Here is a 61,614-nt window from a genome sequence, read left to right as displayed (position 1 = left end):
GCTGCCAACAATATCTTTTGTGTGTGATCAATTTATTCAGGCTTGTTCAGAAATATTAAATTTTTTCTAGTGACCATAAGTGGTCGTTTAATACATTGATTAAAAAAATTATGTTGCCTTTAGGATAAATCTAGGTCACCTTCAATGGCTGTGGCCATACGTACAGTTTCATCCAGAGATCACATGACCTTATCATTGGCTGCCTTGTCTAACAGATCTGGATCAGTAGTGTAAATGCTACTATTATGTTATATTATTATTAATGACACTGCTAAGGGAACCTAACTGGTATGTGTGTTCAAGCATGTACATCAAGAAGAGAATTTAGTTGATATTGCTGTAGCACCCAGTCCTTAGTGTACAGTGTGCATATGATTTATGTGTGATGGCTTGCCGCTTGATAAAGTATGTTGTTATGGGTATTTGGACTCTTTTACTGCTTTTACTTGGTCTGACTTGCCCTGCCTATAAAATCACATCACCAACATGTTTCTACATCATATAGTGTTATAGTATATGCACATTCTTCTGATTTTTGGCATCCATTCAATCTGTCACTCAGTTTCTCAGTGTTTTGACTCATCACCTAGAATTGCGTCACATTCTGTCCAGAAAAAGGGAAAAAAAATAACCAACAGTTCAAAGTGCATCATGTGCCTATGTACAACACTGATTCTATCAATGGGAGTAAATGCTGCAGTATTGTGTTGGGAGCCTTGGAGTAGCTGGATAGTGAAGTGTGCATTAGACCAGTATTTACTGGGCAGATTAATAACACAGAACAGGGCGATGACACAAACCCTCTATAGCAGGCTGATATAACCTGACAGGCTTGTATGTGTCAATCAATAGAAACCTCTTAGGGCAGCTCTGCAGTTTATCTGAACTCTGTTTTCTCTAGTGAAACATAAAAGCCAAGTGGGTGGGGGGACGGCTGTGTTTGTGCAGTGGGAGGGATGAACACATTTTATAGACTTTCTAAAATTGTTATTTACAAATTCTGAGCTGAAGATTAAAAGGCAGACTGCAAATCCTATCAGACGGACACACGTGCAGAGGCAGCCATGGGGAAAGCAGAGCACCTCAACCTGTGCCTGGTCCTGTCTGTCTGTGTGGTATTTTGCAGTGCACATGTGGTGGAGTGGACTTACCAAGGTAAGAAAAGAACCAGATCGCTCAGGGATTATGGTCCATTTTATTCCGTTTTATATCAAATAGTTATTTACAGTTTTTAGTCATTTCTGATGAGAAGGTTTTCAAAAAGTTTGATGTAACTACATGGGATCTGTCTTCATGGATATGTGAACTTTTTTTATGCATAAAAGAAAATAAAATCTGACTGTTCACATGACAGTCATTGTCTCTCATTGTAAAAACTGCATAGCTTTTACATTGTTTGAACAGAGACTAAAATATATTATGTTTTATAACCAAATCTAAATTGGCAGAAGTTTTGGTTCACCGATTTTTCTTTTTTTGCTTCGAAATCTCCCATAACACCTGTGGGAAGATACATCATATAAGAGAATCATTTCTAGATCAATACATGGAAATGTTTAACAATTGATATAACACCCAAGCACAATCTAATGGTTGGATCAATTGTCAATTAAATAATAAAAAAAAAAAAACGCAACACTAGAGAAATATAGGAAAATGAGAATGTATTGCTTTTGTATGTTATGTGCTACTGGCACTACATATTGTAGGAAACTATTTTAAGATACATTATTTGCAAGTTGCATAGTATGGTTGGAAAGATATACTCCTAGCCTTGTTGTTTTATTGAAGTTAATAAGTGCCATTGCACGTGACTACCCCCCTTGGGTCAGATGTGGTGAAGAGGCCCAATCTAGGGGAGGGGCACATGTGCCTGGCACCCTGGGAGGTCTCTAATGGGCAGGATGAATGTAGTTCTTTTCGATTCTCAAGTTAATGAAAATGTTCAGAAAAGGGTTGGGCCAACCATGATTTTCTTTTGCACTAGGCACACTAGTATGCTGCAATGGCCCTATGCAGTTTTGAACAATTAACTACATATTCACATGCCATGCAGAGAAGAGAAGTGGTCTCCAGCTCCAGGCGAGTATAATATCTTAAAACTTTATTGATTCACAGTTAAAAACTTTTGCATCATTGCACCATAAAAAATGCAAATGGCACTCCGACGCATTTCACACTACTGGAGTTCTTAGTTATGGCACAACCATAATACATGTTTAGTATGGAGTATGAAATGACTAAGAATGGCAGTAGTTTGAAATGCGTTGTGTTTCATTTGAGCTTTTTATAGTACAATGTTGTACAAGCTTTTAACTATGACTGAATAAAGTTTATAGATTTTATACTTATATTGTACCTGGAGACAGAGACCACTTCTCTTCTCTGCATACATTGGATTTGGCCCAATCGCCTTTAGTCTTTCTTTGAGTTTCCATATGAACAAGCGCTGATTCCTTTTGCATATATAGTCCTATGGTATGTTTTAAAGACATATACTCTAGATTTACCCATTCATGAAATTATAAGACTGAAAAAGCTATTGAGATGGTACACAATTGCATCCAATTTTTTGCATCCATTTTTTCCATAAAACTTATGTTAAATGGATAGGAAAAAGTGTGAACAGAAATGTTTCCATAATAATGATCGCTTAAAGGGTTAAATTCATGTTTTATTCATTGTTTACAGAGGGAGAAGTAGATGAAGCAAACTGGGGTAAGAAATACCCCCTATGTGCATCAACACACCAGTCCCCTATTGATATACAGCGGAAGAAGGTTGTATATAATCCTCAGCTTGTTCCGCTGGACCTAGAGGGCTATGATGGACCATTGCATGGACATTTCCGGATTTCCAATAATGGCCATTCAGGTAATCAGCTTATGTTTGTATTTGCAGCATCATAATAACTTCAACCAGAGGAAAGGCCCAGGTATCACCATGGTGAGATCCAGCAGAAGACCTAAACTTAGGGTCCTATTCCACGGGCCGAGGAGGGCCCGATCAACGATGTAAACGAGCGGCGATCTGCTAGATCGCCGCTCGTTTACTGGGCCTATTCCACGGCCCGATGATCGTTGAGCGAGGGCTGCAGGGACATCGTTACCGATGTCCTTGCAGCCCTTGCAGCAGCAGTAATACATTACCTGTCCAGGCTTCTCCTCCGCGCTGTCTTCATCCCCGGGTCCCGCGCGCTCTATCTTCTGAATGGCCGGTCAGCTGACAGGCCACACTCAGCCAATCACAGGCCGCGGCGGTCAAGGCCTGTGATTGGCTGAGCGCTCAGTCAGCTGACAGGCCATTCAGAAGATAGAGAGCGCGGGACCCAGGGATGAAGACAGCGCGGAGGAGAAGCCTGGACAGGTAATGTATGATGATGCTGCTGCTGTCAAGTCGCCACGCATCACTATTCAACCGTAGCGATGCGCGGTGGGGGAACGATGATTTTAGGTCTGGCCCTAAATGAACGATTAGCCGATGACACGATCATCGGCTGATCGTTCTCTCTATTTCACCGAACGATTATCAATAGACCAACATATAAGTTAATAGACCAACATATAAGAATAATTCATATTATTTCCCAATGAGCATTAGATATCAGCATAACTTTCTTTCTCTGTCTCTTGCATTGTCCCTTTGAACCATATTTAGAAGATACTCAAATTATGTATGCTATATATTTGGTGTACCTTGGCTGGTATATTGTATACAATCCAAGTAAACTTTGACTGTATGTAGTATTCTGAATGAGGGCTGTTCACTGCATATGGGTGATATGGTCCCTAAGTACAGCCATGCCAGGGTACCTACAAGTGTTCTCTGGCCCTACAAGTGGGCCTTTTGATAGATAGCCAGGAGGAACCCTTGATGATCTACATGAGATAGTGGTCCCAGTATTGTCATAGAGGTTTTAAGGGCTTCTAGGGACGAGATCCAGCATGGACCCAGCATTTAGAGGTGATAGCTTTGCCTAGGTATAGGGAAAGGAGTTTGGCGCATCAATAGGGTATTCTATGGTTCCCCATACTTGTTTGCCACACCTGTATACCTGTTTCCCACTCCTACTCTATTACCTGCCAATTCCCTGGCTATACATATATGCAATCTGATATGTGTTATAGGAAATAGTGTTGCATGTTCTTTATCACCAGTGTGATTTTGTAATACCTCTATAATACACCATGTGTTGGTGCTTGCCGATTTATTATAGAGGATTATGAAATCTGGAAAATAGAGGCATGGAAAGATATGGCAGATGCTCACAAATACAGTCATGTTCATGAGGTCTTAAAGGGGTACTCCAAGTTGATTTTTTATATATTTTTGTGCATATCAACTGGTGTAAGAAAGTTAGACAGATTTGTAAATGACTTCTATTTAAAAAACTCAAGCCTTCCAGTACTTATCAGCTGTTGTATGCCCTACAAGTAGTGATGTATTTTTTCCAGTCTGACACAGTGCTCTCTGCTGCCACCTCTGTCTGTGACAGGAACTGTCCAGAGCATAGCAAATCCCCATAGAAAATCTCTCCTGCTCTAGACAGTTCATGACATGGACAGAGATGGCAGCAAAGAGCACTGTGTCAGACTGGTATAAACTGCACCACTTCATGCAGGGCATGTAGCAGCTGATAAGTACTGGAATTTACACATCTGTATAACTTACTGACACCAACTGATTTGAAATTTTTTTTTTTACCACAGTACCTTTAAGGTTATACATAATTTTACAGATCTGACTGTGATTGTGTTGTTTAAGTTGTAATCTTAGCATTGGGGGGAAGGATTGGAAGAAAGCTCTCTTTACTCATGCAGAGAAGTCCATTATCAAATATATATTAGACCATTCATTTGGATGGAAGGATGTCTCTAGGTTTATATTGCATGTCTATGCCTGTCCATGAAAGAGTGTAAAGTCTATGGCCTCTTCACAACCAGATCAATGTTCAGAGTAAAATTTAAAGGGGTACTCCAGCGGGGGGGGGCACTTTTTTGCTGGTATCGGGGAGGAGGTGGCCGAGGGAAAAGACGTCCACTCACCTCACCGCCGCTAGAAACGGGGAGGTGAGTGGACGTCTTTTCCCTCGGCCACCTCCTCCCCCGTCCCAGCAAAAAAGTGCCCCCCCCCCCCCGCGGGAGTACCCCTTTAATAGAGAATATTTTGCCTGTGGTTGTACTTTGTAAGCAAATGTTAGTTCAGGGAAAGGTAAACACTAAACACATCTCCCAGGAGGCGACTATTGGGATATTGAAGTCAGCCGTACCTGGCTACGAGAGCTTTGTGAACAGGAACATGCTGATGCTTTTGCAACACTATTGATTAAATCCATGCCAAGAATGACCTCAATTTACCTTAAAGGGGTTATCTGGGGAGCATCTTTTTTAATTTAATTTAAAATGTTGCTTAGACTAGTGGTAAGGGTTAAATAACCTGCAATAGCTTTCCTTATTCCCCCTCTTTGTCCTTCTCATGGAGCCCCGCTCCTGCTGCGCAGTGCTTTCTGGTTCTGGGTTGGCACATGGATCTGCCCGCTCAGCCAATCAATGCCCTCCTTACATTTTGCGATGCATTGCTTTGTTCTAATCTTGCAGGACTCAATGACCACAGAGTTATAACATGGGGGGGGGGGGGGGGTTACACTTTTAAATGGCTCCCCTTAAAAAAAACTGCAGATGAATGTTATTCAAAAGAACTATTTTACTTTACATTTCTTCACATGCCGCGTCACAACAATCTTGACGGTTACAATTTCTTCACATGCTGTGTCACAACAATCTTGATAGTTACGATTCTCAAATGAGGCAAAAAGCTCAGTGACTACATTCACAATGGGTGTTACTAGTTTAATGTTTCTAGAAATACAAAAATAGGGCAGAGGTATAACAATATTCAGCTGTAGAGAATCTACCAGACCACCAAGACAAAGGGGGACATTTATTAAGACCGGCATACACGTACACCGGTCTTAAATCAAGCCCTGCCCTCATTCACCCCGCCGGATTTACTAAGAGGCGCGCACCTTTGGCGGGACCTAAAGTTTCTGCACTTTGCCAGTATCCCTGAGTGGGCCCTTCAGTGTTCCCAGCATTGCTACCACACCTTTTTATTACATGTTACACCTCATTGTGCAAAAGGAAATCCCTGGTTTAGGAAGGAGTCACTCGTTTTAAAGAATTTGTCCTATAATTATGCACTAATACATATCTGAGCGCTAAACAATACCCTAGTACTGATCCTTGGTAATAGAGCTGAGGTCTGCAAAACATAATTGTTCTCTATATGGAATAGATTATGTGAACGCCTTGTTACGGAAGTAATAGGCGAACTAAGGCGAGGGATGGCACTGAGCAATGTATTGCACTAGGAAACAGAATGAGATTGGTATATCTATGATATAATATATTCAAATACTCATTAATATTAATCTGTTGATAACAGCTGTCATACATGTCATGCATGGCGGATGCACGCTCTGATAGGTGCCGCGTCTGTCAGAACTCTGGCACCCTGCGATGCAATGTAAGGGTGCGTTCACAACTACAGGATCTGCAGCAGATCTGCAGCAGATTTGATGCTATGTTCAGTTATTTAAATGAAATCTGCTGCAGAAAATCAGCTGCAGATCCCGTAGGTGTGAACGCACCATTAAGGTGCGCATCAGTTGCCATGGTTACCAGAGGCCCTTTAAAGGCCTCTGCTCCTGCTATGGTAGATTCTTTGTTCCAGCCTGCCTCAGAGAGGCTAAACTAGTATAGAAGAGATTTATATGATCGGCACCTCGATCCTAACATTAAATGAAAAAAAAGTATTGAGATAACTACATTTGGGTCAAGACACAATAATATGACTATGTTATTCGTAGGCAAGTGAACCCTAAGGAAATTTTCACCTTAAAATGTGCCCCTCAGAATAGGATTTTGCAGAGGTAATGCCTAGGAGTACAACACCTACAGTCACAGTAGTAAGTAACCTCTGCGCAGGCTGCTCTATTCATCAATGGCATCCAGGACAGGAAGCCACACCAGCTCCTGGGCAAGGCATAGAGAGGATAGGCATAATACATGGTAGTTAGCTGTATAGAGGGTAGAGGCTAGGCACATAGAGGAAGAAAATTAGGCTATATAATAATCCAAAAATGTATTGCATCTCAAGGACAACACATTTCAAGGTCACCAAGGACTTTTTTATCAAGTCAGGAGAGATAATTTGTTTAAAAGTTAAAAGTTTGTTTAAATATTTAAAAAGAGGGGTCTTGGAACATAGGAGCCAGGGAAAGTGGGAAAGAGATTTAGGAGGCCAGCCTATCCCGAATTGGGCAATTATATACAAGAATACCAAGCTAGTGTCTTTTGCCACTCACCATCAGATCATTCAATTTAATAGTGTGCATCAAGTTTATTATACACCTGGCTTTTTGTGTAAAATCAAAAAATGGCCACACAACAGTTGCCCCAGATGTGGCTCTGAGGAAACTGGTTACCTACATCTGCTATGGAGTTGTAAAAAAATAGAAGAACTGTGGAATCACGTGTTTGACAAAATAAAAGAGAGGCTTGGGATAGATATACTACAAGTCCCCCAGCTTGCGCTATTGGGCGATACATCTGAATTAAAGCTGCCTAGGGGTAAAGTGAAAACTATATTGAGGATGCTGTTTTACGTTAAACTGGCTCTGGTTAAGAGCTGGATTTCCCCAGTCTCCCCTCCGGTGAGGTTGTGGGAAAGATTTGTGACACTGTATGAGAAGTTTTATTAGACAATGACACATGGATAAGTGGAGGGTTTTCTTTTCTTTCTTTTTTTTCTTTCTTTTCTTCTCTTTTCTTTCTCCTTTTTCTTCTCATTCCTTGTCAGGCGAAGGGGTGGTTGGGGGGGGGGGGGGGGGGGGCAGGTGCTCCTTTTCACAATGTAAAGTATGATGATGTTTGTAATTTTGTCAATATGTTTTTTAAGAGTGTAACCTTTTGTGATATTTTTTTATGGTAATATTGTAACTGGAAAAAACAAAAATGAATAAATAAATAATTAAAAAAAAAATTATTTAAAAAGAAGCAAAATATAAAAAGAACCATATAAATTTTATATCACTGTAATCATACTGACTTAGAATAATATACCAATGGCAGAATTGTGTTGTCCCGCTGCAGCCACTGATTGGTTAAGCGTGATGTTATGGGATGGGAGCCCCAGAAGCAGGCCAGAGGGCGGACCAGTAAAGTATTCACTGGGTTGCAGCAGGTTAAGCGGGATGAAACTTAAGATGCTCGCAGCTAGTATGTAAACCTATTCAAAATTACAGTGTCGGGAATAGCAGCAGATTTTGCTGCAGAAATCGCAGTGTTAAATCTGCTGCGATTTGCTATGTGTGAAGTTGCCCTAAGGGTAAGTTCAGAAATAGTGTATATATACTTTGGAAAACTACGATTGCAAATTTATGTTCAGTTTTTGCTTCAATGCCAGAAGTGGAAGTGCCGTTCTTTGTCGCTTGGCAGGCGCACAAATCTATACTTGCTCCGGAGCAGGTGTAGATTTCTGCCATGATTTACACCATAAATCACGATAAATTAGGTGTGGGGAGAGGTTACGCCTCCTCCCTGCCTTGCTGCGCCCTTATCTGCCCATCAGGAAAGTGGGCAGTACGCCACTTATAAGGCGCAAAAATCTGTGTTTTTTCCATGACATACGCCAGGGGTAAATTTGATAAATATGCCCCACTGAGTGTAAAATCCTTCTAACATTACTTTTCTTTTTTGTGTTTTTGAAATATTTAGTGCAAATAGAACTTCCACCAACATTGAAAATAGCAAAAGGACTTCCGCACGTCTACACTGCAGTACAAATGCATCTGCACTGGGGTGGACTGGATCTGGAAACTAGTGGCTCTGAGCATACTATTGATGGTATGAGATACATGGCAGAGGTGAGTGTTGTGTAGTGCATGCCCTTAAGGAAACTGATAACTTGTTATTGAAACTAATATCTTGCCTTTACAGCTGCATATTGTGCATTATAACTCAGAATTATACGAGAGCTTTGATGTGGCCAAAGACAAGCCAAATGGCCTAGCGGTGCTCGCTTTTCTGTATGTGGTAAGTAATACAATTACATTTATATATTATTATGAAAACTAATAGTTTGTTCTTTTTCTTTATTCATCAATTTCTACCCCTGTGAAAATTATCATTTACTCTGAAAAGTGCTAAATCCTATCCCAAGACATATCAGCTCACTCAAGTATCAGGTTATAGCTGTCCACAGCAGTCCATGAATAGAAAAGGAGGGGAAGAGGGCAAGTAACAGACAGAGAGGCATGGAAGGGGTTGCAGCTTGTTGTTAGTGTTATATCTCACTACAGTGCTAGATTCACAGCTAAAACTGCTCATTACTGCTCTATAATGTTTTCCACACTGCTGCTGCTTCTGAAGGTATACTGCTCTAAAGTGTGCAGTGTATAGGAAACACCCTAGCAGCTTCCACTAGTCAGGGAGAACTGAAAATTAGAGAAGGAGCAGTAATCTGAGGAAAAATGCCATATACAAGTCATATAATAGCCACAAATAATTACGCTTAAAACTCGAATGACAGGTTCCCTTTGTGATAAGTTTAACAGTGATGTAACTTTAAAGGGAGCCTATCAGCAGGTTAGATACTTGTAACCTGCTGATATCCCCTTATAGCGCAGAGGCCGCTGAGATTGAAGGTAAGGTGCACTGGGGGCGGAACTATGCCCAGCTGGCCCTGAGAAACTTACCTTCATTCTCAGCGCCCCATACACTATAGGGAGATATCAGCAGGTTAGATACTTGCAACCTGCTGATAGTTTCGGTTTTCCAGGAACATACATTCATGGACTAGCCTTGAGAATAGGTCAATCAGTGTGATTGGTGGGGACTCCCTGGAATCCCCATCAGTCGGCCTAATAAATGAGCTGATAACTATGACCCCTTCATTGTTCATCCAGCTACAACCCCACATATTTACGTTTGGCTGTGCCTGGCACTGCAGCTCTGCTTGACAGGAGTTGAGTACCACTACAAATGCATCTATGAGTAAATGGCTGTGCCTGGTGCGCCAAAGAGGCCTTTTTATTCTGCTGATTGTTGGGGAACCCCACTTATCAATCATAAAGGTGGGCAGCAATGTAGGAAATCTCCCAGTATAATTTACTATCACATGATATTTTCTCAGTGTTCATTACTCTTTTTTTTTTTCTTTCTTTTTTTCAGGATGGTAATTTTGAAAACACATATTATAGCGAAGTGATTTCCAAGCTAGCCAAGATCCGTTATGCAGGTACTGATAACCGACGTACCGAAACCCTCACACATTATTCATCAGCAAACACATCCATTCCTAAAGTATATAGAAAATACTTGCATCCCCAATTATGTCAATTTTGATGTAGTAGTATACACTAGCAGATATACTGCACAATTGGGTAATCTATTAGGCACTCAGCACTAGTTTTCTTGCAGTAAAACTGGGTTCACACTACGTATATTTGAGGCTGTATATTTGAGGCTGTATAGCAACCAAAACCAGGAGTGGATTGAAAACACAGAAAGGATCTGATCACACAATGTTGTAATTGAGTGGATAGCCGCCATTTAATGGCAAATATTTGCTGTTATTTTAAAACAACGGCTGTTATATTGAAATAATGGCCGTTATTTACTGTTATATGGCGGCCATCCACTCAATTTCAACATTGTGTGGACAGAGCCTTTCTGTGTTTTCAATCTACTCCTGGTTTTGGTTGCTATGAGAACCTGACATGAGGACCAAATACAGCCTCAAATATACATAGTGTGAACCCAGCCAATTTGAAAGGTTGTATAATTTTGGCATGTGCCTCATTTGCATGAACATTTAAAACTTTATCTAAATTGGTCACAGTCTTTACAGTAGGCCGTCTATATGACTGTCATGTGACCGTCTATATGCAGCAGCTGCAACATGAGAACCTATCCCTATGCAAGGGCCATATAAAGACATTTTTTAGACTTCCAAATATTAAATTCAACTCAATATGAGCAGGAGGAGCTGGACAATGAAATCCCTTCTTTTTCTATTTTTAGGAATCCAGTGGATGGTCTCACTCAATAACAATTGCCAGTCACTGAGTAAGACCGCCCACTGGACTCTGAGCTCTGAATTTTAATAAATAAAATGAACGTTATACTGATGTTTTCCGACACAACTATATATCAATCTGCTCAGCTCCATACTGCTCACAGATCACATTGACTGATCACCATGATTAGAAAAACACAGCTGCTTTCTGCCACAACCAGTGCCACTCTTTCCCTCAGTGTGTGTGTTTTAGCACAATTTTATTCTAGTGAGTGGAATCAAGTTGTAATTCCACACGCAACCTGAAGACAGGGTTGGTGCTGTTTTTGGGTGACGGCAGTGATGTTTTGCTAATCCTTGATGACCCCTTTTTACAGCAGATCAGCACAATAACTCAAGAACACTGGTGACTTTTGGGAAGAACAATCACAAGCACCTGTGGTCAGCAGGTGTCTCCTGCAAATAGCTTGACTAATGCTGCGTTTACACGGAGCGATAATTCGCCCGATCGTAACATTAACGATATCGAAAGAACGATGTTTATTTTAGAACGATCAGTATTTAGACGGAACGATATATCGTACGGAAAAATCTTTTTGCGATCGCTTAAGCCTATCTCGCACATAGGTAAAATTGGTGAACGACTGTTTACACGGAAAGATCTGCAATTTTTTTGCGAACGACGATTTAAGAACATGTTGTAACATCAAAATGAACGATTTCTCGCTCGTCGCTTGATCGTTCGCTGCGTTTACAGGTACGATTATCGTTCTAATTCGATCGTTATCTTGCAAATTCGCATGATAATCGTTCTGTGTAAACACAGCATAACTGAGAGAGTATGGGACGCTGGGGCTGACTGTGATTGGCCCATTTATTTAAAGAGATATCCTATCTGTCGAGAATTTACCTGAGCATCACAGCGGGATGCAGCGTTGCTGAGGTGAATCAGCTTAGCATCACTGAGCCTGGCCACCGCTCTGAGAGCTGAGAGTGTTGGTCGGGAATCTAGGCAACTGCTAGCAATACTACTGGGACACCAAGGGACCAAACTTAGAAAACTATTTTTCTAAGGCAAAGCATTTGCAAAATTGCTTTATTTTGCATTCTTTACCACCTAAAAAAAGCTTAGGTGATAGGAATACCCTTTTAATGAAAAATGGAAAGGGAATAAAATTTGATGTAGCCATTTAGTTGAATAGGGAAGTCACCATCAGCACCAAATCCACAGTGTTATTGTAAGAAACTGGGTGTATAGAGACAAATGACTATGCTGAGGTGATCAGTAAAGTCTTTTTCTAACTGCTCGGCTGTTTTCTGCAATGGAAAATCTGCACCAATATAAGCGCCATTTAGTGAAGCTTTTGGGGCGGATTTTTCTTGAAGATTGGGAATTTACCCTTATGGATTTCTATCCACAGCACATTGAACATTGGATGCAATAAGCAGCATTTTATATCATTACATCATTGCCCATATTCTATAACATCAGGATTAATGAAATGTTTTCCTTCCAGAATATCCAATAATTGCAGTCAATGTTTAGGTCCTACCTGGATCTGGTATAGAGCAAAGTGACTGTCAGGAGGATGCACTAAGATGATCTAGCAAATCCTTTTACAGCATATTCCTGTATATGTGCGTGTGTGTGTGTGTGTGTGTGTGTGTGTGTGTGTGTGTGTGTGTGTGTGTGTGTGTATATATATATATATATATATATATATATATATATATATATATATATTTTTTTTTTTTTTTTTTTTGTTTAATTAATTAATTATTTATTTATTTTTTCATTTTAGGCCAAGAAACTGAAATAAGGACAATTGACCCCTTGGCTATGTTGCCTGAAGACCTGGACAAGTATTATCGCTACCAGGGCTCCCTCACCACTCCCCCCTGTACAGAGAACGTGCTGTGGACTGTATATGAGTCTCATATCATCCTGTCTCATAATCAGGTAAATCATCTTATGAGTCCCAGGTATAATCACTATGTAGGTGTCAAATGTAAGAAACAGATCGAAAACTGATAAGGAATCTTTCAACAGGTAGCAGTCCACTAGCAGCTGCACAATATCAATTCTCCTCCTTAAATGAAGAGTTGAGGTGTAGTGTTCATGCCGAGCTCTGGCACCTCGCCACTTCTTCCTTCTCCCTCTTCTGTATAAATATTCTCTGCTGCCCAGCCTCCTGCACAGCCTCCCCATGTTCCTGGTCTGCGCAAGTGCTGCTGATGCCGGCGATGATGGCGAATACAGGAGGCGCACAACTTCTGACATTAGCACCACCTGCGTGGCCCAGGAAGATGGCGCGAGCGTGCAGGAGACTGAGCAGTACAAAATATTCATAGAGAAGAGGGAGGGGGAATAATTGGTGCGGCATGAGCGCTACACCAAGACTCTTCTTTTATTCCTCATTACAGTATAAGAAATGATATTGTGTAGCATTGCCTCTATGGACAAAATAGCCAAAGGTAACATACCATGTATTGGTTTGTCCATATGACATTATTTCTCTATGGTGACATGACAAGTAAACTGTAAAACCCTGAGATCATTTCACTTTCTAAAATATTTAACATTGCTTTATACATCTGTCCAATGTGGTGTCAATTTTGTGTGGTCCCATGACCACATTGTCCAAGGACTTACAGTGTATGGCTATGTTCCCACAGCGTAAGAGACCGGCCGTTGCGTGACCCGGCCGGTCTCTGAAAAGATGATCTTTTCGGCCGCAGAGCTGTCATGCAGGCGCATCCGTTCGCACACGCATCAAAACTCTCCACAGCACACTAAGGAGCTTGGGGCCAGAGCCGCTCGCTCCACAGTGTGCTCTGACATGGTTTTCTGTCATGTCAGTTGTTTGCGGCGCAGCTAGGGATCCCGGCCGGAGCGTATACTACGTGTATACGCTCCGGCCGGGATCCCATAGACGGAGAGGAAACTTATATTTTCGTAATAATCACGGTCGTTGTACAACGGCCGTTATTTTACGAAAATATACGTTGTGTGAACATAGCCTATAATAATAATAATAATAATATTTATTTGTATAGCGCCAACAGATTCTGCAGCACTTAATGAGTATTTTTGTTTGCAAATACATCCCTGCTATGTGATCGTAGGGAAATCACATCATATGGGCAACACGTGACTGACACTACAATATCACATCTGATAGTTATAGAAATGCATTCATGGAGATACTGTATGAGAGAGGTCATTTCTCCTATAAGTGGGTAACCTGTTGCTCCTAGTCTTTATCCTCTCCTGTCTAGACCTGCACTTTCTAATAATAACACATGTATTCGTATTAGAAACCGTTTAATAACCTTTGTTAGATTGAAGATCCCTGTGAAGTCTGGTTGTACTGTATCTTTGGTGCTCGCTATCATCAGCATCCACATATATACAGTATACAGCACTGTTGTTTACCAGCAACAAAGATGTTATTGGCATCATCTGATAATCACTGTGTCGGTGACAGACGGGAGAGAACACGGCATACTCTGCAAACGCCGCACAGGAGTGATTACCCCTCCATGTGTGATAAACATCTGTCTGTTTCCACCCAGTGATGAGTGATGAGAACCTGCCATGACAAGCAGATTTTATATTGTGTGAAAACCCAACTGCTGTGTATGCAAAAGAGTTAAAGAGGATCGGACATGTCTGTCAGGAAATATTTACATTACTCATTAAATGTATGAATACATTGACAGCTGAGTTTTACCGTACCTCTACAATGTTAGTAAATGGCAGTGTCAGTGTCAGGGGCTCACCAGTGGAAATGATACTGGGGGCCCACCAATGAAGAACCAGATGGAAACAACATGTCAGTCAGTGTTTGTGCAGGTTCTAAAGCTGGGGGCCCACCGGAGGATTCTCTGGTCCTCTGGTGGGCCAGTCCGGCACTGGTGAATAGGTAAAAGAAATCCATTGTGATCAGGAGGCATGCTTTCCTTTTTCAAGTACACAGCACGTCTTTCTGTTATAGAAAAGCTGTGAATTTACAAAGTGATCTAATACAGGGAACGTGTCACATTGAAAATGCACAACAATCTACAGGCAGCATGTTATAGAGCCGGAGGATAGGCGTACATTAATATATAGTCTTATAGGAAAGGTCCCAGTACACCTTGTCAATTATTCATGTATAAATTTTGAGCTAAGTCAGGGGGCAGTCCTACTCAGTGATTGAGCTATTTGTGTATAAGTGTGGATATAGAGAGCTGTCAATGACAGAGGAGGACCACCTGCATGACTTCTGAGCCCAAGATAAGCAGAGATTTACACAATCTGCCTGTGGCCTGTAGATTAGGTCTCCTTTAATTTAATCAATCAATAAAAGCCACAGTAATAATTCACACTAAAATAAATTTTTTTTGTGAATTTTGGGACTGTTCTCTTCAATGACAATGCAATCCGTGACATAGTTTACCTTTGTATTTTATTCATTGCATCTCTTATTAGCCTGTATGATAAATGTAGCCCTCCACACTAGGGGTGTATACTGCAAGGAGGATGAGGATCTATCTCAAATTCAGGGACCTATTTGTCTGTATTGTCATAATAAGCAAGCATGCATAGTTAAGAAGGATAGTTTATTCTCTAATATTAGGGGTATGAGTCCACCACTTAAAGCGTATGAATACATTTCAATTGCAACACGTTGATATTCACAGTCTATATGTTACCACTTTCAATCACACATGGAAGAGTTTTTTCAGAAATTTCTGTGATTAAAATTATTATGTACTGTGTTTCTGCAAACCCCATTGAGATGAATGGGATTTGTCTGCAACAAATCTGCCATGTGTCACTTCATCCTTATGGTGACTTGGTGGTGGTAGTTACAGCTTAGGTTTGGCTCAAAGCTGTATGATAGTTGATATCATTACGATTATTTATTGTACTTTAATTGGTCAAGCCAGTCTATTTGTCACATCTGTTCCCATGTGGCCCTTTATAACCTCTGCAGATTAAATTGTTGGAGGGGACATTGCTGGATTGGCACAACCATACTTTGCGTAATGATTACCGCCATGCGCAGCCGCTGAATGATCGTGTGGTGCAGTCTTCTTTCAAAGTAAAATTATCAAAGGGTAAGTGAACTTTGTAGCTTATACACCATATTGTCTTTCTTCTGTTTTCAGGTACATTTGATTGTAGACTGTTCAAATTTTTATAGAATACAGTATGAAAAGATTGATGAAAAGACTAGCAAGAGGGTTGATTTGTAAGAGGAAGTGATTGATCTAGACATGTTATTTTACTGCAAAGGACATTACTGTAGGTAATATAGACAGCCATTATGTGAAAAGATTAAGACTCTTAAAGAATTAAACACCATACTCTATAAGTAAAGTTATCAGCTGCTGTATGGAAGTGGCGTATTCTTTCCAATCTGTCACAGGGCTCTCTGCTGCCACCTGTGTCCATGTCAGGAACTGTCCAAATCAGTAGCAAATCCTCATAGAAAACCTCTCCTGCTCTGGACAGTTTCTGTCATGGTGGCAGCAGAGAGCACTGTGTCAGACCCTTAAGTGTTTTGCTTTCAGCTTTCAGTGAGATCAAGTGGCAGGACTAGAAAAGTACACCCAGCCCCCGCTCTATTCCCTCTGTACCCACAATCTGACCCCCCCAAACCACTTGTACCTTTGGATAGCTGCTTTTAATCCAAGATCTGTCCTGCTGTATTTCGGCAGGTGATGCAGTTGTTGTCGTAAAAACAACCTTTAAACTTACAGCCCTGTGCCAAACGGGAGTATCTGTGCCCTAACTTTGCATCACCCATCCATCCCTCCTCCCCACTCTCCTCATCATTAGGAATGCTCCAGGCAGATTGCCTCCTATTCACCACCTGTGTCAGCCCGGCACATGGGCTGGATCGTTAAGGACCTGTGCAGTGTTCAGCATGGAGAAAATGTTCCAGTGGCATTCCTAATGATGAAGAGGGTGGGGAGGAGGGTTGGAGGGGGTGGTGCAATGTTAGGGCACAGATACTCCCGTTTGGCAGTTGTTTTTTAGGACAATAACTGCATCACCTGCCGAACGGACCCCAGGGCAGATCTTGGATTAAAAGCAGCTATCCGAAGGTACAAGTGGTTTGGGGGGGGGGGGGGGGGCAGATTGTGGGTAGAGAGTCGCTTTAAAGATATCCAGGTTCAGAGCTGATATAGTTTTTCAGGTCACTTTCAGAATAAATGGAGCAGTAGCTGAGCATGCACATTGCTGCTCCATTCACTTGAAAGACAAAAGACACCTGATTTTGTGATTGGTGGGTGGGGTCCCAGTGGTTGGAATCCCACCAATCAACTAGCTATCAACTGTTCTGTAGATGAGAGATTACTTTATGAAAGTAAAATATACCTTTAATAGTACGCCCATCAATTCCTATAAATTCCAGTTGTGATGGTATTGTTATATAATTCTAACTATACCTTGTTATCCGTAATACAAGATAATGTTGGATTGTGTCTCCTCCTAGAAATCTGCCAGCAAGAGATCACCACTAAACTCACCCAAATTGAGAGTGAAATTTTAGATGTGAAAAGAAGGGTTGATCCCCCAAAAGGTCGTTCAGGTGAGTAAAAATCTATTACATTGACTAGAATTGAGAAATTATTGCTTTTTAATATGGAGATTTTGGTTTGGGGAAGATTATCAGGTAGAGCCATAGCTAAGGTGGAAATATTGGAGATGACTCTAAGGGTGTTATTCCAGGGGCTGATGGGGGCTCGATAATAACTGTAAACGAGCGCCGATCTGCTAGTTTACTACGCCTATTACACGGCCCAATTATCTTTTAACAAGGGCTGCATGGACATTGTTACTGATGTTCTTGCAGCCCTTGCTTAAACTTTGTACATTACCTATCCAGGTTGCAGGGCTCCTCTTGCGGTCTTCTTCTCCCTGGGTCCCGCGCGCTCCAGCTTCAGAGCAGCCTGTCTCAGCTGACAAGCCGCTCAGCCAATGACTAGGTGCGGCGGTCCCGGCCTGTGATTGGCTGAGCAGCCTGTCAGCTTAGACAGGCCGCTCTGAAGTTGGAGCGCGTGGGACCCGGGGAAGAAGACCTCAAGAGGAGCCCTGCAGTCTGGATAGGTAATGTAAATTGTCAGTCGCTATTACACGTAGCGATGCGCGGTCGGCGACCAACAATTATAGGTTCAAACCTATATCAACAATCAGCTGATGATCGTTGTCATCGGCTGATCGTTGTATTTATTCCACAGAGCGATTATCAGCCGAATCGGGCCGATATTGGGTAGCAGAGATGATACAGGATGATCTGTGGGTTACAGGATACTGGAGGAAAGATAATTGTAGAGGGAGAAAGATAATACTTGGGAAGAGATAATACTGGGGGCATTAGGGCCCTATTACATGTCCCAACAGGTGGGTTAATGCAATTTCATAGTTCATGCCCGTTTAAAGAGCCTATTACACGACCCAAGGATTGTGTAGGAAGGGCTGCCTAAGAATTACTGGATCCTTTGTGTGGCCCTCTGCTTCCATCATTCATTGGCCACTCATCCCTTATTACACGGTGAGATGTTGTATAGGTTTTAATAATAAATATGCAGGGAAGAGGAAGAGTGGGAGTAGCGGGGGACCAGGGCTAGGTCAAGATAGTTTTTCATCCTACCCCTTCTTCTTATCACTACTTCTATTCCTAAAGACCAACTACATCTCAATGTGTTTTTTCCCACATAGGTGCTTCTGCAGTTCCATCCTATCCATCCTTCTATTTTGCCTACAATCACCCAGCAGCTCATGTGGAAGTTCATCTCCTCAAACCTTTACAGCTGACTGAATTTACCCTGTGTGTGTGGGTGAGAACCCGCCATGAGGGCAATCATAAAGTCTTCTCTTATTCCACCACAAATACTGACAATGAACTTGTCCTAGGCATAGGGTCCGGCATATATTTGTGGGTTGGAGGGGTATCTGTTGACTTCAACATACATCACACGTCAGAGGACTGGGTTCATTACTGTGTACGATGGGAGTCTTCCTCTGGAACCAGTGAGCTCTGGGTGAGCGGGCTTCATGGAAAAGAAAAAATTATCCAGAAAGGATATACCATTAAACCTGGAGGTATAGCTCTTCTTGCTAAAGACCGATATGATCTCTTGGGACTGTTTAATAACAGCTTCTTTGGAAGGTTAAGTCAGCTCCACCTATGGAGTCGCCTGCTAAGTGCACAAGAGATTGCTTCACTGAGTAAATGTCAAGTAACAGGACTGAAGGGAGATGTAATATCATGGGGAGAAACCTCCATGACGGTGTCTGGTGGTGTCATTCTTGAGCCAGATAACAGCTGTTAAATCATTTCAATGCTGAATGATGTTACTTCCTGTCTACAGAGGATTGTTACTTAAAGGGGTGCGCTGGTGAATTTTTTTTTTAAATCAATCGGTGTCAGAAACTTATACAGATTTGTAATTTACTTCTATATAAAAAAAAAACAAACCTAAAATCTCAAAACCTGTATGTCCTGCAGGAAGTGGTGTATTCATTCAGGATGACATAGTGCTCTCTGATGCAGGAATTGTCCAGAGCAAGAGAGGTTTTCTATGTAATCTGCTTCTGCTGTGTACAGTTCCTGACATGAACAGAGGTGGCAGCAGAGAGCACTGTGTCAGACTGGAAAGAGTCCACCATTTCCTGCAAGGCATACAGCAGCTGATAAGTACTGGAAGGCTTGAGATTTTTAAATAGAAGTCATTTACAAATTTGGATAACCAGTTGATTTGAAAACATTTTTTTTTCTCTGGCATACCCCTTTAATTCTACCCTATTAGGGGTATTTATCTTATACATAGTGCCACTTATATATCCACTGTATTAACAACAGGCTGGATCTATTAAAAGACTACATATTTGCTCCTCTTCAAGTTATCATCATTAACTTGGATAATAATTTATAAATCACTCAGGCTAACATTGGGTCACTAATAGAGATAAGCGAACCTGGAGCATGCTCGAATCCATCCAAACCCGAACTTTCAGCATTTGATTAGCGGTGGCTGCCTAAGTTGGATAAAGCCCTAAGGCTATGTGGAAAACATGGATATAGTCATTGGCTGTATCCATGTTTTCCAGACAACCTTAGAGCTTTATCCAAATTCAGCAGCCGCCACTAATCAAATGCCGAACGTTCGGGTTCGGATGGACTCGAGCATGCTCGAGGGTCGCTCATCTCTAATCACTAATCTTATGTTATCTTAATCTTATCAAAAGGCCCCAGTGCAGCATATGTAACTATTCCTCGTAATGGTCCATATACAGGGATCTTTCGGGTTTTCTGGAACTGGGTGTGATTGCAATCTGTGCATTTGTTTAAACTGAATAATTAAAGAATTTATTTTATAAAATTAAGTTGTTCATATTGCTTCCATAGCTGTTTGCTGGTTCACATGGGCCAGCATGTTATTAATGGAAAAAAAGGGAGTAAGATTTCTCTACTGGCTACTTATTTCCATGAAGGATTGGCTGAAATTCAACATGTCCAATCCTTCTTTCTTCCCAACATTTTCTGTCGGGGGAGAGTCAATAGTAAACCGTACACCTAAGAAAGAGGGATGGTCCAACCAAAATCAATGTACTCATTCAGTCATCTTTTCTCTAATGTATACGGGGGCCTTTAGAAACAGATCTATTCTTGGATTTTATGCAGAAATTAGCACAAATTGCTTAACAAAACACAAAAAAACTTTAATTACTATACCAGAAATTAACACAAGGTCGGGAATATGGGGACACTTACTAAATTAACAATGAAATTATTTTTTTACATTAACTTTTACATAAAAAAAAGTCTGGGCAGAACTGGTTACTGGCTACATGTATTAAACAAAGGGGCAAAAAAATAAAATAAAAAACAAAATATGCAGATTAAATTGGTGTCATAATGGCATTATCCAGTTTCTCCGGTATGGTGTCCTTTGTTAATGGGTTAAGATCCTGAAATTCCTTGATGTCTGTAATTTCCTCGAGTCCGTTTTTCTTTGCCATTATTTGGCTGATCTCCAAGAACGTTTTACCTTTAGTTTCAGGAATCACCAAAAATATAAAGACGAAAGCCACAAAACAGACGCCACTAAAAATAATGAAACAGTAGGAGCCAAGTCCTATCTGCAAGGAAAGATAAAGTCAGTCAGGTAGAACTTCCACCAAGGGATCCTATGAATACTTTAAAACAGAATTCTTACCCTCATGTACTCAAAAATGAGTCCAATAATGAAGTTACATAGCCAGTGTGTGCTGCCAGCAACCATGAAGGCGGCAGGACGGGAGGCTTGGCGAAACATCTCAGTGGTGATAACGTAGGGGATAGAACCTTGAGAAAATAGATTTAGAACTATTGTCAATATGTAAAGCTCTTTGAGATGGGCTAAGCAAAAGCCAATAATTAGTACTGATCCCTGTGATCGGCGCTCGTTTACTGATCCTTCAAGTTATCATGCAGCTACATGTGATTGCTAGATTGTTTGTGTGGCCTTTGACGTTTATGCATGTTGGCTGCTCATTCCTCCGATAATTGGCCGCTTTGAAGTGGCCTTGAAGGGAAACTGACAGCATGGATATGCATATATAATTGCTGTCAGTTTCCCATTGCTGATCACACCAGCAGTATATCCCTACATTTACCACTGTTGTGTAATCCGGAGTGTTGCTAAAAATCGCAGGCTATCTGTGACACTGTTAGCTCCCACCCCAGCTGCTGTTGTGTCTTCAGGCCACCTCCAGGATTATTGGTAGCTGGAGGAGGCGAGCACCAGCCGGAGAGCGGAGCTGAAAGTCACATGCCCGTCTCTGTTACACTGTCAACCAGGGATAATGAACGTTTTTTAGCAACATGCCAGATCACACTGCAGCAGTGAACGTATGTTTGCACTGCTGGTGCGATCAGCAACGGGAAATGTCCAGCACAGATATATGCATATTTGTGCTGTCAGTTTCCCTTTAATACAAACTAGTGCAAGGGAAAGATGGAATTGTCCATTGCAACCAGTCAGGTTTCACCACTTGATACCCGGTAAACAGGTGTGGCACCACTTTTGGAAGAAAGCAGCCAAGATTTTCTAATCCTGGTAAAAGCCTCTAAATTCTTAAAACTATATTTATAAATAATATAACATCAAAATTCCATCCACCTACTTGGTCCTATGGCATGGCCTATAACATAGATGATGATACAGGCAATGCTGAGGTAGGGCAGCCAGCTCACCGTAGTCTAAAAACAAAAAATCTGATTAAGGCCAAAAATAAATACAACGATTCTTTGTTATTAAATTGAAGCAGTTGATTCGACATTCATTTCAATTGCAACCCTAAAAATGCAGCATGGAGGACATTATAAAACAGTACTGACCAGTCTAAACTGTAATTCAAACATCTAATACTCACATTAAACTTGTGTACTTTATTTTCAGTCTCTCTTTGCTTCTGGCTCTATCCATTCACTCTATTCTCTGCTTTTCACAGACTTTTATGGGCAGTATGTAACTGATCCTTCAGTAAGCTGCTAGTTTGTTCAGCACCCAAAAGAGATGTTTTTCAAGGTGAATTAAATTTTAAAGGGAGGGGGTGGAGAAATGGAGCCTGATAAGAAGTATTTTTCTCTGGCTTGTATCGTAAGGCTATTAAACAACGGCCATGATTGATAATGAACTTACAGTGTGCTGCCCTCATAGTATAGTATACACTCCGGCCAGGATCCCTAGCGGCGCCGCAAGAAACTGACATGTCAGTATTCAGCGGCCACTGTTCAATAAATAGTGGCTACAGAAAACCTGTCAGTTCACACAATGGAGCGTGCGGCTCCAGCCACACGCTCCATTGTGAGCAGCGGGGAACTCAGCGGCAGTAAAGATCTGCAGTACCGTCCGGGATGATCTTTTCTGACACATGTGTCTGGTGTCTCATGTTGTGTGAACATGGCCATAATCTGCAGGGGAACATGGATTCATGGTTCAGTTATGGATTAGTCCCATTAAATTAACAATGAGGCCAATCCTTGTATGAATCCATGGACACAGCTGAGACAGAAATATGATTGTCAGTCTTGGAAAAATATTGAATTAGTGTGTTGTATGGAAAATCCTGAGCATGTGGGTATAGCCATAGGGTATATGGGTGGTGAATCCTGAATCCTCCAGACTTGGAGAGACATTAGGGAAACTTTACTAAAATGTTCTTATCCTTAGACAATGTTAGAAAAGACAGTCTAATTTTTCTAAACATTTGAGTCCATCTTGCGATACTTACAGGGCCGATTCTGGGGTCTCTGCCGCCTGAGGCAAACCTCAGGCGGCCGCCCCCTGAGTGATGGCCGGCATCGCGCACCCGCCCCCCCAACCCCCAACCAGCCGCTCACCTGTCCCACGCCGCAGCCGGCCCGCGCTCTCCGCTGTCTCCACATCCTGTCAGGTCCCGCGGCGTCACCCTGCAGCTGTCACGGACCTCCAGGCTGTGGTGAGCGAGTGGGGTGATCGGGTCGCGCGGGGCGGCCCCACACGACCCGATCACCCCAGTGCGTCCCCCACTGACCCCGGGCACTCACCACAGCCTGGAGGTCGATGACAGCATCCCTAATGGGATGTGGAGACAGCGGAGAGCGTGGGCGACGGGACGGGTGAGCGGCCGCTGTCATTTTTGTTAAGTGATACTTAACAAAAATGACAGCAGGGGGGACATAATGCCACCCCCTGCCGGACCGCAAAATCTGCCGCCTGAGGCGGAAGGCTCATTCCGCCTCATGGCAGAATCGGGCCTGGATACTTATGCCTGAATTTACACCACTTAAAGGCAACAATCCCTTTACTACAAAGTTGTGCCTATAGTAAATGTGGTGCAAGGCATATTTGACAGAATTCTTCCCTATTTTCCTCAATATTCGTGATGAACCTACATTCTAGTAAATGAGGAGAAAGGATGAACTTAAAGGAGAACTATCAGCAGGTTTGTGCAAATAAACCTGCTGATATCACCCTGCTGCTGCGTATCTGCTGTTTGAAGCGTCAATCTTCTTTTCCTGTAGCTAATGCCGTTTTTGAGCAATTTGATTAAGATCAAATATTCTAATCAGCTCTTTAGGGGCACTGGGGGCATTTCTGAGAGAGCACTCTCCTCTGCCCTCCCACTGCCTCTTTCGGCAACGTCTACTATGCACAGTGGCCGGCACCATGTTTAATCAGCCACCGCTCTTGCATCCCAACCGCAGAGAACCCAGCAGCTGCTGTTCTCTCCCACCCACCCGCCAATCCAGCACACAGCAGGCGGGCCTTCCTCAGGCGTCCCTGATGAATATATATAGTAGGAGGAGGGGTTGCTCTGTGGGGCTGAGGAACGCCCTCAGTCCTGGATCACCGAGCAGCATTGGCCTGCGGGGGGGAGGCAGAGGCCGTGTGGGCATGTCGGAGGAGGTGTCCACAAGCTGGGAGAAAACGGCAACAGTAGGGAGAGAGGCAGGTGCTCTAGCCAGTAGCTACAGTATGCATAGTAGGCGTTGCCGAAAGAGGCGGTGGGCAGGCTGATGGAGGTGCTCTGTGGGGCCAGGAATGCCCCTAGTGCTCCTAATAAACTAATTAGCATATTTGATTCTAATCAAATTGCTCAAAAACGGCGGGACTAATGGCCCTATTCCACAGGTCGTTTAGAGGAGCAATATCGTTCGTATTCGGCCGATATCGGCCGCTACGAACGATATTCGTCCCGTGGAATAGAGTGCAACGATCAGCCGACATCGATCATGTCGGCTGATCGTTGCAGTCGCTTGTTTTTCAACATGTTGAAAAACAAGCGACTGATATAGCAGCGATCTGCTGCCGTCGCTCCGTTGAATAGGAGCATCGGCAGCAGGCGCTGCTGTATCCTATGGGCTGCCCGGACGATCAGCGATCACCCGGGCAGCCCCCCGCCGCCCCTCCCGCACTGACCCGCTCGCTGCCGCCGCGTAGAATAGCGGCGGCAGCGAGCGGGGAAAGAGGAGCAAACGAGCGCTAATAGCGCTCGTTTGCTCCTCCAAACGACTCGTGGAATAGGGCCATAACAGCAAAAGGAAGACTAGTGCTGCAAACATCAGGTACACGGCAGCAGAGGAATATCAGCAGGTTCATTTGCTCAAACCTTCTAATAGTTCCCCTTTAGTTAAATAAATATATATATATATATATATATATATATATATATAAATATATACAAATGAAAAGTTTCTCACCTGGTAAACAAGTGCAATAGTCAGCACAATAGAAGAGATGCAGCAAATCCCAAAACCTAGGAGCAGTAGTAATCTTCTTCCCCAAGAGTCCACAATAAAGGTCTAAAAAAAGGAACATGTACCTAAATATTCATTTCTCCCATAACCATGTTTAGGACTAGCAGTAATAAGCTGTATTTCAACTAAACATTGTACTCACCGCAGCCAAAGTCATCAGAACATTGACAGATCCTGTGCCCACCGTTACGTACTGAACCGTATCTGCAGGAACTCCAGCTTGAGCATATATGGTATCTGCATAGTAATATATCTGTACAAAATGGAAAACAGTATACATTAAAGAGGGGGCTTCAAGAAAGGTAGGAGTATTCATACACAGAGATGGCCCTTGCAGTCCTATGGGGTCTGTGAAGAGGATAATTTTAGGTAGTCTGGTACCCTTAAACTTGTGAGCAACACCAATCATCCTGGCTAGTGGGATCTTATTTTTTTGCAAAGGCTTTTTGACAGGATGTGCCTATGTGTATACCAGGTACATAACCAATGCTAGACAGGTTGACCTGAGAAAACAGCTGCTGTGTTCTTGAGTGGAAGTCTGTGATGTGCATGGAAGTTGCCAAGAGTTGGTTTAAAAAAGTGAGAATGGATAGGAGGAGATTTGAGTTTTGTTTTAAACCGAGACTGAGACTGTGAATGAGACTTTTTGCAGCCATTGAAGTATTGTATCTTGTTGCTGGGATGATTTGCTACTGTCGATTCTCATCTAAATTTCTTGCTAGGTTTAAAAGTAAAACTTTTCTGCACATGACTGTGTATGTGTGTCTCTGTCAGCCGAGCTCATCACCACTCAGTCTGAGATCAGGTCTATTTCTTCCCTCATAAAAGAATCTGCTGGGCTGTCATTCACATCCAGGCTCGGACTTCCATCGGGGAACTAGGGAATCACCTGGCAGGCCCCAGGCTAGAGTGAGCCCCCCACTCCACTGCCATTTGCAGCACTAGACAGCCGAGTGCCTGCAAGGAGCCAGGTACACGTGACCCTTTAACTGGGGGCGCTCCTAATGAGCGGCGCTTTGGTTGACAGAACAAGGAGCCATTGGCTTCCATTGGTAAGCCCCCCCCCAGGATTAGTTCCATTGGTGGGTACCAAATACTCCCATCAGACTCCCAATCTGCACGGGTTCTTACTTTAGTAGGCAAATCTGTGCTGACAGGCTCTACTACCATAGCAGCTCTACTACCATCTACAGTATGTTACTTGAATTTGGCAATGCCTCTTGCTCCCTCCTGTGGCCTGTGCTGTATCCAAGACAGTGAGACTACATGTTTTTGAAGTGATGGCTAATAATAATAATAATAATAATAATAATAATAATAATAATAATAATAATAATAATAATGTATATTGTATAATAAACCCTCTATAGGTTATAGATAGAAGTGAGAGAAAGAACTTGAAAATGATGGCACTTTCAGCGATTAGTTAGGTTTGTAAGAAAGTAGTTCAGAGCGGCGAAGTAATATAATGCCACTGATATAAAAAAATCTAAAAAATAACCATGTAGTACTAATCATGCACAATTATATGAAAGATTAGCTCACCGCATTTATCCCTGACAACTGCTGCCCCATGTTTATGACAATAATAGAGATAAGCTGCCAGCGAAGGGGACGAAAAGTGCACAGGTTCCTGACCGACAGGCGACCCTCTGCTTTCTCGGATTGGTCTTCTTGATAGATTTCCTTTATTTCACTGTCCACATCGTCCCAGCCTCTCAATCGCTGCAGTGCTTGGAGGAAGAACATAAACTCCAGCTAAAAGATCTGTTATATGTGTCTTATCATGTGCCTATATGCATTACATAACACTTACCTTTCTTGGCTTCATCCTCTTTGCCCTTATGCAGCAATGTATATCGTGGGCTTTCAGGGAAGAGGGGCAGAAATATCAGCTCCATCACCGCAGGGATTCCAGTCAGTGCTAATAGTATAGGCCAACCTGCCAAAAAACGGTGTAAGATTAATCCTCCTGTGTATATGGACCCTTGCCCTCCAATAAAAGTTCATAATAGGGCACCCCCTGTATACCATCCTAAGTGTAACAGATAGGACACTACTTCCAAGGTGAGATTGGCAGTCGATTGTAGTGCCTCCACACAGTACAACACAGGGAGATGTGCGCAGGTCCCACTCCTCGGCTGATCGCTCACACTTTTACACAGGCCAATTTCTAGCAACGATAATCTGCCCGGAGCTGCACACGTTCCGTGCGTGGAAGATGTGCTACAGACCAGAATCACGGAACCAAAACAGTTAAAGGCCAGGTTTACACTGTGTAAGACAGCGGTCGTTGTTTGACATGGCCGAGTCACAGAACGGTTGCTGTCAGTGAAGTTCATCCTGCAGTACAGGCCCTATGAACGTCATTTCTTTTCAATTGGAATTGGGTTTCAATTAATTGGGTTTCAATTAACCATTGCAGACAATGCGGCCAGAGATGCTCTTTACATTGTCTGCCCTGTCAATTTTGTGTGGCTGCAGTTCAATGAATAGTGGCCGCACAAAATTATCATGTCAGTTTTTTGTGCAGCCGCATTGGAATCCTGGCCAGAGTCCTTTTACATACATCGATCTTTGGGTGGCTGTGGCCGTAAATGAGCACTGATCAGCAATCATTTGCAGTGCTTTCACATGGCACAACTAATCAAGCGGTCGGGCCACACGAATGATCATTGTATTGTTTTATGCGGCCATTTAAATTCATTGCTATCGGACGCACATCCCTTGTTTACACAGGGAGATATGCGGCCGGAAAACAATGATTTTATTGCCTGTTGTGATCAGGCATGTGATCAGTTAACTTTTCCTGATCCTCGGCTGATCCCTGACACTTTCACTGGAGCCAATTATCGTCCAGAGCACAATAGAATATCTACTACTAAATGGCTTAAAATGTAAAGCACTGAGGAGCCTTATCTTAAAGAAATGAGTGATATTATAATGCATATGGATAATGTGACAATACAGAATGAGCTGGAGAGGTTTCTTAAGGGGTTATAAGCAGGGCCGATTGAAGGGAGGGCACCAGGGGCACGTGCCCCGGGGCCTCTACCACTTAGGAGCCCCCACCAGCTTGAACCCTAGCAGAACGGTGCTGCTTACCCAGGATATCAGGCCATGTAATAGGGCCCTAACACAGTGGGCAACAGCGCACAGAAAGTGCTATGTTCTCACATTGTGTTATTAACACAAACACAATGTAGGAATACATTCTGATACTTAGTCCTAACCCACCCCCCACCCCCCACCCCCCGCTCCTGTCTCTAGGGCCTGGCATCTTCCCCTGTACTTCAGCCTCTAGTGACCACGTGCATAACAGAAGAGGATGCTGATCTATACAGCCAGGAGCGAGGAGGGGTCTGTGCTAAGTCACCTACAATAAGCAGCCATCTGTATAGATCGCGGTATAGTTTATTTTTATTTTTTTTTGGGGGGGGGGATTGTCGCCCGGGGCCTCCACCAACCTTAATCCGGCCCTGGTTATAAGCATCAGAAAAGGCACAGTTACTTTCTTACAAAAACAGCACCATCTCTGTCCTCAGATTGTGTGTGGTATTACAATTTATCTCTATTCACTTCAATAGAACTAAGCTCTAAAACCATATCTAAACTAGTGACAAGAGTGTTGCTGTTTCTGTTTTTTTTTTCTAATCCTGAATAACCCTTTAACTAACATTTCTCACCATGTGCATTTCCAAGGATGAACTGGATTCCAAATATCTGTGCTATGAGGATACCGATAGTGATCAACAGCTGTGGCATCACACCAATACCTCCACGGAGATTCTTAGGGGACATCTCACCGAGGTACATTGGGACAACATTGGAGGACAGACCTGTGGAATAAGAAGTAAGATATGGAAGTAATGTTCATGCAATTTTTTCATATGCCTTATTAAGTGACGGTTCAGGGAAGAAAAAGAGTGCTGCACCTCGCACCTATGGCTGATACTAGTACCTCTCGGCTGCATAAAAAACATCAGAATTCTGTATGTGAATTGATCAAGCCACACTGCCCCATGTACCTCGTGCAGGTATCTGATACACATGGGTCCCTACACTAAGTCCACATTGTGCCGGTCAGCGACCACCACCCCCGCAGGCGTGCACAGTCAGGGAAGGGAGGCCATGGAACGGCCCTGCAACCCCCATGCCACAGGACCAGACCCAAAAATGCCACACCAAAACCCAGCCAGCACCACCGGCGGAGGAAGCTGCCCCCAAACAGCACAAGTCTGGATAAGGTATTGCACTCACCATAGCTATCAAAGATAGAATGGGACAGACAGGAGGGATTAAAACCATGAGCACTCAGGTGTCTCCTGCTAATTGCGGTCATGTGGGTCTCACCAGGAGGAGTGCAAAACACGGAGAAAAGAGAGAAACAAAATACGGTTCAGGGAAGAAAAAGAGTGCTGCACCTCGCACCTATGGCTGATACTAGTACCTCTCGGCTGCATAAAAAACATCAGAATTCTGTATGTGAATTGATCAAGCCACACTGCCCCATGTACCTCGTGTACCTCATACACAAAATTCTGATGTGTTTTTTATTTAGCCAAGCGGCACTAGTATCAGCCATAGGTGTGAGGTGCAGCACTCTGTTTTTTCCCTGAACCGCATTTTGTTTCTCTCTTTTCTCCGTGTATTGCACTCCTCCTGGTGAGACCCACATGACCGCAATTAGCAGGAGACACCTGAGTGCACATGGTTTTAATCCCTCCTGTTTTTTCCCATTCTGTTTGCTGCAGCTATGGTGAGCGCAATACCTTATCCAGACTTGTGCTGCTTGGGGGCGACCTTCTCCGCCGGCGGTGCTGGCCGGGTTCTGGTGTGGTGTTTTTGGGTCTGGTCCTGTGGCATGGGGGTCGCAGGGCCGTCCCATGGCCCCCGTTCCCTGGCTGTGCACGCCTGCGGGGTTGGTGGCCACTGACTGGCACGGTGTGGACTTAGTGTAGGGACCCATGTGTATCAGATACCGGCACGAGGTACATGGGGCAGTATGGCTTGATCAATTCATACACAAAATTCTGATGTGTTTTTTATTTAGCCAAGCGGCACTAGTATCAGCCATAGGTGTGAGGTGCAGCACTCTGTTTCTTCCCTGAACCGCATTTTGTTTCTCTCTTTTCTCCGTGTATTGCACTCCTCCTGGTGAGACCCACATGACCGCAATTAGCAGGAGACACCTGAGTGCACATGGTTTTAATCCCTCCTGTTTTTTCCCATTCTGTTTGCTGCAGCTATGGTGAGCGCAATACCTTATCCAGACTTGTGCTGCTTGGGGGCGACCTTCTCCGCCGGCGGTGCTGGCCGGGTTCTGGTGTGGTGTTTTTGGGTCTGGTCCTGTGGCATGGGGGTCGCAGGGCCGTCCCATGGCCCCCGTTCCCTGGCTGTGCACGCCTGCGGGGTTGGTGGCCACTGACTGGCACGGTGTGGACTTAGTGTAGGGACCCATGTGTATCAGATACCGGCACGAGGTACATGGGGCAGTATGGCTTGATCAATTCATACACAAAATTCTGATGTGTTTTTTATTTAGCCAAGCGGCACTAGTATCAGCCATAGGTGTGAGGTGCAGCACTCTGTTTCTTCCCTGAACCGCATTTTGTTTCTCTCTTTTCTCCGTGTATTGCACTCCTCCTGGTGAGACCCACATGACCGCAATTAGCAGGAGACACCTGAGTGCACATGGTTTTAATCCCTCCTGTTTTTTCCCATTCTGTTTGCTGCAGCTATGGTGAGCGCAATACCTTATCCAGACTTGTGCTGCTTGGGGGCGACCTTCTCCGCCGGCGGTGCTGGCCGGGTTCTGGTGTGGTGTTTTTGGGTCTGGTCCTGTGGCATGGGGGTCGCAGGGCCGTCCCATGGCCCCCGTTCCCTGGCTGTGCACGCCTGCGGGGTTGGTGGCCACTGACTGGCACGGTGTGGACTTAGTGTAGGGACCGATGTGTATCAGATACCGGCACGAGGTACATGGGGCAGTATGGCTTGATCAATTCATACACAAAATTCTGATGTGTTTTTTATTTAGCCAAGCGGCACTAGTATCAGCCATAGGTGTGAGGTGCAGCACTCTGTTTCTTCCCTGAACCGCATTTTGTTTCTCTCTTTTCTCCGTGTATTGCACTCCTCCTGGTGAGACCCACATGACCGCAATTAGCAGGAGACACCTGAGTGCACATGGTTTTAATCCCTCCTGTTTTTTCCCATTCTGTTTGCTGCAGCTATGGTGAGCGCAATACCTTATCCAGACTTGTGCTGCTTGGGGGCGACCTTCTCCGCCGGCGGTGCTGGCCGGGTTCTGGTGTGGTGTTTTTGGGTCTGGTCCTGTGGCATGGGGGTCGCAGGGCCGTCCCATGGCCCCCGTTCCCTGGCTGTGCACGCCTGCGGGGTTGGTGGCCACTGACTGGCACGGTGTGGACTTAGTGTAGGGACCCATGTGTATCAGATACCGAGGTACACGAGGTACATGGGGCAGTATGGCTTGATCAATTCATACACAAAATTCTGATGTGTTTTTTATTTAGCCAAGCGGCACTAGTATCAGCCATAGGTGTGAGGTGCAGCACTCTGTTTCTTCCCTGAACCGCCTTATTAAGTGACTCTGTCACCTCCAATCACCCTCCTCGAAACCCTAAACTAAAGTCATCTATAAGTAGGAGAAAGGATGCTGATTCCAAATCTGTAATTTATATATTTTCACTCCTTTGTATTTCACCATTGTAAGCATATAAACTGGTCATGTTGATGCATAGAGAAGATCAAAAATATAATGGAGAGGACTACCTAGACTCCTTAATTTGTGAGTTTATAGCAAAGGAACGCAAGTACAGTGGTACATTGGTTTAAGAGTAACTTGGTTTTTGCACTTACTATACCAGCGTTTCCCAACTGGAGTGCCGCTGCACACTGGGGTCACACTGGGGTTGGCCCGTCTCCCGTGCTTCAGCCTGGGCCTGGTGGTACAGTCACTTTAAGTTTAGAGGGTGTTTTGGAGGTGACAGAGTCCCTTTAAGGTATATAGACATCTTAGGCAGTGATAACATGCTTAAGAGCCTCCTCTATAAATCAGACCAAATAGTGTGTCTCATACCTGACTTTGGTATTTCCCCTGTCATGTCCTTAGGCTCCTAATAAAAATGGATATTTACTGAAAGGGCCACTTCATATGGTGGTTTTGGTGGTCTCCCTACAGGAGCCACTCCTCTTCTAGGTCCTTCCCGGAAGAGATATCTGACTAGTCCTGTGTATAGGCTCCACTGACTCTTTTGCCTATTCTGCCAGACTTAAATCATCCATTACACAGCCAGTCATTGAAATGATGCAACCAGATTATTAGCCGCTGGAGCTACGTCTACGGATAAGAGCTGATCAAAGCTTCATGTAGCAAGGGATCATCCTGACATATTTAGTTTACTCTCTTATATCTTTATTTGTCCCTAATTTCTTACCTGCACAGATGCCTATCACCAATCGACTGAAAATTATAACTTCAAAAGACTTGGCCAGAACACTGGTTCCCATTAAAATTGCTGGGATGATGGAAAAGATGTTGTTCAGAAGTAATGTGCCTTTTCTGGAGATGACAAAGGTTTTGTTCATTTACATCAAACAGCCCACGCTTACACATAGTAGATCCACAGTATTGTTCTATCTGACTACAAATAGAATATCTCTGTCTTCTCTCTGTCTCCTAATGTTCTGTCTATGGAATAGTTCAAATTAACATAAACCCCAACATAAACCATCAAAATGACACCCTTTTGGCCTCCATTGGATAATGAGGATCTATGGGTATGTTTACCATATACACCAGACGATATATTGGTGCATTCAGCTATCAGTTTAAGTCATAAGGGTTGAGCCTTAGGATATGTAAAATAGGTAACAGTGATATTGTGGTGGGGCACTAAAGTTGGTATCCATATGGGAACCATAAGTGTTACTTTTATTATGGTGATTGGAGATGTCACTGGTGTAGGTCAGACACTGTGCTGGCACTAGAATAGGGCAGTAGTAGTGTTATAGGAACCTTTGACTGTTTCCCATCTCTCTAGAATGGGGCAGTAGTAATGTTATAGGATCAGAGTAATACATTTTGTACTTTTTGACTGCTTCCCATCACTGAAGTAAAAAACAATATCAGGAAATTTCACCAAGTCAAAATAATTGTTGTATGAATTATATGTGATGCTTAATTCACAAGTTACAGACACACTCACCTGCCAATTTTGGTGACTAAAGGCCCCACCATTAAGGACCCAAAGAATCCACCCAGTGGATATAAAGAGACAGTAAGAGACCAAAGTATAGTACTGAGGTCAGTACTCATTGACTCGTTATAACGTTGACGAAAAGTTTCATTATAAAAGTCTTTCATGTACTAAAAAGAAATCGAAAAAGCTTTAGTGACTACATACAAAGAAAATGGTTATTTTCAGGATATCCACTAGATGGCGCTAATGCTCTGTTTCTTTGTTAGTTATCCCTGTGACTGCATCTACTGAAAACCAAACATATGTTGTCTGTAATTTGACCTGTTGCTATGATATGGTTGATAATAACATACTCTTTGGACAGCTATTGATTAGTTTTAATAATTACATACACTGAGTATAAGGTCAGTTTTACATAAGCATATTACAGGCGAATGTCCCATCCTGGCCATGCTTTTGCTGATCCTGTTGTACTAGTATATGTGATTCCTTAAAGGGACTCTGTCACCTTTAACCCTCCTACCTCAACCCCTAAACTAAATTCATCTGTAAATCGGATAAATAATGCTGATTTCTAATCTGTAATTTGTATGTTGCATTTCAAGGCTATGTTCACACTACGTAAAACTACGGCCGTAGTTCTCACCGCAGAACTACGGGGGTAGTTTTGCGGTGTGGACAATGCCTTGTGTGCAATGGGATCCCGACCGGAGCGTACACACATCGTATGCGCTCTGGCCGGGATCTGTGCGGCGCCGGAAAAAACTGACAGGTCAGTTTTCTGTGGCCGGAATTCAGTGAATTCCGGCCGCAGAAAGACCTGTCAGTTCACACAGTGAAGCGAGCGGCTGTGGGCTATGGTAAGCTCTGATGCGGGCGCACGCTGATGCGCCTGCATCAGAGCTCTGCGGCCAGAAAGATCACCCGGCCGGTACTTAAGTACCGGCCGAGATGATCCGGCCAGAGACCGCCCGTTCCGTGACCCGGCCGGGGTCATGGAACGGCCGGTCTAATACGTAGTGTGAGCATAGCCCTAAGCTGTAAGCCAGCAAACTGGGTATGTTGTCGCCTAGAGAGGACTACATAGCTCAAGAACAGAATGGAGAGAACTACTTAGACTCCTTCATTTGTGGGCTTATAGCAAAGCAATGCAAGTGCATAGAGAGAGAAAAATTGCAGATTCAGAATTAACTTTGTTAAATCTATCAACTGATAACCCTAAATTTAGAAAGTGTTTTGGAGGTGAAAGAGTCCCTTTAAATTCATTCTCAAACACTTCTAGTTCTCCTTTTGTAGCTATTAGACTGATAAAATATGTTTTCAGAAATCGGAAAAATGTAATCTCGGACGATCCCTCTTCATAAAAAACATAGATGTAACATAACTGCACAGTGTATAGGAAAACCCAGCAGGTTAGAAGAATCTCCCAATAGCACATGGGGCGCGAAGGATGAGAGTAAGGGTCCTTTCACACATACAGATAAATCGCTTAAGCGCTTGTTTAGCAAACGCAATTGATATGATCGTAATTGTGTTAATATCGATATACTGTGAGCGATCGTAATTGCGTTAATATCTATACACTGTGAATGATGAGTGTTTACCCTGAAAGACTTGAGAACAATTAACAATGATGCCAAAGATGCCATCAACAATGAGCAAATTGCTGCCAGTGCACCAATCCGCCCCCATGCGCTTCTGGAAGATATCAGCAGGTTAGATTCTTCTAACCTGCTGACAGTTTTCCTTTTATTGTAACCCATTATTGAAATGCTTAACCCCAGTCAATGTTCTAAGGCTCCTTGACTTGACGGGACATCTCTTTGTGGTGTGAGAGCTACTATGCATATCCTTTCTTCCCAGAATTCTCAGTGGAGCAGTAATGGTTTGTAAGTCTCCACACATCTTTATGACGGGCTCTCCTTAAGGAGAGTCACTACCCCTTTGTCCCTTGTCGATAGACCTCTCACTAGCCAGCCATCACCCTGCTCTGCACTGATGAGGGGCAAACACCCCGAAACAGCTGTATGCAGATGGGCAATCCTTCCTTTTGGAGGGATTGTTTGGCTTGGCATAAAATCCCCATTTAAGGTTCCAAGGCTTCTTGACTGAGCGAGACTTGACTTGAAGGGACGTCTCTTTGCTCAAGAGGTGTGAGAGCTATTTTGCATATCCTTTCTTCCTAGACCCCAGTTACAAAATAACAACTAAATGTTCATTAGCATCATATACCGGTTACTAGGTCTATATAGTATGAGTACCTAATTAACACCTGACATAAATGTAGCAGCTCGGGTCATTGAGTAAGTTTCCTATTAATTTTTACCATTTATGCACCATCTAGAATTAAGCTGCTACTTAAAGGGGATATTCTAGTAATTTCCTTGTAATACTCTTTAAGTGTGGGAACTCACAGGAGCAGGAGAATTTACTGAAGCCACGTTATAACCATACTGGAAAGATGATCCAATGGTGGCCACCAGGGTCACAAGAAGAAGGGTTGATGTTAGTTTCTGTGAATCAAATAGAAGGCAAAATATTATAATAATACAAAGGGCAGTCACCAAACACAAGCTCAGAACAGGAACATATAAAGATATAGGGCCTGATTTACTAAGTTCTTTCTGGCAGCAAATTGTCAGTTTTTTTGTCTATTTTTCCATTCAGTTTAGTGTTACGGCATATTTACTAAAGCTGTGCTACATAAAACCCGACAAGTGGGCGTGTCCTTTAGGACCTGCCACAATGAACAGATTTATTAAGCAAACCGTCTTTTTTTATGGGTTTTCTATTCTAAAAACTAGCCACTTCTAGGGTGGTGGGAATGGTTGAGTTTTAGTTTTGTCCTGTACAAAACCTTACAGATTTACAATGGGCTTGCGCCAGATTAATGGATTTTGCACACACAAAAAAAAAACTGTTACAAACGACAACAGAACGACTTAAAATTGACGCATTGTTAGTAAATGAGGCCCATAATGACCAATGAGAAGTTGCTATTATTTCAGAATCCCAGGTATGTTTAATTGACAAATGACACCACAGGTAGATAATGCGCAGGATGCAAGAGATTTTGGTCACATGACCTTCCCTCAGTCATGCTTCTGCTAAAAGCTATCAGAATGTTCTAAGGAGGGAATCTCCCAAGTCCAACCCTTTCTCCCCTGAGGGCTGAAACCAGTGTAAAGCATCACTATTAAAGGAGATGTCTGTTGATTTATAAAATCAGGCAGCTGACGGGGGCAGAGGGGAAATTGATTACAAATATGGCCTTCCTCTTCCCACGCCCGCGGTAAGCAGTGGGAGCAGCCTTGGGACATTTTCCCCCGAGTTGTGGTGACGTCACAACTGGGGAGGATCCCAAGTAAAGTTCATTGCTGGTACCTGCATGTCTGGATTGGGTAATTGCACACAGAAACACAGGTACACCATCACCGACACCTTCTCTTAGTATACCCCAGGGTCAAGGACTATCATTGTGCAGACCACCACAGAGGGACGAACAGCCAGCCACAAAGCAACCATGACCATACAAAAGTCTTTGTTTGAGGGACTATTACACTTAGCTGCCACTAATCCTTTCTTCCTCATGGTATGTTTTTTAATATATATATATACATAATACTGCACACTCATAGGTTGCTGGGGCTTGCTTGCTATAAATTGTATATCAGTAGGGAAAAAGTGTTTAATGTTGGGGTTCTTTTTTAAAAGCTATGGACACCTTTCCACTAAATTTTTATTGTTCATTTATTTCTCTATAGTCTTTCTGAAATATTTCCTAGCTTTTAGCTGCTAACCACAGAATGGTAAATTTATCAGGTGCGTTCTCTGTGTTAGATCTATCAGCAGGGAGAGGGAGGAGGTTACACACAAGCTCAATGTACAGAGGGGGAGAATATGTCAAGAACATCTCACGCAAGTTGTAGAGACAAGCACGAAAAAGGAAGTTTGCAAGGGAGAATGATATAGTTTGTACAGAAATGTAAAGAGAAAATAGAGCTCACACAGTAAACTGTGAAGGCAGAAGAGAAACTAAACAAAATTTAAAGGGGAAGTCCAGCAAAAATTTGCATTAATGTCTGGACCGGGAGGTAGGGACAAGATGAGACAGTGGGCCCTAAGCCTGAACCCACCAACTGTCCCTACCTACTTGCCTCAATCGGCCCTAGGCAGCCGCGGACAACCACGAAGACGTGCTCTACACTATATAGTTGAAACACAGAACTAGACAGACAGACAAACACAACAAGGGAAAGTCAACAAGCCAAGTCAGAACCAAACAGGCAACGCAGTACATAATCAGTAATCAAACGGATAGTCAGGAGGTCAAGCGGGAGGTCAGGTAACAAGTCAAGCAAACAAGGAATTAGAAACGGGGATCGTAGGAGTAGACAGGAGGAGCTGGGATCAGGGTATGAACCTTAATTGCCAGCAGGAAATTAACTGGCTCTGCTTTTATTTATGAGGATCAAGAGCCCTGTCCAGATCCCCATTGGACCAGCGCTCTAATCCTTAAGGTTCCGGAAAGGCAGAAGCATGTGTCAATCAAAAACCACTGCTCAGCTGCAAGGCTAGCAAAAAAACAGTGTAACTCCTGCATTGCCAGGAGGCTGAAAAGGAAAACGGGTGTCAGACAAAAAGTAAAAACAGGCCCAGTTCACAGCAGGCTCACTGCACATTCCTGACAATTAAATTATTGTATTGTCCCCAAAAGTTATACAAATCACCAATATACACTTATTATGGGAGATGCACATAAAGTGCTTTTTTTCCTGCACTTACTACTGCATCAAGGCTTCACTTCCTGGATAACATGGTGATGTCACTTCCTGGATAAAATAGAGATGTCACGACCCAACTCCCTGAGCTGTGCGGCTGTGGCTGTTGGAGAGGATGATGGCAGAGGGATGCTCAGTGTCCCTCTAGTGCCCTGTGTCCCTCAGTGTCCCCCTGCCATCATCCTCTCCAGCAGCCACAGCCCGCACAGCTCTGGGAGTCGGGTCGTGACATCACAATGTTATCCAGGAAGTGAAGCCTTGATGCAGTAGTAAGTGCAGGAAAAAAGGCACTTTATAAGCATTTCCCATAATAAGTCTATATTGGTGATTTGTATAACTATATACTTTCATAAAAATGTTCGCCGGACTTCTCCTTTAATGAAGACCTATGATAAAATGTGTCAGAATACCAAACAATCCTCCCCTGTTCAGTCCCCCACTGTCCAGCAGTGACATATTTGCCAGCATCACAGTGCAGGAGTGACCTGCTAGTCACCACTGCAGGAAAGGTAAAAGACAGGTGGGGACCACCAGAACCTTGACTCTGGAGCCCCTGAGAATCTGACAGCCAAGTAATGTTTGGTTTACTACTTTATAACATTTTCTCAAGCTAGTTTTATTATGTATAATCTTAAGTAACCCCATTAGCAGAGATAAAGTTCAGTTTAAATAAATGTAGATACAAAACTAGTTAAAAGAATAAAAACAAACATATGACATAAATGCCATGTGGGGTGTCTTGGAACATCACTCACCCCTTTCCTCTCCATGGGTTCCATAGATTCCTCATTTTCTGTTTTCTCTGCCATTATTGCTGTAGACCCTGATCGCTCGTGGTGCACTCCTCGGTCCAGTACTGCAGAATGGAGACAGTGAAAAGAGACTTTGTTCTAAACCTTTGGCCTTACTATCAAATCAAGGGAAATTAACCATTCTGTTTTTTTCTAACTGGGGACTATCCAAAACTCTATAGTAAACAGTAACAGCTAACATCTAATATCAGTAATTTGGCAGCTGAAGTGTAAGAAGTGCCTGTATAATTATATCTAGCTTCATTTGCCACTATTAAACAGATTAAAAGGAACCTGGATGTAATCCAAACTGTGGAGAGCAGGTCATAAAGCGGGAGGAGCTGATTGTGGAAAAGGTTTTATGAGACAGATATATTATAACTTTTACCACTTTTTTTTATATTTTTTAAATTATCTGACTGGTGTAAAATAGAGAAATATTCCCCTTCACTCTAATTCCAATGGTTTCTTGGTCCCATTGTTTCCTTATACTTCCTGGTCCATCTCAAAATAGACATGTGACCATTGCAAGGGACCCAACAGTAATCCATGACAGGTAGTTGTAAAATCCACAATAAAAAATACTCTTAAAGTCCCCATTTACCTTAGACCATAGTCAAATATATTGAAAAAAAAGAGATGGCACTCAACAAGTTTGTGACCAAAAAGACTTCTTTATTGCTGGCTTACATCCTTCTATGCAAGCTACTGTAATCACTGCAGGGGATGACTGGACCCAACAGTGATCGATGACAGGTAGTCGTAAAATCCACAATAAAAATACTCTTAAAGTCCTCATTCACCTTAGACCATAGTTAAAGTATATAGAAAAAAATTAGATGGCACTCAACAAGTTTGTGACCAAAAAGATCTCTTTATTCCTGGCTTACATCCTTCTGTGTAAGCTACTGTGGGGCTTGCACAAAAGGATGTAAGCCAGGAGTTAAGAAGTCCTTTTGGTCAAAAACTTGGTGAGTGCCATCTCGTTTTTTTTCTATATACTTTACCTTATGGATACACTATGTTTATAGAGAATGAGCAACCCCAAGAGACCTATACTTACAAATCAATAAAAGGCACAAGAAAGTGCTGTGAAGGTATTAGAGTTGTGCAGGTCTGCTATATTTATAATCAGACTTAGACTATAGTCGGTTATACCCGCCGCTCTAAAGTGTATGGGGCTCTCCCGATCCACCACCAACAAATGATGTTGGTGGTGATAAGGGGTCAGGTGTGATGAAAATTCACCGCCCGACCCCTTTGCTCAGAGAGAGATAACTGTAGCAAGAGCTCTCTTGATGCGGTTTACCCCTTCCCATAGAGAACACAGGAATGCTTGGCCATGCTATACAATCCTGTGTATGGGGAGGCGGTGGGCAGGAGGTAGAGATAACTGGAGGCCGGATGTCTGTTGCCAGTTAGTGAAGGTGTATGGTCACATTTAGATTTGGATTACAGATTTGGGCGGGTTGGGCCATAATTCAGAAGTTTTTACCCCAAAACACTCTGCCATGTACAGTTTTTACAGACAGTGTCTGGATTTTACCATGTTTGAATATGGATTCTAAAGTTTTATCTATTAGTGGAGCTGGAGGCATCATTTGCATTGCTTTAGAAAAACAGCCCCATAGCTTACAGGGTAGATTTAAAAAAAAAAAAAAAAAAAACAGGAAACAAGATTCATGTGATTTTCTGGTGAAAATCACTGTAAGCAAGAACTTATTCCTTAAGGCCCTATTACACTAAATCAGCCTTAATTGGCTGATTACTGGCCGTTCAGGCCGATATTGTTTACTGTAGTAACTCATATTGAAAAGCAGTGATCAGCCGACATGCTGAAAGATCACAATAATGTCAACTGCTCGTTCCTCCGTGTAATAGGAGCAGACCAATACTAACTTCAATGGGCAACCCAAACGATATAATCATTGTTCGGGGCGCACCTCCTGCTACTGTCCACTAACTGCCTGTGTGTACAACAAGGGGGCAGCGAGTGGAGACAAGGGAGAAGCGAGTGCTGAGCTGCCAGGTTGGCGCTTGCTTCCCCTAGAACATTGTGTCATGTAATATGGTCACCTTCTTCACCCCCATGAATGTGAAGAGAAACCTGTGGCTATCTAGCTGTTACAAATTACAAGGCTCTCGCCACAGGCTTTCGGGACATGCTGGGAGTTGTAGTTTTCCAACAACTAGTAAGTAATTCTGTAACTGCACTTTCTCCTTCCTATTCATTAAAGCCATTATGATGCATGAATTATGTCCCTCCTGGCGAGACCTATGTATGCTAGGTTAGCTCATAACCATTAATACTATAAAACGATACCGTGCTATAATAATTCTGTCAGTGAAGGTAAGTTTGTTACTGTTGTCAGCTAAAGTAAAGAGTAAAGTCTGCCCTGATTTCATGTCAGTATATTTCTAAAGCCATCACGTGTTCTTCACGATACGGTTATTTTTTTTTTTTATATTGGAGACCATATTCATGAGCAGTCTCACTAATCATACACTAATGTATTACACATTATCAGTTTCTTGATAATGAAACCGATCAATGGTCAATGATCATACTGCCGTGCACACAATAGAGGGGATTTATTATATATTGTCTTATCATTTCATTTTAATGTACTAATAGAATTATTAGAATTAACATGTAAATCCTCTTAATTTACATTTCATCAATCTGTTAATTGGTTTTCAATACAGATGACAATAGAAAAATCAATTTGCAAAATGGGAAATTGATGAATTGGACACATTACCCAAATATTTATTTGTTCCTACTACTTGTAGTTTTTTTGTGTTAATTTAATATTTTTGACATAAGGAGATTGATTACCGATTATATGCAGCTCTATGTCTTATGCAGAAAGCAATGCAGCTCCCATACACATAATAAAACCACACAATAATAGCAAGAGGCTTCATATTGAAGGGTAAGATAGAGTAGACTAGTCTTTGCTGATGTAAGAAGAAATCCGCAGCTGTTGCAGAACTTCCATCGACCCATAATCGGAATTGTAGTTTTGCAACAGCTGGAGAGCCAAGTGTTGGAGAACATTGGTATAGTGTATCTGGATGGTGCCTGGATTTCCCTATATGTGTCACATACCTTATAAAGGGAACATTTAATTAATTAATACATTGTATATTTTTTGCAAACTATATGAAAGAGGGAACATTTCAAGGCTATAAATGACTTAAGATGTGGTTAAAGGTTGGTGTCAGCAATGGAAATCTTCTGCCGGGTGTGGACCTATAGTTGGGAAAGGGGGTCTACTTACTAAAAACATGTACTATGGGGGAGATTTATCAAACATGGTGTAAAGTGAAACTGGCTCAGTTGCCCCTAGCAACCAATCAGATTCCACCTTTCATTCCTCACAGACTCTTTAGAAAATGAAAGGTGGAATCTGATTGGTTGCTAGGGGCAACTGAGCCAGTTTCACTTTACACCATGTTTGATAAATATCCCCCTATGTGTGTATGTACTGAGCTGTTTCCATGATTATAATTCAGAGTTTTATTTTCATCTTTAGGCTATGTTCACATATAGTATTTCCGTCAGTTTTTTTGGTCAATCTTTAAAAAAACAAAATAAGGAGTGAAACTGACAGGGCAAAGTTATAATGGAAAGATTATAACAGTTTCTGTGTTTTTGTTTTTTTTTAAACATATTTTATTAATCAGTTTCTGTGTTATTTCGACCCACTCCTGGTTTGGGTTGATAAAAGATTGATGGAAATACTATGTGTGAACATAGCCTAAATAGAATTCTAAAATGAATGAGAGATTATTACTGTGATGTGTGGATGGCACAGGACCACATAAGCAGCTCTGCGTTTTAGCTCGTAGACAGGAATCCAAGTTGGAGATCCCCATACACTTTATACCTTTGTCAGATAGTGATAGAAAATCACTGTCCGATCCCTTTGTTCTTGGAGAAATAAGCTGCATATTCCTCCCCTCAGGAACACAGGAACGCTCGTCTGTGCTGAACGTTCCTGTGCATGGGGAGGATGGGGAGAGGGCAGGAGAGATAACCGATTGTTATTAGTTAGTTATTAAAGGTATATAGCCACCTCAACTCTACGATATCTATATGTGTCAGGGTGGATAAAAATCAATGATTTTTTTAAAAAAATCAAAAAAATCAGATTTTTTTGATTTAAATCGGATTTTTTTGATTTAAATCGGATTTTTTTTCAATAAACTGCTTTTTGAGGAAAATATTTTACCATCCAAAGGTTCTTCCATCATGAGATAAAGCGGAGTTGTTTAACTCAGTAGAATAAAGGCTGTATATGTTCTCAAATGTTACAACATGAACAGAGTTGAGAAAAAGACCTTAATCCTATTGTTCTACAAACCTATGAATACAGAATCAACCCCTTCAGTACCAAGTCCAAGAAGTTAGACAATATGTTTCTGATTGTTTGGACTATTTTTTTTTTTTTTTTTGTTTAGCCAAATTAGTTAACATGGATGTTTGTTTAAGCAAATAACTTATGCTGTAATGTTGTTATTGTTTCAGTTGAATAAATCCATTTAAATTGTTATTAAGTTCAGGATTATTTTTCTCCTTCCTAAGTACAACAGAACAGTGGTGTCCAAATATGAATGATTAACCCATTAAACTGGGGAGAAAAAAGTAATATAAAAAGTGATTCTAAAAATCTTCATCTACTTGCATGTTAAAGTAGCAAGAACTAGTTTAGGTAGAAACTTTGATTTAAATCACTGATTTAAATCAAGCCTTCCTGACTAGTGATTTAAATCGTGATTTAAATCGTGATTTAAATCAGTTTGATTTAAAACAAATCCACCCTGATATGTGTCACAGGGAATGTAAAAAGAGATAAATACTAAAGTCATGTTCCACTAAAGCAGGGACAACACTATGTTGCTAAACCCCAACTAAGTTTATCAGGAGTCCATACAATGCATATGGATCAACAACAATGGATAAACCTTCCTGTTTATTGCAAGCGCCTCGGCAGATCTGCTTTTACTGATCCAACAAGAAGTATGGGGTCACATTAGAGAGGTCACATCTGTCAGCTTTGGCTTTTGTCCTATCTAGTTGTGAGCCTAAGGAGTCCTCCATTGTTGTTGATCCATAGTCATGATTAGGGTATGTGGACAGGGGTTGTCTTCACGAGATACGTTTCCACCCCATCACATATTCAATTACAATTCACAGGTCGTTCCCAAAACCCAATGTATTATCAAGTCAAAGTAACAAAATGGCAGAGAGTTCTTTTCTAGATAATAATTAAAGGGGTATTACACTCAAACATAATCTTTCATATTTTGTTGCCCATGTTGAGACTAACAATTCATTCCGTAATAATCTATTCAGTCTCCTTCCTCCAGTTCTCAGCCGCTGCTTTCTGCTGGAGACATACAAATCTGTGTGTGAGCCTTTCTCTCTATCTCCCCCTCCTCCCCCCTCCCTTCTGAGACGGCTGATGTAGACAAGTCCCTGTCAGGCTTTATCTGCAACATTGTAGTTTCTTTGTAATGCTGGGAGGATTAATCACAGTGAGATTATCAGCAGCTTGACCTCAGAATAACCCTCCCAGCCTTACAAAGAAGCTACAGTGTTGCAGATAAAGCTTGCCAGGGACTTGTTTACATCAGAAGGGAGGGAGGAGGAGGGATAGACAGAGAGAAAAGCTCACACACAGATTTTTGTGTCTTCAGCAGAAAGCATCAGCTCAGAACTGGGGGAAGGAGACTGAATAGATAATTACAAGTATGGAAGGAATTGTTAGTCTCACAATGGGCAGCCACATATCAAATGTTATGTTCAAGGGGAATACCCCTTTAATCATTGAGACATTGTCCTCCCAAATAGTTTAGTCTGTTTAGCCAAGCGGAAGATTTCACAAACACGGTCAAGTACATAGTTTACCTGAGGCCGTGCAGTTAGTTAAATATACATTGGCACTATGGTCTAGCCAGTAATTTATAGGAAGTTGCATTTGTTCCGGATGGTTAATCTATGTGTGTTTAGAACAGAGCAAACGTTCCCCCTATGTCGGGCGTATTATGAACATAGAAAAAAATCTCTAAAAATACATCAGTGATTATATTTAATATTAGTCAGAGAAAATAGACATTACATAACAAATAACTGGTTATAAAGTCTCAATTAACATGTCATTATAAGTGAAATACGTCGTACTACATACAGCAAAGTAATAGGATAGTATAGGGAAAAAAGTGACAACTTTGGGGTTTGCCAGCACTCCATTTGTTCTTTATGGGGTTGCCAAACATTTCCGAATGCTTAACTTAAAAATGTTTGGCGGTTCCAAAGAGAATGAAGGGAGCGTTGGCTTCATTCATTATGGGGACAGTTATGTCTACGTTCTCGGGGTCGATGGGGATCCCATGGCTCGGAGCCCCTTCAATCAACTTCCTACCTCCTACCCTGTGGATAGAGCTCAACTTAAGGTCATCATACACTTTAGACCAGGGGTGTCAAACTCAAATACACAGTGGGCCAAAATTAAAAAATTGAATAAAGTCGCGGGCCAACCTTGATAACTATTGAAGCACGAATGCGGCGGTCCTGGCACTGGTCCTGGTCAGAGCAGCGTGCAGTGTTCCTGGTACTGTCAGTGTTGTGTGTCTCCCAGTGCTGTGCACTATGATAAATTGCTATGATATGATTAAACCGAAACCGAAACCCATGTAATAGCCAAACCCCCCCCCCCCAAAAAAAATTTCCCCATGTTGAAGCCAACCCAACCAAAATTGCCCGAATAGTAGCCAGCCCTCCCAATAGTGCCCAAATAGTAGCCAGCCCCCAAAGTGACCCATATAGAAGCTATCCCTCCCCAATAGTCTCATATAGTAGCCAGCCCTCTCCTGTAGTCTCATATAGTAGCAAGCCCTCCCCTGTAGTCTCATATAGTAGCCAGCCCTCCCCATATTCTCATATAGTAGCCAGCCCTCCCCCATAGTCTCATATAGTAGCCAGCCCTCCCCTGTAGTCTCATATAGTAGCCAGCCCTCCCCTATAGTCTCATATAGTATCCAGCCCTCCCCTGTAGTCTCATATAGTAACCAGCCCTCCCCCATAGTCTCTCATATAGTAACCAGCCCTCCTTCATAGTCTCATATAGTAACCAGCCCTCCCCCATAGTCTCATATAGTATCCAGCCCTCCCCTGTAGTCTCATATAGTAACCAGCCCTCCCCCGTAGTCTTTTTTATAGTAGCCAGCCCTCCCCAATAGTCTCATATAGTAACCAGCCCTCCCCAATAGTCTTATATAGTAGCCAGCCCTCCCCCATAGTCTCTTATATAGTAGCCATGGCGGGCCAGATGTAATTCAAACTCTGAATTGCCTGGCGGCCCAAAAATAATGGCACCACGAGCCAGATTTGGCCCGTGGGCCAGAGTTTGACATGACTGCTTTAGACTTGTATGGCATCTGGGAAAGATGATGTCGGTGGTGATAGGGGTCAGCCATGATGGAAAATCACGGCCGACTCTTTTGTTCAGAAAGAGATAAGCTGCAGTGAGTGCTGCTACAGTCAAGGTGGGAAGGGGGGCAAGCTTTGTGAACAGCACAACCCCTACTACGGAGAAGTCCGGCGGATTATAAAAACCAACCAGCCGGCAGGGGGGGGGGAATTGATTACAAGTTCTAACTTACCTCTCCCCATGCCCGCGGTGAGCTGTGGAACTGGACGCATGACCCCCACTGAATTGTGATGATGTCTCGTCTCGGGGGGAAAAGGCCTATCCCAGATGATGGACTGACCGCTCAGCCAATCAGAGACTGGAGCGGCGTCTCACCCCTGAGTGGCCAGTCCATCAGCCTGGTGGAGACGTGTCAGCTCCAAAGATCCTGGAGCCGGGGGTCCTGCCACTCACTGCAGGCACAGGGAGAGGTGAGTTAGTACTTGTAATCAATTCTCCCCCTGCCGGCTGCTGGCTATTATAATCCGCTGGACTTCTCCTTTAATCCACCACTATGTAGCTTAGTGCCATTCATTGCCCATGGCTGTGTCTGTGCACTCCAGCATGTATACATAGACCACCACATTACTTCAATGGATGCCAGGGGTTAGACTCCCACTCATCGCACCTTTTAAACCAATCCCTATTTAATCTTTCTCTTCTTTTAATACTTTAAGGGTAAATTCACACAGACGTATCCGCAGCGGATTTTTACGCTGCGGATAACTCCCCTGTCCTTCCAATATGATTACATACTAGCAGCGGGATAGACCCGGCCCCATTAACCCCCGCCGCCCAAGATGATATATTACCTGCACCACGTTCCAGTCGCATCTGAGGCTTCCAGCTCCCGGAGGTCCTGCGCAGCCAATCAGTGACTGTGGCGAGGCCATGCGCGATTGGCTGCGCGGGACCTCTGGGAGCCAGGAGCCTCAGATGCGGCCGGATCTTGGTGCAGGTAATGTATCATCCTGGACAGCGGGGGTAATGGGGCTGGGACTTACATACTGGCAGCGGGATGACAATGACAATATGTAATCACATTGGAAGTGACAAGAGAGGCAGCGGTTTTGCTGCAAACTCGCAGCGTGAAATCCCCTACGGATACGTCCGTGTGAATTTACCTTTAGAATGTTTCAATCTTTACGTTGTACAAGTGTCCAGCTGGGCAGATTTATGGCATATTAGGCGGCTTTTATCATATTCTTTAGCCACTGTTTTTAGCTTTAATGAATAGATACACTATGGCTAATAGTTAATAGAATAGTTTCATGAGATAGCTGACATGCTGTTTTCTGGTCACAATGTGTCATCCATTTTGCTAATGACTTAATGACACATAGCATAGAGATGAGCTAATCTCGAGCAAGCTCGTCTCGAAGTCGATCATGCAGCATTTGTTTCCCGGAGGCTACACGCGTTGTGGGCAGCCCTAAAGCCTTATTCCTGCATTCCCTGCACACACCACATATACGGACAGTGTGCATCGAAATGGATTATTGGAACTCCTGGCATCATGTATCATTATGATGCCAGGGTCTCCGAAACAGTTTCAGTCTTTGTGGTCCTGTACTGACACAGCCGTGCAGCAGTTACTGAGCTCCCAGCATCATAACAATACATAATGCCGGAAATTCCGATAATCCGTTCTGATGTACACCTTCCGTATATATCACATTTAGCACATTTGGGTGTGCCTGCACTCCAATTAACCATTAAAGCCCATGTAATGTACGGCCGTCATAACGGCCATACATTGTGTGAACCGAGCGGAAACAATGGCAAGTCAACTATTTGTGCATGTGATGTAATAATGACCCACATTGTTAATATAAGGTTTATATCTGTACTATATATACTTGTATGTCAAAAGGCAGTGAAGAAATGTCCATGTAATGCTAATGCAATACACATATATGCTAATTCACACGTTGGGAGCACTGGGGCCGTTTCTTGGCTCTCCAGAGCACCGCTCAGCCCGGCCACCGGGTGGGTGAATTAGCATATTTGTATTGCATTATTTATCCTGGAAATCGCGGCACTTTAAACGTTAAGAAGCCCGGCACTGGTAAGAAGACATTAATGGCTACTGTGAACTATCAGAAAATTCCTACGCACGAACTTGCTGATAGTTCCCCTTTAATATTTTTTTCTATTCCTAAGTGCAAATGTGCTTCATACCATATCAGTACTGTACTAGTGTCTAGAAACAGATTCTAGAGCCTTCTCCAGTGCCTGATTTATCATGATATATATAACCTTGAAAACAGGCATAAATTATGGCAGAAATATACACCTGGTAGATTTCTGCACCCCTCTGTGCGCCTCTTAGTAAATCCAGCAGGGTGAATGGGGACGGGGCTTTAATTTAAGAATGACATACGAGTACGCTGGTCTTGATAAATCTGCCCCCCCCCCCCCCCAAGTATCTTTGCCTTTTTATATGGGAACGAAGAGTACCCCGCTTCGAATACTGTTGTATTAGACTCCTAGAGGCAACACCAGCTGTGCCGGTCTGTGTCTTTTTTGTGACATATTCATACATGTAAGTGCATAAATATGCACGTACATGATGGAAATGAATTTCTCATCATTGTATTAAAAAAAAATAATTTAAAAACTTTGAACTTTTAAAAATGATACAATAATAAGAAAAAATAATATATATATATATATATATCATTTCCATCAGGGCATTCGAACCAAAGCAAAACCTTTTGTTGCTCTCTAGAAAGGCAGTAGGTGCTATTGTCGATGGCAGGTATGTGTCACCAAGGTGGCTGGCCTCGGTGATATAAAAAACCCAATAGTTTGCACCTGTGACATTATGTTGCTGAGTGTTTTTTTCTGTGGTAGTTCGGGTCCGGGTTTTTTATGGAGCGGCCAAAGAGCTTGGGTGGGAAGGTCGCTCCCATACTCCAGCTCAGGTCTTACCAGCCCTTTAAAAGGCAGCTGGTTCAGAGCAGAAGGGGTGTGTGGTGTGTTACCGAACCATAGTGTGGTGTGTTACTGAGCCGTAGTGTGAGCGCTAGCAAAGCTGCAAGGCTAAGGAAGCCTGTGGGATCTGCTGCATCTAAACGGTGAGACCGTGGCCTTTTGTTTACTCTGGCTTACCTGAGAGAAAGGACTGTTTATTTTTTCTTGAAGTATTTTTTCCATTATGCTGAAGAAAAGCTATTTTTATTTGTAAGACTGCATTCACACAATAAAGTGTATTTTTGTTTGACTGGAACCCGTACCCAAGGACTATCTTTGAGCTAAACCCCCACAACCCCTAGACCACCGCTCCATCACAGGCTAAGAAATTCAACAGCAGTGATCCCTCAACTTACAATGGCCTCAAGATACAATATTTTTAACATACAATGTTACTTTCTGGACTATCATAACTTGAGACCAGACTGAACATACTATGCTACAGACAATACAGATTTGAAGCACACGTAAAAATAATTAGCTGATTGACTAATATGTTTCTGGGACTCTGCGTGACCTGTACAGAACCTGAAAACGCTCCAGTCCTCCTCTACATGACTGTTATATGTAAGGACTTGCTGTATCCATATTAGTTAGCTGCTTATTTTCCTTTAAATTTTCATTTTTTCTCACTGGGAAATTTAGAACCAATTACCAGTTTTCCATAGAATTTTGGTCTCAATATATAATGGTTTCAACATACAATGGTTGTCCTGAAACCAATTAATATTGTATGTTGAGGGACAACTGTATATCTGATTGCAAATCAGTCCTCTGTTGGCAGATACTGACTGACAGGCAAGTGAGCAGGATTCCAGGCAACACTGATTATTCATGAAGAAGAGGGGGAGGAAGGAGTGGTGAGGTGTGTCAGAGTGTGGCACAAATGCTGAGCCACAACTCCTCTTTGACTCTTCACAACAGTAGGAGACACAAGCTACAGCCAGCTACAGCACACTGTCAGCACCTCAGGTAGGGCTTGGGTGCTAACAGTTTTACTTTTAACTAGTCGGATACATTGTATATTGTATAATGATATGTTACATGTTATCATCAGACACCTTTTAACATATCCTTAGCTATCATTACACAATACACATTATAAAGTAATAGAACTAGGAATGTAGTAGAACTGCCTTCTGGTCACAATGTGTCAGACATTTTGCCAATTTCTTAATAACTCAGTAATATCCATATCAGCCAATAAATGAAGGAGCGGCGTGTTCAGGTAGATCATGCAGCATAGCATGCACCCATCACTAGCTGTTCACCTCTGCTGAGGGCTGTAATCATGTGAGGGAAAGCTTGGTGCATGTGATGTAATAATGACCCACATTGGTAATATGGTAGTGTGCAGGAGGACATAATATGGCAGAGGTTCTGTCGGGCAGGGGTGCTAGCAGTGGCGGATTAAATGTACCTTGGGCCCCGGGCTGTCCACCCAACCTGCCCCCCCCTCCCGCCCCTGGTTAATCCACCCACATTATAACCCAATACTGCCCCAACCCCCCCCCCCCCACCCCAATGCTGCCCCCAATAAACACTGCCTGCCTCTCCTCCCTGCTGGCCCCAATAAACATAATGTTTGGTCCCTTGCTGCACAGAGGATGTCAGGAGAGGCGGGTGCTGATCTTATAGGGGAGGTCACAGCAGCACAGAGGATGTCAGGAGAGGAGGGGGCTGATCTTATAGGGGAGGTCACAGCAGCACAGAGGATGTCAGGAGAGGAGGGCACTGATCTAATAGGGGAGGGTCACAGCAGCACAGAGGATGTCAGGAGAGGAGGGGGCTGATCTTATAGGGGAGGTCGCAGCGTCCCAGCAGCACAGAGGATGTCAGGAGAGGAGGGTGCTAATCCTATAGGAGATGGTCCCCCTCTTCCCCCCTTATAGATGGTCCCCCTCTTCCCCCTTTTATAGATGGTCCCCCTTTCCCCTCCCCTTATAGATGGTCACTTTCTTCCCCCTTATAGATGGTCCCCCTCTTTCTCCCTTATAGATGGTCCCCCTCTTTCCCCCTTATAGATGGTCCCCCTCTTTCCCCATTATAGATGGTCCCCCTCTTCCCTCCTTATAGATGGTCCCCTTCTTCCCTCTTCCCCCCCTTATAGATGGTCCCCCTCTTCCCTCATTATAGATGGTCCCCTTCTTCCCTCTTCCCCCCTTATAGATGGTCCCCCTCTTCCCTCCTTATAGATGGTCCCCTTCTTCCCTCTTCCCCCCCTTATAGATGGTCCCCCCTCTTCCCCCCCTTATAGCTGGTCCCCCTCTTCCCCCCTTATAGATGGTCCCCCTCTTCCCCCTTATAGCTGGTCCCCCTCTTCCCCCCTTATAGATGGTCCCCCCTCTTCCCTCACTTATAGATGGTCCCCCTTTCCCCTCCCCTTATAGCTGGTCCCCCTTCCCCTCATAGATGGTCGCCCTTCCCCCCTCCCCTTATAGCTGGTCCCCCCTCCCCCCCCCCCTCTTATAGCTGGGCCCCCTCTCCCCCCCTTATAGCTGGTCCCCCTTCCGCCCTTATAGCTGGTCCCTTCCCCCCCCCCTTATAGCTGCCCCCCTCTTCCCACCTTATAGATGGTCCCCCTCTTCCCCCCCTTATAGATGGTCCCCCCTCTTTCCCCCTTATAGATGGTCCCCCTCTTCCCCCCATTATAGATGGTGCCCCTCTCCCCCCCCTTATAGCTGGTCCCCCCTCTTCCCCCCCCTTATAGCTGGTCCCCCCCTCTTCCCCCTACTTATAGATGGTCCCCCCTCTTCCCCCACTTATAGATGGTCCCCCTTTCCCCTCTCCTTATAGCTGGTCCCCCTTCCCCTCCCCTTATAGATGGTCCCCCTTTCCCCTCCCCTTATAGATGGTTCCCCTCCCCTTATAGATGGTCCCCCTTTCCCCTCCCCTTATAGCTGGTCCCCCTTCCCCTCCCCTTATAGCTGGTCCCCCTTCCCCCCTCCCCCCCCCCTATAGCTGGTCCCCACTCTTCCCCCCCCATAGATGGCCCCCCTCTCCCCCCCCTTATAGATGATCCCCCATCCCCACTATAGATGGTCCCCCCTCTCCCCCCCCCCCCTATAGATGGTCCCCCTCTTGCCAGCAGATAACTAAAAAAAAAAAAAAAAATCACCTGCCGTCCGTTCCCCTGTCGAGCCTCACGCCTCCTGGTCTGTCCTCGGCTGATGTGCGGCTGCCGGGGGGGTCCCGTCCTATCCCCGGCAGCATGCGCATCAGAGAGCTCCCCGTGCGCCGGAAGTCACAGCCACAGGTGCACAGGGAGCTCTCTGATGCGCGCGCTGCCGGGGATAGGACGGGACACCCCCGGCAGCCGCGCATCAGCCGGGGGACAGTACAGTGGCGGATTATAATGTGGGCGGCGTGGCGTGGGCCCCCCCGGAGCCTCGGGCCCCGGGCGGCCGCCCAAACCGCCCATATTATAATCCGCCACTGGGTGCTAGGTAGCAGGACTATGAGAGGGCTCTAGGGTGGCACAAGGAGGTGCTATGTACACTAGATGTACTGTGAACACATGGGGAGAGAAGTTTGTTGGGCAGAGGCTCTTTGCGGGGAGGCAGGACATGGAGGTCAAAAGTTAGCAGGGGCTCTAGGAAGGGACATAGAGCAGTGGGGCATCCGAGACGGGTGGAGAAAAGACAAAAGGCAGCTGGGGCTCAGTGTGGACTAGGGGAAAGGGGCAACAATGGCCGTGATTAATATGTTTTATAGAAGTTGCATAGAAGTCAGAGGGAATCCCGGACAGAGTGTATACACATAGTATACACTCCGGCTGGGATTCCAACCGGCCACACAGAAAACTGACATGTCAGTTTTGTGCGGTCCCTATTCATTGAAGTCCATCTCCGGCCGCACTCTCCATTATGTGCTATGGTGAATTGAAATGCGGGCGCACATGGATGCGCCCACATCCCAATTCAACAGAAATTAAGTGTCTTACGTAGTGTGACCCCGGCCTAACTGAGATGATGTATACAGTTGGATGTCTGTATGTAGTGCAGCAAGAAAACAAGCCTTACTATGTCCCCTCCATTACACAGACTGTTCTCCATGCCCTCCTCCATACATACCTCCCCATTGCACAGACTGCTCTCCTCCATACACACCTCCCCAAATATAAAGACTCCTCTTCTCCATACACACCTCCTCCATTATACAGACCGCTATGCTCCATACACACCTCCCCTATTACACAGACTGCTCTCCTCCATACACACCACCCCTATTAGACTGCTCTTCATGCCCTCCTCCATATACACCTCCCCCTTACACAGAGTGCTCTTCTTCATACACACCTCCCCCATTACACAGACTGCTCTCACTACACAGCTCCCCAATTGAACAGACTGCTCCCCATGCTCTCCTCCATGCACACATCCCCATTGCACAGACTGCTCTCCTCCATACACACCTCTTCTTTTACACAGACTGCTCCCCTCCATACACACCTCCCCCATAATACAGACTGCTCTCCTTCATGCACAACTCACCCATTACACAGACTGCTCTCCTTCATACACCCCCCATTGCACAGACTGCTCTCCTCTATACATACCTCCCCCATTACAGACTGCTTTCCTCCATACACACCTCCCCATTACACAGACTGCTCTCCCCATACACACCTCCCCCATTATACAGACTTCTATCCTCCATACACAACTCCCCAGTACACAATTGCACAGACTGCTCTCCTTCATACACACCTCCACCATTACACAGACTGCTCTCCATTGCCCTCCTCCATACACACCTTGTTATTACACAGACTGCTTTACTTCATACACACCTCCCCCATTACACAGACTGCTCTCCTCCATATACACCTTCCCATTACACAGACTGCTCTCCTCCATACGCACCTCCATTACATAGACTACTCTCCTTCATACAAACTTCCCCATTACACAGACTACTCTCCCCGCCCTTCCCCATACACAGCTCCCCTATCACAGAGTGCTCTCCATGCTCGCCTCCATACACACCTCCCCCCGTTACACAGCCTGCTCTCCACATGCTACCCTTCTTTATACACAGTTCCCCCAATGCACAGACTGCTTTCCATGCTCTCCTTCATACACAACTGCTCCATCCCATAGAATGCTCTCAATGCTTACTTTGGTCCTTTGGGTGTGTTTTTACAGTTGAGTTCCATTAAAGTGAACGGAGCTTAACTGTAAAACCCTGATTACCCTTTTAAGAAATGGTCCCTAGTGGCAAGTGACCCCAAAGTCAGCTCCAAATATTGTTGTCTTCTGCTGGACCTTTGGTGCCTATTACTGAATTAGACTCTAGTCTTAATGGAGGGCTCTCTAACACTTTGCTGGACAATTTGACTCTCCATGGCCATCACTTTTTTTTGCCAATATTTACATACCAAATACTCAAAGGCGTTTTTTTCATCACATGACGTAATGGCAAACTGCTAGAGTATGCCATCACTTTATGACTGGTGGAGGTCAAACCTTCTGACCTTTTCTCTGCACAGTGCTGCTCCTGGTCACTTGGCTGAGCAAGTAATTGCAGCCGTCCCCATTCACTTTACCACAGTCAAATAATAATACAGATGATTGGCAGTAGAAGAAACAGGATCATCAAGTACATACAACACCAGCCTGTGTATGCACAGTTTAACCCTTACTATTACTTCACTGAGTGAGCGCCAACATATTCTACAGGACATGCATAGGCAGAGCTATACATGGCATCCTACTGTTGATCTATAAGGTGCTCTGAGGACACAGCACAAGGTTATATAACATTTGGCTGCACAGCTGTTTTACTGCTGGCTGGAGGAACATGTCGCTTGAACAGATTGACCAAAGGTGAAGAAAAGTGAAACTCCAGATTTGCATAAGGCTGGGTTTACACGTGAAATAACAGATGCCGCACATGGACGAGCCTTATGTCTTTCAGGAAAAAAAAACAAACCCCTTTTTATCGGACCACATGGAACCTCTTGAGTGTTTCTGATAATAGTGATCACTGTCTCCACCATTGGTAATAGTTATAGCAGAATGCACTGGATATGATCAATGTCTTATCTACAGTAGGTCACATTTCCCCATTATGGGGCATCATCATGCAGAAGATACCATTAACTTTCATCTATCACAATATCTTCACATTAGTCATCATATACTGAAAACTAAACTAGACTTTTGTTCGCACTCACCCACAACTCTTCTCCTCGAGCCACGTTCTCACTTGTGTAAATGTAAGTCAGGGTAAATAAAGTAATTCCAGTATGTGAGCACGCCCCCTTGGCATCAGTGCAGGATAGTGGATGGCATGCCTGCCGTACCTGACTTGTATTCTTCCCAGCTTATGTATAGTAGTAAATTTCATAACTGAATTTAACATGGTAAAGATACCTCACAATTAAATATAATTTCCATATATTGCATGCCAATCCATCATTCTGTTGTAGATGCCTCTGCCTCTATTTCTTTTATTGTTAGGCCGCTGCTAATACTCTACAGTCATTTATAAAAGGGGTCATGACCTATACACCTATAGGGTATATGCACGTGAATTCTGTCGCTCGCCCACACGGGACATCAACATACTAGAGAAAACAACCTACTAGGGGTGCCAGCTTACTAAGGGAAAATACATGCTGGTTGCTTCTACATCTAACTTATGAGGGGGACCAACCTACCCCACCCCAACCGACCTCTTTCCCCACCAACCCACAGGAAACTCTACTGGAAAAGTGCAAAAGTCTATGATGTTTGGCAGGTTCTGCAGGGATGAGTTGCAGCTGATTTTCATTGCTGCTCTGGGCCGGATAGAGGGTAAAAGGGAAAGGAAACAACCAACAATGACATCACCTGTGAATCACTGAATATGACAGCAATGTAACCTGCATAGCTAACAGAGATATATAGGTATTGCACATTGTGTGTTTTTAGAACTTTTTGTGGCCCAAGGAAAAGAAAATTCCAAGGGGTGCCCCAAGGTGGAAGAGGTTGGGAAACACTGCATTAGTAGCACTGGCATAGCTAACATGGAGACAAACCTCGCAACTGCTATGGGGCCCGTGTAACAGAGGGGCCCAGGAAAAGCATTGCCCTCCTGCCCCAATTACCCCCAGCTGCCCCCTTTCTAATTGCACTCCCCTATAGTGTCCCCGCATAAATTGCCCCCCTCTAGTGGCCTTGCATAGTGCAGACCTCCATATAGCAAATCTCATTTTAAGGTGAATACTAGAATAATTGTTTTAGTTTTTTCTCCTATAATCCAGAATATTTCATAATCTGGCACCTGTGCACATAATAGAAATATAGGAGCCCAGACCACAAGGCCAGGCCATATAATGATACGTCCACTTTTTTGTGGTTGAACTTTGGAACCCATGGTCATGTTCATCGGCCCATAGAATAGAATACGTCCTACACTAGCCGCAATTGTGCAAGGGCCCTAAGAAGTATCATGAAAGGTACAGTAGTTGAAGTTGACGTGTCTTTTACTTTGTGTATTGGATTTTAAGAGGATTTTCTAAATAAAGACTTTATATTTTACTTGGAGCTGTGGACTTCCACTTTTTGCACAGTAGTTGAAACTTTAATAACCTTTTAAGGTTTGGTAAGGATTTTGTAAGAACTAATGGGGCGCAGTAACCCTGCAATTGTGTCTTGTAAGGATATCTGATAGCTTCCTGGTGCGAGGTGCGGGATGAGCACACCTGTGTACACGAGGTTTCCGCATGTTCTATAATTAGTGGCCTGGAATGTTTTATGGATCCCTCCTTGGCTGCAGAACCTCACTACCCAACCCTTCTAATATTCAGTAGTGACATGTTACATAAGTATTATCAGTAGGTAACAGACATCAATGGTGATGGGGCAACAACCTAGCTGGTCAGGTTATATAAGGTACTGATTGGGATTCCTAACCTGACCTGGGAAAATTAAGACTGGTTAGATGTCATGTAGTGATATAGATTCTAAAGGGACTCTCTCATCAGTTTCATGCCACAAGTCATTAGAGGTGTATGTACATATCATGTGTAATTACAATTAATCGTATACTACAGTATATGAATGATCGGAATTGCGTTTATCGGAGGGGGAAAAAATCATTTAATCTAATACCGGTAGCACCGTTATTAATAGCAGGTGTCTCACATACAGTCATTGTAGATATTTCCAGCTACAACTTGTGAGAGACTTTTCAAATGTATTCCACATCCTGAATATGCTGCTGTGTTCCTATTGAGATACATACTGACATATTGTCATACAGTGGTATTACAGCATGAGCCATCAGATGGGGTATATTAGACCACATGGTGTGTTATACTGTATGTCAAACAATATTGAACAATAGGGAATGCAACAATGCTAAATAAAATGCACAAGGCTTTGGACTGTTGGTTCTGCCATCATGCTGGCCTGCAGAGGCAGAAAACCCCTATAAACTTATGTGGCTCACAGCAGAGATTATATCCAGTCTAGACAGTAATCTGTGGGCTACAACCCCTGCCACATGTTATGGAATCACTACAGTGAGAGGATGTGAAATCCGCATTTTTACTTTGTGTCATGTAAATCAATTTGTTTCCTGAAAGAGTAGAACTATCTAATACTACTAGCCAAACCAGAGACTCCTCCAAAGGAAGAGTCACCCATCCTTAGATTGCTGTTTTGGGGTGGCTGCCCCTTGTTGGTACACTGCAGCATGCTGCATGGCTTACAAGAGGACTTGTCCAGGCTTAGAAAAACATGGCCGCTTTCTACCACAAACAGCACATCTCAAGCAGCTGCCATCCAACACGCCAGACTCCATCTCTCTCCCTCCTGACATTACCTGTAACAGAGGAGTCGGCAGGCCCCCACACACATCAGTCAGTCAGATCTGGAGTATTTTTCACTCATGTCTGGGCAGCTAAGGGCGGATACTGATTCTCAGTGAGAAGAAGCAGGGGTGTACGAGGAATTATTTTCAGGCATTCAAATAACATCTATGGCAATGACTTATGCAGGTCATGCATCTTTTTTTGGTTTTATTTCTGCCTTCAACTACAAACACAGACTAAAATATTATGTCAGTCTAAATGTGGCGATTCCATCATTTTTTTTTTACGTGGACTTATAAAAAGGCTGGATTCCAGACCCCAATACATTATACCTATATAACAATGAAGATTATATCCAATGTGATCACGGCACCCTATCGGGTCAAATGAGACATGTACTGCTAAGGTATACAGCTCACGGCACCCTATCGGGTCAAATGAGACATGTACTGCTAAGGTATACAGCTCACTGAGTGTTCCCCTGACTGAATACAACCAGGGGGGGAGATACATCAAGCAGTCTTACAGTAGGAACATCCTTTGTTGGCCATGGGAACTAGTCACACACATTGAAATGAATAAGCTGAACTGCGATTGGTTGCTATGGGCTAACTGTAATCCTGCTCAATAAAGCCCCTGGGGGAGATTTATCAAACTGGTGTAAAGTAGAACTGGCTCAGTTGCCCAGATCAGATTCCACCTTTCATTCCTCACAGACTCTTTGAAAAATGAAAGGTGGAATCTGATTGGTTGCTAGGGGCAACTAAGCCAGTGCTACTTTACACCATTTTGATAATTCCACCCCCCCCCCCCCCCATGTCAGGGATGGGGAACCTTCGACCCTCCAACTACAAAACTACAATTCCCATCATGCCTGGACAGCACAATGGGAATTGTAGTTTTGCAACAGCTGGAGAGGGAGGTTCCCCATCCCTGCCTTTCTTTCACTAAGGCTAGTAATGGAGGCTCCAACGGGTGTTTCGATCACAGATAGTGCCCAAAATACTGGGCACAATAGTGCAGCACTTTTACTGTCAATACAAATGGGGAAAACCATGCCGGAAACCAGATTAAAGGGGAACTAACAGCAGGTTATACGAATCTAACCTGCTGACAGCCCCTGGGATGCCAAGGAGGAAGTTATGTGTGTTACCTTCCTCCTCAGTGCTGGTCTCGCGTGTTAGTCGGAGTAATCTTCGCCCAGGTGCCCTGTTAGGAGCACTGCTGCATCATCGGCTCACTCCTTCTAATGATAATCAATGGAGCGGGCAGGCCAGATGACATGGCAGTGCTCCTCACAGTGAATGGGAGCAAAAGTTATTCTGATTAACAGTGCAGCGCCGCCGCCGAGGAGGAAGGTAACACACATACCTTCCTCCTCGGCCTCCTGGGCACTATAAGGGGCTATGAGCAGTTTAGATTTGTTTAACCTGCTGGTAGTTTCCCTTTAAAGTCAGTGGGGTCCAACGGGCGCTTTTGGCTTCCGGCATGTAGTGGATCCACCAGCTCCATTTATTATTCTTCTCTTCCAATGATGGAGCAGACAAAAAACTATGCAGATCTGCACCTAGGAGTGTTCTTCTCACAAACCTTGTACTCACCACTTTATCAATGATGGAAAAGAATTTGTCCGTTTCTACATATAAACCCGACACAATGGTTATTTATAAATATGAAAAAAATTTATTTAAATTTTCCACAAACAGTTTCAAGTAACAGCGCTTCACTGGAACAGAAGCCAAAGTAAGGAATAAATGGAGTTCCCACAGAGCTGGCCATAGACATAAGATACTGCCCAGCCTTACATCACTAGCACGTTTTATTTTTTTAGATTCCTTATTATGGGGATTTTACAGTCATACTTGTTTACTGATCTATTCTTAGTGCAGATTCTATTTTTTACTTGACCTCTTACATTCCAGCAATACAGCGAGCCCTCGAGGAACATACCATTCCTCATCCATGGGTGCACGATACCTATTTGTTGTCATACAATTACTGCGGTGCCTTCCAGCAATCTTATGTCTATGACCACCACAGAGTCTGTGACGCACAAATTGCAGAATACAATTTATACACCGAACATATTTAAATTGGATACCAGGAAAGATAATTTCATGGCTAACCCCATTTGATCTTAAAAGATATGTCCAACTTTACTCCAATCTAAAATAAAAGGGAAAGCAGCTTTTTTAAACAGGCTGCTTAACATATCCTAACCGTTTAGAGTCTGCAGCTCCTATGCAGACCAATGTGTCTTCATAGTAACAGACAACAAATTCTGTGTAGTCTGATCTTACAGCTCTACTCCAGTGCATTCTTTTCTTGTAATGTACATCTAGTAGGCTGCATGGTATCAGACTACACAGGGTTTAGGTGTTGTCTGTTACCATGGAAACATAGATTTACACAGTACCTGTAAAAACAAAATTGTTGGATATTTTTAACCAAGACTGTTCACAAAGCTTCATGTTTTTATTTTGTTTTAGCTGCAATAAAAAAATTGATGTCATAAGTTGATTGAATATCAATATAACCACTGATGAGGTTTTCGGTGCAGATGCACTAATATGCGGCAGTACTGGAAAGAGGCAGTAGATTGCACATACCTAATCCAAAACCAAATGACCCACCAGCCGGTCAGTTAAACAGTGATCCAAAGAAATCTCCTGGTAAAGATCCTTGCGATCTCCAAGCATGAAGCAGTACACATACAAAACCACTCAAACATGGACGGACCCCAGAGTCTTGTAGTAAATATAGTTTGAAGGCACTATGATGTCTGAGGTCTTCAGTATTACCAACAGGTCAGTAAGAAATCATGAACACTTAGGAGTGTGAGGAAAAAAAGAAGTGCAAGACAAATTCATCCCCCTGTGAAAAGATTGCATAGTTCAGTCATTGGATCAGAGTAAAGAGAACATGGCTTCACTCTAAACATAATAAAAAATACTCTCAAAGAGACCAAGTTGTGGCACAGATATACATACAAAATAGCAGTGCTCCCTAACCTGTGGCTTTCTGGCTATTACGAAGCCACAACTCCAATCAGGTTGACAATGAAAGGAGTTGTAGTTTTGCAATGGCTGGTGGGCCACAGGTTGGGAAGCACTGCACAACAACAAGCGCAACCACAGAAAACCTACAACCCAAACCATTATAATATGAATAAAAGTGATACTACAATCAATGGAGCCTG

General features: G+C 43.4%; 3 protein-coding genes across 6 annotated transcripts in view; 1 reads left to right on the top strand and 2 right to left on the bottom strand.

The window, feature by feature from the left end:
• The first annotated feature begins 984 nt into the window (after positions 1 to 984).
• CA6 (carbonic anhydrase 6) lies at positions 985 to 19,975 on the top strand. The gene is made up of 9 exons (XM_069948720.1): positions 985 to 1,155; positions 2,692 to 2,874; positions 8,778 to 8,926; positions 9,000 to 9,095; positions 10,233 to 10,299; positions 12,882 to 13,039; positions 16,062 to 16,185; positions 17,571 to 17,666; positions 18,797 to 19,975. Exons 1-9 carry the CDS (start codon positions 1,065 to 1,067, stop codon positions 19,408 to 19,410), a joined length of 1,578 nt encoding a protein of 525 aa, XP_069804821.1. The 5' UTR covers positions 985 to 1,064; the 3' UTR covers positions 19,411 to 19,975.
• An 804-nt stretch (positions 19,976 to 20,779) lies between these two features.
• On the bottom strand, positions 20,780 to 58,929 carry LOC138769946 (solute carrier family 2, facilitated glucose transporter member 5-like). Of its 2 annotated transcripts, none has more exons than XM_069948718.1 (13): positions 58,886 to 58,929; positions 39,123 to 39,223; positions 36,001 to 36,099; positions 33,593 to 33,753; positions 32,822 to 32,946; positions 29,051 to 29,203; positions 27,181 to 27,306; positions 26,910 to 27,097; positions 25,507 to 25,617; positions 25,308 to 25,409; positions 22,247 to 22,322; positions 21,298 to 21,425; positions 20,780 to 21,220 (listed from the first exon to the last, which is right to left on the bottom strand). In XM_069948718.1, the coding sequence occupies exons 1-13, from the start codon at positions 58,926 to 58,928 to the stop codon at positions 20,981 to 20,983; spliced, it is 1,653 nt and encodes a 550-aa protein (XP_069804819.1). In that variant the 5' UTR covers position 58,929; the 3' UTR covers positions 20,780 to 20,980. The 2 variants fall into 2 exon arrangements, with proteins under 2 accessions (XP_069804819.1, XP_069804820.1); XM_069948719.1 differs by lacking the exon at positions 58,886 to 58,929 and adding an exon at positions 55,791 to 55,875.
• A 1,146-nt stretch (positions 58,930 to 60,075) lies between these two features.
• The window catches only part of GPR157 (G protein-coupled receptor 157), a 17,928-nt gene continuing 16,389 nt past the window's right edge, over positions 60,076 to 61,614 (bottom strand). For all 3 annotated transcript variants that reach the window (XM_069946831.1, XM_069946832.1, XM_069946830.1), the window contains exon 5: positions 60,076 to 61,614. This exon is cut by the window's right edge and continues 886 nt beyond it. The gene's annotated coding sequence lies outside the window, so the exon portion shown is untranslated.

Source organism: Dendropsophus ebraccatus, chromosome 12, assembly GCF_027789765.1.
Source record: "Dendropsophus ebraccatus isolate aDenEbr1 chromosome 12, aDenEbr1.pat, whole genome shotgun sequence".
Classification (NCBI taxonomy): Eukaryota; Metazoa; Chordata; class Amphibia; order Anura; family Hylidae; genus Dendropsophus; species Dendropsophus ebraccatus.
Note: the sequence above shows the minus strand (reverse complement) of the source record. Positions and strands in the feature narration are given on the sequence as shown.

Excerpts from the sequence above, each read along its gene's own strand:
- LOC138769946 (XM_069948718.1), bottom strand. The coding sequence starts at position 58,928 with ATGTATCTCCCCCCCTGGTTGTATTCAGTCAGGGGAACACTCA. Across the intron at positions 33,754-36,000 it reads CAGTAAATTCTCCTGCTCCT|TACATGAAAGACTTTTATAA; the intron begins GTGAGTTCCCAC and ends ATTTCTTTTTAG. Across the intron at positions 25,618-26,909 it reads AGTTGTCAGGGATAAATGCG|ATATATTACTATGCAGATAC; the intron begins GTGAGCTAATCT and ends CATTTTGTACAG.
- CA6 (XM_069948720.1), top strand. The coding sequence starts at position 1,065 with ATGGGGAAAGCAGAGCACCTCAACCTGTGCCTGGTCCTGTCTGTCTGT. Across the intron at positions 9,096-10,232 it reads TGCTCGCTTTTCTGTATGTG|GATGGTAATTTTGAAAACAC; the intron begins GTAAGTAATACA and ends TCTTTTTTTCAG. Across the intron at positions 13,040-16,061 it reads TCATCCTGTCTCATAATCAG|ATTAAATTGTTGGAGGGGAC; the intron begins GTAAATCATCTT and ends TAACCTCTGCAG.